Source organism: Lathamus discolor, chromosome 4 (assembly GCF_037157495.1).
Source record: "Lathamus discolor isolate bLatDis1 chromosome 4, bLatDis1.hap1, whole genome shotgun sequence".
NCBI classification, from domain to species: domain Eukaryota; kingdom Metazoa; phylum Chordata; class Aves; order Psittaciformes; family Psittacidae; genus Lathamus; species Lathamus discolor.
Window position 1 is genome coordinate 56,121,396 of NC_088887.1, and position 72,089 is coordinate 56,193,484.

A 72,089-nucleotide genomic window follows, 5' to 3' on the forward strand; every position below is an offset into this window, starting at 1 on the left:
CGTTTTCCCATTTGGTTTTCATTGGAGAGCTGCGATTACAGACAAAAGGTAAGTGCATTAAAATGCTAAATATAAAATATATGGGGTTTATTTGTTTGCTTTAAAAAGAAGAAATGAGGGAAGATTTTTATGGAACAAATGTTGACTAAGTCTTGATATGAAACACCAGGTGAGCTTCTTAAACACAGTCAAATCCCCAAGTCTGGCAAAGATGATGCAACACAGAGGTATTTAGGGGAGGCAGGCAGTTACGCTGAATGTTGTTTTACTGTGAAGGGTGGTATCAAAAGTTCATAGTTAATAACTATAAATTTCAGTGGTTCTTTGACTTGGAAGTTGTAATCTAAACAGACTTTTGTAATGATTTATAACAGAAAACCTTAGTAGAGATACATGGGATTCCTGGATTCTGCATCTGAGAGTTAAGAATAAGGTGTTCTATAGCAGACTACTTTTGTCTCTAAATAACTGCACAACATGGAAATAAATGTATGTTGAAGACAACAAGATAATTTTTTTTTTCTTTTAAAAAAGAGGAGGTGGTAAGAAGAAACAGCAAGATTTGTCCATGGAATCCAGTTTTATTCCTATTTAAGATCTTCATACTGCACACTACTGGATGAATTCATGTAACTTGTTCAATCTACCATGGGGTTTACTGACCCATGACTTCACTTACTGTCCTGGGTTCAGCAGTAGCAGTCATTTTTCTCCTTCTTAGTAGCTGGTGCAGTGCTGTGGTTTTGACTCTCAGCCTGGGAAAAGCACTGATAACACCAATGTTTTTAGCTGCTGCTCAGTAATGTTTACTCTGACCAAGGACTTTCTGAATCTCATGCTCTGCCAGGGAGGAGGGGAAGCTGGGAGGAAGGAGAGACAGGACACCTGACCCAAACTAACCAAAGAGTTATTCCATACCACGGCACTTCATGCCCACTATATGAACTGAGGGCAGTTACCCGGAAGGGTTAGATCACTGCTTGGTCAGGCTGGGTATCGGTCGGTGGGTGGTGAGCAGTTGTATTCTCTTCCCTTGTTATTTCCCTTATCATCATTATTATCGGTGGTAGCAGTAGTGGTTTGTGTTATACCTTAGTTATTTGGCTGTTCTTATCTCAACCCATGGGAGTTACATTCTTTTGATTCTCCTACCTATCTCTCTGGGAGCGGGGAGAGGAAGTGAGGGGGAGTGAGCAAAAAACTGTGTGGTTTCTGAGTTACCGACTGGGCTTAAACCAAGACACTTACACAGACTGTATGCTCAGATCTGGCTGTTAGTCCTCTTAGAAATATATATTGCAGTCTGTATTGCATATACATCACCAATTTAACAAATTTGATGAACAGACAGATTTTTTTTTTTTTTTTTTGAGGGGAGGAGTCAATAGATTTTGATTTGTCATTATGTAAGCCTGGAAAAGAAATTAATTAATCTATGAAGATTTAATGTATTCCATCATCTTCAGCAGTTTAGTAAGTAGTTCGCAGTTTAGCACTTCACTATAAGGAGGATGTGCAATCTGTTACTTAATGGAGGAAACATTTTTGTGCATCCATAAGAGACCTGAGGGACACAGCAGCCCTTGTGCCTTTCATGGCTTCAGACTCACTATTTAGGGAGATTGTGTCAGGAGGGAACATGTTCAGAGCCCTCTGAAGCTGGCATGAATTTTAATGGCCTGCTTTCACCTATTCTTGACCTTGCCATTCCAGCACATTTCTCTTTACACAAGTCTTATATTTGAGCTTGTTACTTTCCTTTTTAGTCGTTTGCTAGGAACAGAGATGGCACTTTTAGTCATTCAGGTCTTTAAAGCTGTGGTTCTGTCCCTACTGAGGCTTTCAAGAGCATTTGAGGAAAGATTGGTATCTTGATTTCAGTTTGAATGTTTTAATGAGCTCCTGAAAATCTGTGACTCTTTGCTTCTGTTTAGCTGCTAAATACACCTGAAAATCTAATTCTACATGTGTATTCGCAGCTGCATGTTATGTCATATGTAAGTAACACCAACTTTAAACCATCCTCCACTACGCTACATAAGTATGATGATGAAAAACTGCTCAAAGTGACAAGGAATTCTTCAGTGAAACTTTGCAGCTTTATATTTCTTCAGGGATTTCTCCAAAAGTCTCCTAGTTTAAACCATGGCTTCTAGGTTTGAGAGGCATCCAGTTCCTGGCTCTGTGAAACTCCTCAGGCTGCATCTGATCCCCTGGGGCTGCCCCACACAGTGCCCAGACTCTAGGATACTGCTTCAGTAATGAAATGGTTGGCTACTTCCTAGTTTTCTGATGTAAAAAGAAAGGAACCAGAACAATTTTCCTAACCTTTTTTTATTTTATTTTCATTGTAAAATTGCACAATTTTTATTTTTGGTTTATACTTCAAACTTTCAGCAACACAGAATTTGAGGCTCTAATCAGCTGTAAATGGAATACTTTGAGTGGAATATTTCAATATTTAATATTGAAAGTCACTCTGGTAATTACCCAATCTGCAGAAAAAATATCAATAAAAGAGATGTATTTTGTAGTCTGCTCTTCTTACACTCAAGTCTCAACTATTTCATCCATTCTTATTTTGCCTGTGTATTTAACCATTATATTTTCTTGGACATACTCATAGCATCATAGAATCATAGAATGGTTAGGGTTGGAAAGGATCTTAAGATCACCTAGCTCTAGCCCCACTTCCATGAGCAGGGACACCTCACACTAGACCATTTCGCCCAAGGCTCCATCTAACCTTGCCTTGAACACTGCCAGGGATTCAGCATTTAACCCAAGTTAAAAAATATTTGGTCTGTTTTGTCAGCAGTAATAACAACTGTGTCTTCTATACCTTTCACTTTTCAGATCCAATTGTCACAAAGACAACCATCAAATCCTGAGGAATCACAAAATCAGACTGAAGTCTGTGCATGGAATGGGCATATTTTATCTCTGGTAAATAGCTATGTTGAAATGACATTTCCATCTTTGAAATTTATATGCTCATAAAGTTAAGTGCGGTAATGTAGACCTTCACTTAATTGCTTTTTCAACTTGCTTTACTAAGGGTCTTAAATCAGCCTGGAGACTACCTCATCTTTTTAATAAAGAGGTTGCAGTGTTGTTTCAAGGCAAATCTGTTCTGGAAATCTGCACCTTTCTTCTTTATTTATTTTACTGTCATTCAGAGAATGAAAATGTATATAAACAAGTCATCCACGAAATTCCATGCATTGGTGTCATAACTCTGAGACCTTTGAATCTTCATATTTGAATAGTTCACAGCTCAGACATCTGACTTGATTGAGCACAGATGTCTATGATATCACTAAGCTCTTTGGAAAACAGGGTATATTATTGCAGCATTAATGTTGAATATGTTTCTGTTTAATATGTACTCCTGGGACCAAACTCCCTGTGTCATCTGGGATGTGTTCTACAGATAAGAACAAGTTAATATAGTTTTGCCAGCAGTTAAAGTCAGACTCATACCCAAAACTAAGAAGTGAAGTTAATATACTTAGATAGTTTGTTGAGGATGCTAACAGTTTACATGAACTCAAAAACAGACCAAATCCATGGAAGATCTTTTTCAGGACAAATTAACTATAAAGCTCAGGAAATCCCTGATGGAGGTGAAAAACTCTGCTGCTATTCATTCCATTCCTACATTTTTTTCCTATACAGCTTTTATTATCACTTATATAAACAAGAAAAATTAGATCATTTATAGTCTGATTCATTATGCCTCTTTATGTGTTCTTATCTATATTTTGGAGAAAACAATAACAATTCATAGAAAATGTTTTCCTTCTATCAGTAAATGAACAGATCTTCCAATATAAGGAAAACCACACAAGGCATTTTAGGAGACTGTGATACTCAGTAGCACATGTTTTCAGTACAACAGGACTAATAATAAAATCAATAGTAAAAGTCCTCTGGATTTCAGTGAAGACTCAAGTCAGTGCTGATCAATAATATTAATGAAAAAAAAAATCACAAAATATCAGCATACAATTTGCAAGTTCCAAAGAAGTAGTATTTCTTGCATAGGGAAAGTTTGTCGTCACCATTTCTGGTATATGAAAATGTTTCTTTGACAGAATTCATATTTGTCGTACACAATGTTTAATCTGCCGAAATTCTGCTCTGTCCTGCTCCCAAGGTGTTTGAAAGGTTGCTTGCTCAATGCTGTAAAAATTCAGATGTCACTACAAAAATCAGCACTCACTCTCTCTTGTTTAAAGTTCTCTCACAGCTCCTTATATATCGGCACTTCCTGAATTAACAACAAAAACAGATTCAGAGTTTCCTGTTAAAGTAACTAGGGAAGCACTCCTGAATTCTCTTTCCCTCTCTCTCTCCTTCCCCCCTCTCCCTTCCTCTCTTTCTGACATTATTACCTGAACAGATGTGGGCTCTATTTTGGGGCACCCATATTCCTTACCACATCCTGTGACTACAGTTTATATTAAATTCCTTCCTTATCTCTCTAATGTCCATTCTAACTTTATGCCACAGTCTCCTTACAGGAAGAGAGTGAGTGTTGATTAAAGCAGTACAATCAATCATTTATAACCCCAGTATAATCCAGTAAATGCTGAACTGGTCACATGTTTCAAAATACACCTTAACAAATGTATTTAAATCAAAGCATAGTTAAAGGTGAATTTGAAAGATAACAGGGTAAGAATATATATTAATATACAAAACCATCATTAGGTTGCTGTTCTGCAAAATTCTTAGTTTTAAAAGGTAATTAGCATCCAGGATTTTATCGTTCACCTGCAATTTATTTAGATTAACCAAACTTTCAGGCTATTAAATTCAACATTCTTTGAAATCAGATATTAAACGTCTCCCGAACATCCTGCAATATAGTCACAGGTCCTTAAAGTGATGCAATTGCATATCTCAGTGTTCATTAAAAGCAGCAGTTCGTTTCTCCTCTCCTGACTGAAGAAGAATCTAGAAATACAGATTCTAGTGCTGAAAAAAATAGAAGGGCAGGAAAAAAAAACACTGAATATCTTATCTTTAGAACTGATGATATTTAAAGGTATCCCATGGTTTGGAGAGCTTAACTTATATTCATGAATAGCTGGGATGAAGAAAATCAAGGTCTTTCTGGGTTTTGTATATTAATATCACATCTATAAAACAAAGGTGCAATTTTGGTGTACACCAGCATAATGTACCTTGTTCAGGTAGGTAATAGGTATGAAGGTGCAAATGTTTCAACTTGAACTAGGAGTAAAATAGCATTTGTAGAATTTGAAACCTGATTGCTAGTACGTTCAAAGATATGTGGGTCATTAGTACTGCTCCGCATTGATAACTTTTACACAGGGATGGCGGTGCATGCTGTCATCGTATCTTTGTTTTGTTGTATATTAATTAATATATAATCTTCTGTATATTAATAGTTTCTACTTCTTGTCCAGCCTAGATGAGGATGAGGAATCAAAGGACTTTGCATATGTGCATGCAAACATCTTGACGGGATTGGGAAAGAAATCTTTCTAAAACTTTGCAATAACATATATATAAGAGTGAAATTTCATCCTGATTCACCTATCATTCAATAGTGCTAAGAAGATAGTACAATACAACCACATTTTTCTTCAAGAAAGTCTACAGAAGTTTGAATAGCATATACTTATGAATCAGGATTTCAGAACAGAACTTGGTTCTTTTATTTCTTTTAATGTCTTAGAACCACTCTATTCATAACCTTCATTATTAAATACATTACTTTCTTCATTGGTTCTTTTTCCTGAGATAAGCACAGTCAGATGTATGCAAGTCAGGAAAAGAGATCAGTTCCATAGAAGAGACATTAAGAAGGTGAAAGTTACATCTGTGCTTTTACAGTGGGCTTCAACTGACTTTACCATTTTTACCTACCCTCAAAACCAAGCTCCAAGAGTCAGAGATCTCCTCTCTCTAAGTATTTGCATCCAGTGCAGAGGGAATAAATCACAAATCAAAGGAGCATTTCTCTCTACTGACCACAGAGGAGGCTGGGTGCCTTATTTTCTTACAGCTGAAGTTAAGTGAGATTAAACATTCCTTCTCTCCATATACACTTAAAAATATACCAAAACTTTACTTAAAAAAAAAAAAATCCAAAGATGTCCTTAGTCTACCATATGTAGTAGATAAACTAGTCCAGAGCAGATATCATAAATCCAAAGCTAAGTAATTATTCTTTCCAATTCACTTTAATTCACTTTGGAAGTTCCACAGTTAAAGGTTCTTTTGTGGTTTATAGCCCAAAGCAGAGCTTGTTTCTCAGTGATAAACACAGATGTTTCTCATAAACAAAGTCACAGTAATTAAAATTTGAGTAAAGATCAGATCTTTCTATGAAGCTAAAAGCAATTCACAATAATGGGTTGCATTCAAAAGTACTTCACTGCACTTTGAAGGGCTGCAGAGCCCCAGTCCAACACCTGCTGTCAGCGTCTGCCCAGACAGATGTTTGAGATCCATCACGCAGGGCACAGGTTGTCTGAAACTGCTCCCTCCAGCAGGGCAAGCTGCAGCCCTGGCTCCTATGTTGCCTCAAGCTCTCTGCTCAGCTGAAATTAGACTTGGATGAATTGCTCACCAACTCTACCAGACTTGAATGCTACTGCTTGTGTTTGAGATCCAAAGATGTCTTGTGGGGTAAAAACTTAATTGCTTTTTCAAAATGTATGTTAGCTGAATAGAAGCTATGATTTAACCCTCCAAAGTTGCCTTGTTTATATGTGCAGAAAGTCAATTCTAGAACATTGCTGCTCCTACTCATCCAGTCTCACATTTTACATGGAAAACAGACTTTGTCTACCACTTCCTCACATAAGGACAACTTTGTGGCTTAACAATCAATATCTTAAATAAGTAATTTCCAGAGGTCTGCTGTCAGGGGCACCTTGGGTATTATGATTCACCTACTCACTTACAGTAATTACAGAAAATAGACCTTCAGGCTTCACAAGGTTTCCAAATCTATTCACTTCCATTTTAGGTAATGCAAGAAACTAAGTAACTATATCACTAAATACCTGCAATGACTGTTACATCATCAGACTGAAAATCTAGTAGGGACCTTCTTTCTTCCATGCATCCTGCCTCTTGACTGTGGTTGTGTGATGGGTGGATTTTCACACTGGTTTCCTCACAAGTGCACTGTATACAGTTCCGTTCAGCTATAATAGGGGTTAAAAACTCATCCACTGTTACCTTAAAAACTCTCAGCACAGGCTGATTTTTAAGGAATGCATGGATACTCCTGGTCTGATTTGGAAAAAGGACATGGGACCTCCAGGAATGGGCTCAGGTCTGTGTATCACAGAAATCAGTGTCATGGGGGAAGTACCTAAACATCTTTACTGGGTCTGACTGGGGTGGAGTTAACATTATTTGTAGCAGCCTGTATGGTGCTGTGTTTCGGATTTGTGACCAAAACAGTGTTGTTATCTCAGCAGTGTTTTAGCTATTGTTAAGCAGTGCTTGCAGAGTGGCAAAGCCTTCTACCCTACCAGTGACTAGCATGAGTAAGAATCTGGGAGGAGACACAACTGGAACAGTTTTTCCTGCTCCTGCCCTTCCAGTTGTCTCCCCAGTCCCACTGCAGGGAAGTGGGCAAATGACTGAATGGGAGCTTAGCTTCCAGCCAGGGCCACCTCACCACAACATCAAAAAAAATGCAAAATATTTAAAACACATTCAACCTATGTGCTATATTTTCTGACAAATTTTGTTGATCCCTTTGCTATCCATTTTCCTACCTGTGCCATAAGGATGCTGAAGTATTTTACTGCAGGCCTTGGGTTCCACGGTGAATCAGAAAGTTTGCTTTTGTTCTGATGCCTAAATCCACCAAGGCATCAAGCCCCTTCTGCATACACTACATTAAAAAAAATGGGAACTATGTGCTGAAATTGTTTACTCAAGTTTCATAAACTTCCCCCCTCCGATATGTTAACATCTATGTGTATATATGGGTATATTTATATATATATAACATCAGTGATACGTGTACAGTAGCCCATAATTTCCTATTTTCTTTCCGCATAAATATTTACTGATGATGGTATTTCATCCACTATGCTATGTAGTAACCCATAATGTTGAGTTATAAAATTGCCAGCTGCCTAGAAACTAATGTTGCCATAGTAACATTTCCATTACAAATCATATTGTAAAATGGGATGTGTATGGAAAGTTTTCTATTAGATTACAGTTGAAACACACCCACAGTTCTCCAAATATGCAAATATGCAAAGAAAAACAAACTCATAATTCTTGACCTACAGACTGACACCTACAGGCCAGTGACTCACTGGAGTAACATCCCTGTATCTTGGTGCATGTTCCACATAGCACAGGAAGGGCACACGAGAGAGAGGTGGCTTGCACAGATTCAAAGCGTGGGAAGCATGTATCACTCTTTGTTCCACAGCTTGAAAAGGCGATACCTCTCCCTGAAATTTTCAGTGGTGTGAGCTGTCCACTAGAGCCTGGATTCTTATCGAGCAGATATATTTCTGCTTTTGTTAGAGCCATTCAAACACTTGTGAGCTTCTTTTACGAGGTGGCCATATATTGCAATTAACAGTGGATCTTTGCAACACTTTGTGGTTGTCTTCAAGGTAGCTGTCATAACTAACATTAAAACAAGACCAATGATTCTGCAAGAGCATAGCCAAAAGTAATCAAAAATCCAAAATTGGTTCTAAGCTGCCATTAAGAAGACTATAAGGAAATTCTTAACAGTAGAATTATCTTCCTGAAATAAACTTTATAGTCTTTAGCAATTTGACATTAGGTATAACAATAAGAAAGCAGCACTGGAACTATGCTGAAAGAAAATGTCCAAATAAGTTGAACTTTTCAATTGACAAGTATTACTTTCAAATAAAATTGTCTAATTCTGCCCATCTGTAGGACAGATATGCAGAACTTTTGTTAATACTGTTCACTAAGGTTTTCGGGCTTTTACAGTTTCCTGGGGCTTTGTTTGTTTGTTTTTTCCCCTGTGTAGCGTCTAAATTTAATCGTATTTTCCATAAGAGGTATTTTAAACCCTACTCTCAATTAAAGACCTAGAGAAGACAGGTTAAAACAAAAAGTGGCCCCAGGACTTGCAAAATGGGGCCTTGCAAAATCATAAGGAAATCAGATGAATCTGATGGATCTACTCTGGAAAACAAAAAGCTCTGCAGTGACAATGTACTGCCACAGGACTCTGCTAAAAGGTTGCTTAGGATCAGATTTATTTAGCTAATCACTGATGTATTCTTGGGATCAGAGAGAAACTGGACAACATTTAAGAGTACCTCCAAAAACCAGTTTGCTTGGAGATCCCAAACCAGAGCAGAATGAATCAGAAAGACTGCAGTTTTTTGCTGCTGACAGTGGGATGGAGGCAGGAGGGCTAGCTTTACACCCTGGCAGTCTGTGGCTGCTGAAAGCTCTAGTGAAATGAGGCCCCTTGATGTTACCTTTGCAACGGCACATGGCTCCTTTTATTAACTAGGAGTTCTGTGCTCATAATACAAAGATTAATGCATGGAAGAGTTTCCTAAAAGTGGAAACATGTTCTAAACATGATTCCATTTCAAACAAAGAAACTGTGCACATTAAAACACTGAGAAGGTAAATGGTGAAAAAACATCTTAGGCAGAAGGGCCTGTGCTGCTCCAATAAAACCATGGAAAATTAGAATGAAATGGAAGTGACCCTTTAGATATGAATCCCATTATCCTCTGATTGCATGATGTATGCAATTCGGATGTCAAACTCAGGAGACCCTTCATTCCTCTTGGCTTAAGATCTAGAAAAAAAAAAAGAAGAATAAAAAACGAGAGTGAAATTTAAGTCTATTTTGATCACTATGCCCATCTGGGTTTAATTAGAACAAACTTCTATATCATTTCAGCACTGATCTGCTTTCCTTCCTCCCTGCTTCCCTGTGTCAGGCTCCCCGTTCCTCTCTTCCTTTCTGTTGCACCCATTTCACTGAACTCCAGTACTTGCTTTCTTCCTCACATGATTTGCTGTCAGTGGACTGTGACCATTTATGAACTTGCCAGTTCAAAAGCATGTTGTCTCCTCTTGATTTTTTCAAACCCTGAATGAAATCTTAGTTTTTCAAATTTTTTTTCAAATAACCATATTTCAAAAAAACACACATCTGCCGGTTTCAACTATTCTTATTTCTGTTTCTTTTTGGACTTTCATAAAGCAGTACTCCCATACCTGAGTACTGTTAGCTAAACAAGAAATTAACAGAAGAACTGAATGCCATTAGCAGACAAGACTAAGCATTCATTACATGTATCTTCTTTTAAAACAGTTTAAACAAGCAAGCTTTGAATCTAAGAAAAAGAAGACTGCAGAAACAGACTGTGAAATATAACTTTTCCAAGTAACCAAAAAAAAATGTCTTCAGGCTTTAATAAATTCGCCTTCCCATGGGGATACTAATTATCACTGACCCTTCTTCCTATATCTCATTTCATATACTCTGGGTTCTCTTCAGATTGCATATTAAAAAGTTATCCTCAAATGCCCAAAGGCTGAATTCCTATGAGATCAAAACCTCAGCATAATGTGAGGATTTGGTCTATCCTTTTAAGCTAGCATTATGGTTTTTGCATTTTTTACTTAAAGCCCTTGTGAGCAGTCTGTGCATCATGGACAGTTTCAGTACTGACAAAGCAGATACCTTATTCTCTTCATATGCTTCCAAACATTTTATCATGTTATTGCTAATGCATAATCTTCTGGTTAGTGATTGTTACTAGCTTGTCTGACCTGAGCAACTTTAAATTCAGAGTTAACTTGTGTAACAGTAGTGAATTTGGGAATGTGCATGTCATTACCTAGCATGCGCTTTCAGCTCATGCCCATAGTCACTTTCCAACAGTGCTTATGTTGTCAGAGAAAGATGAAAAGCATACGTATAAAAATACATGCAGAATTAAAAAATAAGATGAAGTCTAAAAAGTGCCAATTAATTCAAATTTTAAAGAAAAGTTTCATTACACAAATACATAAAGCTACCTCCAAAAATAACACTTCATGTGACAGATATACAGGATAGAAAACTGGGCAAGAGGAGCTGAGTCTAAATGCTTAATGCATCCCAGCTTGGCAGGGAGCACGTGCCAGTTCAGTGTCTCCTGTCTAGTGCTTGAGATGCATTTCCTCACACTCCTCTTTTTATGAACAAAATGACCTTGTCCTACTTTCAGTCTTTTCCACTACCATAAATAGATACGCATACACTTCACTTTTCCATTCCATATTAACAACACGCAGGTCAGATCTTTCTGACCATTGGAATGGGATATATTAATGGCAACATACTAATTCAGTCTGGTTCTGTCCTGCAGCTCTTTGATATAATATTCAGAGCTGAGAGATTTTTATGGACACAATATCAATCATAGTTCTGGGTATTCCACTACTGACATGATAACTGCCATTGTTTTTCCATAAAATGATGATTTCCGTCTGGGATAACAAAAAAAAAAATTAACAAAAAGCACTCAGATGGAATAAATATATTTTTTTAATTACCAATTTTACATCCAAAAGCCTGGTAAGGGATGAGATTTATAGTTTTTCTGTTGAAAAAGTAGCAACCGGAGGTTCTTTTAAACTATTTCATTCCTTCTACAGCTTTAGCTAGCAAAATAAGTCTAGTATGACATTTCCAGTTTGTAATATTTACTCCCTATAATTTGTTTAAAAAATGCTTATCTCATTTTTAAAAGGTTGCAAGAGATTGCCTTGACAGAAAATAAAATAATATTAGCTTTCTAAATTACATTTTAAAGTGAGCTTTGATTTATTACAACACCATAGTCAAAATGTATTTCATTCATTGCACAGATTTCTAAACTCTAGTGATCATTACAAAAATCAGCAAAAGCATGAATAAATAAATTTTGCCATCATCAAAATCATTTTACTTCTACTTGTATAATTTCTCATTTTATTACAGCAAATCATACTGAATTGTTTGAGGTGTCTGAATTTTATTTTTTTGTTAATACTAATTTTTACCCAAGTATTTGCTAGGTATTTGATTAATATTCTAATTTAAGTGCTTCTATTTTCCTTGGAAATATCCATATTTAGAATCATAGAATAGTTAGGGTTGGAAAGGACCTCAAGATCATCTAGTTCCAACCCCGCTGCCATGGGCAGGGACACCTCACACTAAACCATCCCACACAAGGCTTCATCCAACCTGGCCTTTATTGAAAAATTATTTAATTATTTATTGAAAAATATTTATTGAAAAGCTAGAGAATGTGAAAGGTTTTGGCTAAATCACTGAAGTTTTTTATATTCCTGTGACATTTCCAAATACGTATTTTTGGTTTTTTATGTACTTATACTGACATGTCTTGGATGGGCATACTCTTCTCTGGGTAAAAATACTGGCTGGGTCCAAATAGTGTTGGTGAATCCAGTTAAATCCAGCTAGTGGCTGGTTACAATTGTTGCTCGCCAGGGCACAGTATTTGGGCCAGTTCTGTTTAACATCTGTATCAGGGATCTGGACCAGAGGATCAAATGCACCCTCAGTCAGCCTGCAGATGACACCAAGTTGGGCTGGAGTGTTGATCTTTCTGAGGGTTCGAAGGTTCTACAAAGGGATCTAGACAGGCTGGATTGATAGCCAATATGTATGAGAATTAACAAGGCTAGTGTGACGGGCCCTTCACTTGGGTCACAACAACCTCGTGCAATGTTACAGGCTCAGGGAAGAGTACCTGGAAAACTGCCTCAAGGAAAAGGACCTGCGGGTGTTGGTCAACAGCCATGAACATGAGCCAGCTTGTGTCATGTTCATGGCAGCCAAGAAGGCCAACAGCATCCTGGCTTGTACCAGAAATAGTGTGGCCAACAAGAATAAGGAAGCTATTATTCCCGTGTAGTAGACGCAGGTGAGGCCACACCTCAAATACTGTGTTCAGTTCACCACAAGACATTGAGGTGCTGGAGCAAGTCCAAAGAAGGGCGATGAAGCTGGTGAAGGGTCTGAAGAATAAGTCTTATGAAAAACCTCTGAGGGAACTGGGGTTGTTTATTCTGGAGAAAAGGAGGCTCAGAGGGGACCTTATTGCTCTATACAACTACTTGAAAGCAGGATCTAGTGAGGCGAGGGTCGGTCTCTTCTCCCAAGTAACAAGTGATAGAACAAGAGGAAACAGCCTCAAATTGCACCAGGGGAGGTTTAGGTTGGATGCTAGGAAAAATTTCTTCACCAAAAGGGTAGTCAAGCACTGGAACAGACTTCCCAGACAAGTGACGGAGTCATTATCCCTGGAGGTATTTAAAAGGCATGTAGACATGGCACTAAGAGACATGATTTAGTGGTGGACTTAGCGCTGTTAGGTTAACAGTTGGACTTGATGATTATGAAGGTCTTTTCCAACCTAAATGATTCCAAGATTCTTTTCTATGTTTCATTTCAGTACAACTTGACAGTGATCACCCATCTTTCTGATACATTGTACCGGCACAAGAGTTGCCTTATTGAGTATTTATCCAACCAGTTGAGTTCAGACTCTGATTTTGTTTAACTGAACAGCTCTCCCAAGTTGGAGGCATAAAGATTTATGTTTGATTCATAAATAAAATACTTTCAGCTCCTCTAGAACAGAATGTGTGATGATTCTGATATTCTTATGTATAATGTTTTAGAAAAACAACAAACCAGACTATAATACATCACAAATAAATGAAAAAACATAAAATCTATGTGCCTGCCACACAATATCAACATAGTGCCAGTAAAATTAAAAAAGTCAGATGACTTTGTTTCTGCTTCAGAGTTTTGCATCTGAGCCCTGTCTGTAGGATGGACTTTGAAGGGTTTAGGAGGTTCAAGTCAAATATTAGGATAAAAAATTAAATTCACATGAATGAAATGTGCAACATTGGGAGATGATATTGAGGAATCTCCAACACTGGTGATTTTTGAGGTGTGGTTAGGCAAAGTTATGGCTAAACTTATGTGGTTAGTGCTGGTGCCCTATGAGGCTAACCTCATGCTGGTGCTTCATTTGTGGTAGGTTGGACTAGGTGACCTCCAAGGTTTCCTTCCAAGTGACTCTATAGCTAACTGATTTCAGCAAGATCAGCTTCTCTTGTTCAAATGCATGTCAAAAGACCAGCAGGCACAATTACAAGGTCTGATAGCATACAACAGCTTACAGTGATTTTACTGCAGATGCACTTTTTCAGTGACTGTGTGCATTTTGTAGAATAGTGTCCTTCCTCAAAACCCTGACTGACCCCAGGCTTATGAGAACCAGCTCGGTTGATCAGATTCAAATAAGAACAATATTGCAGCTCGCCATTCAGTTAGGTGAAACACTATACATGAATATTAATATTAGCTATTCTGCACTCCTTTTTTTCTACTCAGTTACTTAAGTTGAATGAGATTTTTGTATTCTTGGCTAATGCATCTGATTAGAAATCCAAGCATACAATACACATATGGCTAAGACACCAACAACATCTGATTATATCATTAATATGACTGTAGACAATAACAAGACATTTCAAACCCAATTACAAAACACTGCTATAATACAGCCTTGATACCAATTACAGGATTTAAAATATAATTAATTCAACACTATTTTACCAAAGAGAGATGGAAAAAAATAATGAAACTCATCATAACAGAGCTCTATTTTAAAACAGATGCTTGCTTCCAGTTTCTTCTACAATACAGGTTCAGGAAATTGTTTTATGACCTAATTTCCCCTGACAGCATTTTTTCTGAGGCTGAGTGGTAAGGAGCTCTGCAGTGCCCCATACTTTGCTGATTACAGCCCTGGTGCTCTGAAACTAATGGGGCCCAGATGGGGCCAAGAACAAACAAAATGAGCTGGGTGGGAAGGGACTGATTTATAGTCTAGTCATTATTCCCCCCTTCCAAAATAAACAAACCTATGAAAGACAAATCCACTTGGCTGTTAGAGAATTCTCCAGCCCACATGACGTGTACACTCATAGAGTTCTCAGAGCAAGAAAATGAGACCATCAGATTCATTCTTCCTGACACGGCAGGCTAATCTGTAACTATTACAACTGTTGCATCTTCTTTGGCGTCACTGCTTTGGAGAAACATCTGGTCTAAGAGAGACAGTAAAGAGCCAGGTTAGCTATGTGTGATATTTCAACCAAATGGTATTTATTTTCTATGTGTATGGTAGTGCTTAGGACTGTTCCAAAGACTGTTGCATCTGAAAAGTGTGGTATAGCAGAAGACCAGCCTGTTTGTGAGTACCTGGATGCTCATGCAAACTAAATATTTCATTTTAGGTATATGATAAGTTACCAGATAATGCAGAAAATGAAATATGTTTCTTTTAAAATAAATCCAGTCTATAAATAGATATAAATCTTTCAGTTATGCATAAAATTTCTCGGGTATAATGTTTGCCTTTTCTAAAGCTGCTTTCATTTTGCACAAGAAACATGTTTTGTTACTGGTGAATAAGACTTTTGTGTAAGTCAATTTTCATAGGCTATGTCTTTTCATCTGACCTTCTTTGTGTTTGTTGTAAAGTCTAGTGGTGATCCAAGAGTCATCTCATGCAGATAAAATAGTTTTATGAGGTAACAACACAGCATGGTTGCTTTATACCCCTCCACCTACAAACTGGGATATGATGATTAATAAAGAAGGACAGTGAGCTGTCTTGAGAAGAATTATAAATATATTCTGATATCTCCTGATACCCCTTGATTAATCATAAGTATTGATCTTCAGTAATATTTTAAGTTTCAAAAAAATGGTTCCGATTTGGAAATAAAATGCACATTTTAAATATTATTTTAGCCTCAAAAGCAGGACTCAGATGGCAGTATCAGACCTGCCAGATGCAATTCCAGTCCAACCTCTGATGTTGCTGAAGCTGGGTACATGGCTAGCAGTATCTGATTTTAGCAAAATAATGTCACATGGCTCTGAGGCAATGATGGCTGAGAACCCTCAGCTCTAGGTGGAAGTTGGCCTCCTAATTGTTTGCAGAAGCTGCTGACACATTAGACAAGATGTGCTCATGAGTGCACACTGAAATTTCAACCTCAATGTGTTAACAGCATTTACTATCTTTGATGCACAATGGAATCTCATGTTGTTTATGTACTTTTGTGTACTGTACTCATGTTGTTTCATTCAACTTCTTAATTTCCACAAGAGTCTTTGCAACAAGCTGCAAGAATCAACCATGGCTTCATGTGCTTTCACTTAGGAAAGTGAACTCCCAAGTTAGCAAATACAAGATTTTGGAGGAGTGTGGTTCATCACAGTCCAAGAAGTCTGTCTCTGACCATTACAAGAACAAAAAAGAGATGAGAAAAAAGTCCTTTTGAAGCTTCATAATTTCATGTTTTAAAAATAATTATCTAGTTGAGGGGTTATTTAATAATTTTACAGCAAAGAAATGTAAAGATAACCCAAGGATATTCATATTGCCATTCTGTGACAGTGGAATGGCTGGTAACAAAAGACCAATTCCACTGCAGGAAGAAAGGAAGGGAAGACATGGGATCCCCAAGAATCTCTCCAGTTATCCAAATCATCCTGTTGAAGATAGTACTTCACATTGCTATATGCATAAAACAGCTGTGATAATATTGTAACTTAGCTGTGCACTCTTGTCAGTAAATTAGAATATGAAATCTCTGAGGTTTATATTGCCCTGGCTAGAGAAGGGGGAGATGTTCTTTAAATGAAAGAACCCTCAGTTGAAGGAAAGCCCTGCGCCACTGGTTCCCAACAAAGGTGCTACTAACCTCACCAGCCTGAGGTGGCTGATGTGAAAGGTGGGATCTGAGTTTTTTCCAACCTAAATGATTGTGTGATCCTATGAACAAAACAGTTAAAAGCAGATGTGTACATCTTATAAAAGAACAGTGCAACACATTGCATTTTTACTGACCTCTTCTTCCGTTTATTAGGGGTACCCTATGACAGAAAATCACAGCTGATCTCCAAACAGCAAAACACCAGACTAAATATGACAAATTATTTTCACTGCAGAAACATGTGTCCCATTCTGTGGGGGATCCTTAATAATATTTAATTTACATTGATTACTTTGCAAATGAAGCCAGCTAGGTCTAATGGTTTCTCTTTGCCCTTCTGGATAGAAGGCCAGCAGCAGTCAGTGAACGTTTCATTTTGCCGTGAGCTGGATTTGTTTGTGACACAGATTTGAAATAGTATTATTAAGGATAAGTGACTCAGTATGACACAGCTCATCAAAACATCTTCACCCTCTGCAGGCTATAAATCTATTGATGTTCCTGCATTTTGTGAACGTGAAAGGAAGAATATCCAAATGATTTTATTTGACATGTAAACTGCACTATGTGGGCCAAATCTGTCACTGCAGATCTGAAATCCGTCCTTGACACTAATTTGTACAAATGGCAGGTCACTTGAGGAGGAAAATATTTTTTTTCTGGAAAACAGTGCAGTTTGGTTTTATAGGAGACAAATCTTTGAAGGGCTCTTTGCCAGTCATTAAGCTATGGCTGTCAGCTAGATCTGTTTCTCATGTAAATAAAACTCCTTTCAATGTAGGTTTTTCCTCCTGAAGCGCTTTGTTTAAACATGAATGCAAAGAGTAATTACATTTCTTTAAAACAGAGAAGGAGAAGATCATGAAGATTGACAGGGAGAAGAGCTGGCTTCCAAGTATTAAAGTTTCAGACAGACTTTTTAAAAGCATAAAACTTGGCTATTGGGGTTTTCATTTAATAGAATTTGAGGTTTAAGATGCATTGCTTTATTCATAGTTTTAGGAAATAAAAAAGCACTCAAAGATAAAGCCAACTGGAAAGCTGGATACCTTTTGTATTTTTTAACCATCAGCCCATGCTATCATTCATTTCTTTAGAAAGACTAGTCAAAATTAATGCTTTACATGCAGAATGTAACAAAGAAACACTGTACCTTAAATAATTTTTGAGGCACTGCATAATTCCAGGGATGCCAAGCATTCTCTACTCTCACTGATTTAAAAACCTTATGGCATTAGGCCCCGAGTATTCTAAAATGGGTCCTAGGCTATCCAGTAGTCTTATACCTTTTACTAATGAAAACCCCATTCACTTATAAATCAATTTAGTGCCAAGGAAATAAAAATCTGAATGAGTTCCTGTAAGATTTTTGTTCCAAATGGAAAAAAACATTTTTTCTGTCATCCAAGCCAAGCTTTTGAGTAGCAGCTCTCACAGCCTTGACCATGAAAACGGTTTGAAAACCTGACTTCCATAATTCGAATATCTTCAGTTCAGCCCTCAGGCATGTGAAGTGGGTTAATACAGTGAGCATCTGAGCACTGACTCTGCCTTATTCAACTGTAGTTATATAGTGACACTGGACTAAAAACAGGACAAATAGTAAGCCAAAATTTTAATCTTGCTCCCCAACACACACGCTTTAAGCTCCAGAATATCAAACTTTTGTCCCTCATATAGTTTAAAATGCAAGCTGCCCCACCTAGATACTTTAATTTTGTTTATAAAGAGAAGTGTTGCATAGCTGAGTTAGATGTGCAATTATCTTTTAATTCTGAATTCAGATCATCTTTCATTAGCTGTAAAGCTGAGATGATACTGAGACAGCCATACCTGAAAAGTAACTTGTTTATCCAAGGGCTGTGCTTGTTTGGCTTTCGCTTAGTGACTGGGATAACAGGCACAATCACCAGAAATCCTTCTCATGCTTTGTAAACTGTTTGAGTGCTTCCTCAGCTTGTTGCAAAACCTTCTGCTTTTCATCATGCTGTCACACGACAAAGTCAATAGCAAAAAGGTTTGAAATGCAGAAAGCACTTTTTCATCTTCAAAGACTCAGAAGGTTTTGGGAAAGTTTTTTTGATAACTCCAAACCCCATTACGGTACACTGGGCACAGTCAGTGTGACCAAAACGTTTTCTTTCTTCGCACTGTCTCCATTATCTTTGCTGTACAGAGGTGTCTCTGTATGATCTCATTACTTCTCCCTTTACTTGTTATCCCCTTTTTCATTGAAAAGACCCTTGATCAGATCACCTTACTGAAGCCAGGGCTCTTGTCTCCCATGTGCCCATACAGAAGGAAAATGGCAGAAACTGCTGAGACATAGGCAACATTCAGTGCTGGAATAGAAAGGGGGGCATCTCTGTAAATACTTTGAAGATCTAAAAATCAAGGGAAAATGAGCTTTGGAATAGGAAATGTAGCATGTGCCTCAGATGAAAACCTGACCAATACTAGGAATAATGAGTGTTTCACTCACCAAAATAACAATGACAAAAAATACCAGATTAAGTCCTCGAAAATATGAGTGTTGAAATATGGTGAAGTAGGTAGTGACAGATGTCTAGTAGCCTTCCCTTCCTACTTCCCCACCTCAGAACACCCTGGCCCAAAGCAAACTTGCCATTAAACTGCCTGTATCTCCTCCATTAAAGTATGCTGATGAGCAGCAGCATTTGAGAGCCATTGACAACTGGAAAAATCTACCTTAAAGAGTACTACTTCCAGTTGCCAGAAAGGCTAGGTTTGTTATCGGGTTCTCTGGTATCAGTAATCTTGGTTAGAACTTATGTTTATAGTTTATGCTTTTTAGTTCATAAAAGTAATATGCTTCTTATCTGTAACTTTAACCAAAAGAATTTTCCCACTGCTGCTACTACAAGGCTCTTTTCAAGGATAAGGCAACAAGCCTATTCTTTATATATGACCCACAGAGAGAAATGGAAGTGGTGGTTTTGAACTCCAAGAGAGACCAGCAACAGTCTTCTGCCAAACAACTGCCATGTTTTTCCTCCTGCTATTAGTGAACTCAGAGCTCCAGCGTTTCTTGCCAGGGCCAGACACAGGACTTGGGACCAGAATAAGAAAACTTCTCAGAGTTTACTGACATGCTCCCGCTAACCCTAGACTTGAAATAATTCACAAATTTCCATGCAGTTGACACAGGGCTGTCTTATGCTGGAATTCAACAGAGCTGCTTTATTATAAAAAGCAGCGTTTAGAGACTGAGCAGAAAAGTGGCAGCAGGCTACAAATAAAGTTAGTTTATGCTCTATCTGTTCCTCTTCATGTCTGCTGACTTTCTGATACCTTTCCAGAGAAAGGCCTAGCAACTGAATAAGGCAGCTGAAGGTGTTCCTTTGTTCAGACTGAAGCCCCAAAGTTTCTTCGTCAACCTTAGATGTTCCTTTATTTCTCTAATCAATGAGGCCCCATAAAATTCTGCTAAATAACATCCATGCCCTCATGCACTCTGCTGTTCATAGACAAACTGACAGGCACTGGAGCAGAGGGTTGAAAGCTGGAGGAGCAGCAACCCATACTAAGCCTTTTCAGTCCCAAGACCTTACAACATAGCAATGCTACTTTTCATGTTCCTCTGTTTAAGAAATTTCTCTTGAAGGAAATTATAATGAGGAAAGCTCTAAAATTTTCACCTTTTCACCTTGTACCTTTTCAACTAAAATGTGTCAACTCCTTTCTTCTAATCTTCACCTTAAAAACCTCAACTAGTTACATGTTATTTTCCAGTTATTTAAACAGTAGGAGTTACTTGTCTTGCAAAAGTTTTAACACATACATTACAAAACTGCACTGTAGACTACAGGTTTCATTAGTGCCACAAACCGTCCTCAGCCCAGATGAAGTATATATTCATATTTTTACAAAGAATTTTTGAAGAGAAATTAAGATTAATATATTATGCCAATTATTTGTAAAAACAAAAAATGAAACTAACCAGACAGTCAAAAGCCACAATTTTGCAAAGTCCTCTAATACTAACTAGCTGTGGGAATAATAAATATGCTTCTTCTAGGAAAAATCTATTTGGATACAGACATTGCAAATTAAACTAAGGTTTAAGATATATAATGTCCTGGGTTCAGCTGTAGCAGACATTTTTCTCATTCTTAGTAGCTGGAGCAGTGATGTGTTTTCTACTTTAGCCTGGGAACAAAGCTGATAACACTGATGCTCTTAATTGTTGCTAAGTAATGTTTACTCTGATCAAGGACTTTTCAGTCTCATGCTCTGCCAGGGAGGAGGGGAAGCCGGGAGGAAGCAGAGACAGGACACCTGACCCAAAATAGCCAAAGGGTTATTCCATACCACAGTTCGTCATGCCCAGTATATAAACCTGGGAGAGTTAGCTGGAAGGCCCAGATCACTGCTTGGGTAGGTAGAATAGGTCTTCGGATCGCTAAGTTTCCTTGGTGTATAGTTATTTATACTCACTGGAGTGATCTGGCCTCTGGCTTTTGATTTCCACAGGGGTACAGTATATAGTATAGCATCACTGAGAAAAATAAGATCAAACTTGTAGTCTTCCTAGCTTACTGAAAATGATAATAATAAATCTTCAGCGACTTTAATATGTTTTATAGTAAGACAGTAAAATCCTATGGTTCCCTATAGGAAGGTGGTAAACAGGTTAGTGAAATTGGAAGAAAAAGTGACTGGTTGACTGAATCGTTGCACAATGACTATAGATGTGGTATAAAATAAATTAAGGCTTTTGTTTTGAAAGATACTGAGATGTTCAGCATTAACCACTTCCTATCAAGTAATAGAAGATACTGTATGCTCCAGAACTGCTGAAGAAGATGCTTCATATGCCTTTTTAGCTGGTTTACTGTTTCTGGTCTGGAAAATATTACTTGGAAAACCCAATATCTAGATGTTTTGGAAACATAAGAATATTGGAAGGGAGGCAGAGGAGCAGGTCAGCTCTACATGCTGAGTACGTGCTAGAGTTTAATCATGCTCTGAACTTTTGCCTCTGCTAACTGCAAGCAGCTGTCTCCTTAGCACTAAGGGGTCCTTAGTACTATAGCACCAGCAACAGAGTTGTCCATGTTGATCAAAGCAGCAATAGCAAAATTTCACTACTGCTCACAAAGGAGGCAAATGCAGAACCTCTGTGCTGCTTGAGGAAAAAGGAGGGGAAGTAAGTTTGCTGTTACCTCTATAATTCAGTTAGAAAGTATTAAGTGACTTATCTTTAGCTTTACGTCTTGCAGCTCCATTTTAAATTGTTACATTTTTTAAAACTAATTTCAATATAATACTGCATTAGCAGTGTCTCAACACAGCTAGGATTTAGTCAGATTTTCCATTGTAAGGCTCTATTTTCAGATGTCTAAACTAGAACTTAGCGGGGAGAAAAAACTTTCTGGAGCATAAAGGGATAAAATTTGACTTACAAAATCTTCTGTTCAGGAGAGCCTATTTTTTCCTAACTATCTCTTAAATGTAGAGGTAGAGCTTAAAGATGGTCAATTTATTACTCCACTGTCTCATCTGTGTTAACTCCTGCGGTCAAGTAAAAGCACTAGGTTTTGTTATGATCAACAAGCATGGTTATTTGGCATATAAAGCATTTTGAATGTATTGAGGCTTAGTTTTTTGAGGTAATGGAATTTGGGTTTCCCAGAGAGCTGGACTGGGATCTGATCCAGCACATTCAGATTCATTAACAGTGATTTTGTATCCCAAGGTAACTCTTTGGAAGAAAACAAATACATCTGGATTTCACATAAATTGTAATGGAAAGCGGCAAAAGGAAATGCTAAAGTAACTGTTTCATTGCTAGTGCAGTAAACCCAAAGTGTAACCGAAGTCAAAGAGAGTCTAATGCAATTTGGGGAATTCAGGTAACAAACAGGCTGTCCACAATATAGTCCAGTGAAGAGATTATTATTATTTAAAATAATGCTATATGTCATGAGGTAATAAGAACCCCATAGACTTTTCCACACACAGCACTTGTTTATCTTTTCTTTAAAAATAACTTGAGGTGTTGTCTTTATTTTTTCACTTTTTTTTTTTTCCACAGAAGCACAAAGGAATGAAATGGAGTGAAAAATGTTTATTTCTTTTTTATTTCAATTGCTCTATTCAAAGCTGGAAGTCACAGTCTACAACTAATACGTTAGCAGCATCTGTGTGTAAGAAGGCCATGAAGTTGTGCAGCCACATGTGAAATACAAGTTTTTCAATGGATGATTTGTAATTATCCAAATCTATATTTTTTTCTGAGCATACCTCAGAAAAATGTCTATTTATCTTCAGCACCATTTTGTAAATGTGTGGCCTCTAAGGTCTGTCTCCAAGGGATGTAGTTTAAAGTAATTTTCTTTTAAATTAGCAGTAGTAAAATAGTTTTTTAATTCTTGGGGGTGGGGGAAGGAGGAGAATAACTTCCACTGTATAGTATTTCTTGGCATACAGCTTTCATAGTCAAAGTCTTCAGTTGTCTTGAAGCAGGGGTAACACGTCCCATTTTTAATTAGTAGGATCTGTAGCCAGTATAGAGTCTAGCAATAAGAGCTGCTACACAGGTGTGGTAGGCAAGGAGCCTGCCCAGGGTTAGCTGTTTCGTGCCACCTGTGTCTTACAGGATCAGGATTGATTATAGCCTGACAGAGGAGATGCCTTTCCAGGATCTGGCAACACCAGCACCCAGGTTCCTAGGGCTTGGCAGAAAATGCATCATAGCCCCTAGGTATTTATACACGTGTCAATGTGTGAGATCCACAGGGTCTGCCGTGGACCTCTTGGATCTTTTCTCTCCAAACAGACAATATAACCTAATGCTTCATCTTTGCCTGGCCACAGTTCTATCATACAAGTGCATGGATAAAGAACAACACTCCCAAGAAAACATAAGGTTAAATGCTCACTATGAAGTTGGAAAAGGCTTAGAAAAAGAGCATAAATTCTCGTAAAACCAGCTAGATTTATGTATGAAAATCCTAATTTTGGCTGTGGACTTTACACTTAGGATATTCAAGAAATGCCTCATCTGTTAGACCTGCAGAAACAGCTCATAGGGCAATATCCCCTTTCTGTTAAACAAACTTGAAACTTTAGTCTCTAGATCAAAAGTTACCTTTGGGAGGAAGAAACTTAGCGCTGGTCCTTGACACTGCAACTTGCACGGTCAGTTTCCTGATCCACTCTCTCCCCTTTACATGGCAACACAACATCAGTAACTGACTGATGCCACATCTACATCAGTTTCTACATCAGCTGTTTATCAGCATCAGAAATCAGCCAAAGCTGTAACTGGATTTTCTGTGGCTTCATTTTACACGAGTACCAGTAAGCACAGGCATTCTTTTATCCCATCTATTATTACATTTACATTTATCTGCGTTATATTAATAGAAGATATTAATATTCATCATTATAATATTAAGTTGTTATTATTATTACAGTGTAAATATAGTAAGTTTCATTACCTGTATCCATATAATTTAATAAAGTGAAATAGATATCTGTTGCTTCTTTGTAGTTTGTACTCTATTATTTTCCATACTGGTTTCTCTATTGTGTAAAAGAGCCTCTTATTTTTCTTGGGTTCTTCTACACAATCTTCAAAGCAAGATATTCATGCTAAAAAGTAAATCTCCCTCAAAATAGTAAAGAAATAAATGAAGGAGTCAAGTCATGCGTCACAGAATCACAGAAGAGTTTGAGCAAACTTACCTGGTGAAAGATTTCCCTGCCCATGGGCTATATGATCTCTACAGGCCCCTTCCAACTCAAAGCCCCATCTAACTCGGCCTTGAAGACTTCCAGGAATGGGGCATCCACAACTTCTCAGGGCAGGCTGAGCCAGTGCCTCACCACCCTCATCCTAAAAAATGTCTTCCTGTGGTGGTTTAAGCCCAGCTGGTAACTCAGAAATCACGAAGCTGCTCCCTCCCTCCCTCCCTTTTTCCTCCCCCCTGCTCCTGGAGGGATGGGGAGGAGAATCAAAAGAATGTAACTCCCACGGGTTGAGATAAGAGCAGTCCAGTAACTAAGGTATAACACAAACCACTACTGCTACCACCAATAATAATAATGATAAGGGAAATAACAAGGGAAGAGAATACAACAGCTCACTACCTGCTGACTGATACCCAGCCTGACTGAGCAGTGACCTAGCCCTTCTAGGTAACTGCCCCCAGTTCTACATCCTGGGCATGACATGCTGTGGTATGGAATAACTCTCTTGGTCAGGTGTCCTGTCTCTGCTTCCTCCCAGCTTCCCCTATTCTCTGTCAAAGCACGAGACTCAGAAAGTCCTTAGCCAGAGTAAACATTACTGAGCAGCAACTAAAAACGTCAGTGCTATCAGCATTGCTCCCAAGCTGAAAGTTAAAACCACAGCACTGCACCAACTAATAAGGAGAAAAATGACTGCTACTGCTGAAGCCAGGACACTTCCTGAAGTCCAGTCTAAATTTACCTTCTGTCAGGTTAAAACTGGTGTTCTTTGACCTGCCATTACATGCTTTGGTAAAAAAAACTCTCTGTCTTTCTCCTAAGCCCCTTTTAGGTACTGGAAGCTGCTCTAAGGTCTCCCTGGAGCCTTCCCTTCTCCAGGCTGAATGAGCTCAACTCAGCCTGTCTTCATAGCAGAGGTATTCCAACCCTCTGATCATCTTTGTGGCCCTCCTTTGGACTCACTCCAACAAGCCCATGCACGTCTTTATCTTCGGATCCCCACAGCTGGACACAGTACTGCAGGTGGGGTCTCATGGGGGTGAAGTAAATGAGAGAAGCACCTCCCTCGACCTGCTGCTGGTTTTGATGCAGCCTAGGATATGACTGGATCTATATGTTACAAGTGCACATGCCCAGCTTTTCATCCACCAGTATCCCCAGGTCCTTCTCCTCAGGGCTGCCCTCAGTCCATTCATACCCCAGCCTGTATTGATAGTGGTGATTGCCCTGACCCAGGTGTCAGACTTTGTACTTGGCCTTGTGAAGCTCATGAGCTTCTCATGGGCCCACTCCTCAATCCTAATAGCATTCTATGGCCATGCTCCTTTATTTTGTTGCTTCTTATCTGTTGTAGATACTTCACTGATCGTCAGAAGGTACAGCATTCACTGGGCACTCTTAAAATAAAACAGAATAATGATTCCCCTCCCTCATTCTATGCTCTAATTTCACCAGCATCGGGCAGTGCCAAAGCACATAAAACAGCAGGGAAAGACAAACTGTAAATGTATCAGTTCTTGTAATTACAGCGTTTCTCCTTTGAGTATGATTTTTCCTCAGTGACAAGAGGTTACTAATTTGCTCCAGTGCTGTGATGAGCAGTTATTTAGCCTTCTTTAGGTAGCACGTAATGTCCTTCAGCAATAGCCCCTCTGCACGCAGGGGAGCTTCGTCTTGTTTGGCCTGAGGCCAACTCTCATCCTCCAGGCCAAGGCACAGGCTTTCAGAGCTCTGTGCAAAAATTCTTCTCCAACAGCAATGCAAAGTTCCAAACAGAGGAAAGCTGACAGCAGGGAGACTGTTTTCTATAAGGGAAATCCTTTAGTCATTCTCTGTATGTTTTCAGAATAAGACTCCCTCTTATCGTACCTTGCATTACAGAATACAGCATATTCAGCTGATGAGGTGTAACAAGCACAGACTATAGAACAGCCCAGATCTGGAGGGTGTGTTTGCCCTCTATGAGTGCTACTCATGGAACCTCACACAGCTGGGCTCTGAGCACACTTCTAATATCCTGTGTCTGTCCTACTACTGGTATTCAGTGTGCTCAGCAGGATCTTAAACTCCTCAGTGCTGGCTGTATCCAAAGCTAACAATGGTGGTTATGTTGTTGAGTCTTCTCAGTTTATCAGCAGCAAATCAAGCAATGAGCTGTTCCTTGTCAGCACATCTAGCATCTGTAGCAGGAAGCGGTCCTCAATGTGTTCCAGGAATCTGATGGATGACTTGTGCACTGCCATGTTGTTTTCCCAACAAGTGTCTGGGTAATTGAAGTGATCCATGAGGAACAGGTTCTGTTGGCCTAGGACTTCATTGTGTAGCCAAAATAAGGTTTTGTCAGCACCACCATCCTGATTCTGAACAAAAATATTTTCATTTAAAATTTCAACCACACTTTATCTGTAATTTTAACTTTTAGGAGAAATCTTACACAGACATAAGGATTTTCAGTTCTGGAAAAAAAAATTAAAATTATCTCTCTCTCATTTTCATTATGTTCAGGTGTCTTGCAGAGAAACAGAAAATAGGATCTTGTGCAACTTGTGTTTTTCTACTGTAAACTGGAGATGTTTAATGCTTTGACTCTAGAGTTACTCATCATTTTATATACCTGTATTGTAAGAGCTAGTGAAAACTCTGGTATAGAAATAATGAATTACAGACATTAAAAAAAATAAAATGAAAGAGAACTGCAGAGAGACACCATCAGTAAATTCAAATCATGAATGTGAACTGTTTATCCCTGACACAGAGTCCTGTGTCCTGGGCAGGATCAGGGGAGCCCTGGAGGGACTGGGCAGAGGATAGTGAGGGTTGGCAGTGCCCTCAAGAAAATGGCAACCACAACACAACCTTTGTTCAAAGGAAAAACCCTCTAATCTATTAACAGTACTGTCCTTACCAACCAAGCTTTCATTGGTAGTTGTGGAATCCTGATCCCCTGACTGGGCATGCCCATGCACAGGAGCATACCTGTCCACCCAGGTGCAAGTAAGCCCTAAAGAACCCTGAACATCTCATGCTCAGAGGCTGCTGAACTTGAGCCAGCTTTGACCCAAATGCTATGCAGTTAAGCAGAGGTTTGCAACCAGCCAAATTACCTGTGTTCAAGGAAAACGGCCCCACCAGTGCCCAGGGCCATGGTGAGGAAGCTGTGTGCTGAAGGAAGCTGTCTACCTCCAAGATGGGTGTGAAGCAGCCCTGAGTGCAAGTGGGACAAGCTGGAGTTCGTCAAGCCCCACCTAAGCACACCTGCCATAAGTTGTGTCCTGAAGTTGCATAGCTCAGCATTTAGCTGGTTTTTAAATACTTCTGAACTAACATATTTAAGAGAAGTGAATTTTACTCAGGCTTCTTGTTTTAGTTAGCATTACAAAAGGCAATTCTGTAACTGACAGAAGAATTGACAACATTAGATTGCGATCTGTAAAAAGTACGTTTTCCAAATAGCCTCAGAACCCTAAGTGAACACATCAGAAGTTGTAAGTATGTTGTAGCTCTTAAATCGTAGCGTTTGGCATTGATTTAGAAAAGCCTCCTGCATATTAAAGGATATAGTGTTTTGCTACTGGCAAGCACTACATTCTCTGTATTGTAGTCATAAACGGATCAAGTAATGCTTTTGCTTTTAATAGATGTGTCTACTCTTTTGAAGCAATTCGTCCCATACTTTCATGCACACAGTGCATTGTCTTGCATGGTAGAATCAGTGGAGCTGGCATGTACAAACTGGGTTTCTTTCAGAAGAACCTAAACTGAAAGATGATAAACTGTGGGAGCATACCTAATGTACTCCAGCAGCTCCAGCACTCAAGTCTCTGGGAGCAGTTTGAAGTTAAAAACAATAACCCCTCAAGTGTGTTATGAGGCTGTAGCACCAACTGCCTTGTGCTGCAGGTCCAGTAAGCAATGGGCACTTTGGTCCCTGATCCTTGCTAATGTAAACAGCGCCTATACGATCTTACAGTTGGGGTTTTGACCAAATTTTACCCTTTACTTTAAGGATGCAAAGATACTTTTCATACAGAAGTTCATAGCATGATATATTTAGAATTCATGTTTCCATACAGGATAATGAAGGTTGTATGTCATTTTCCTCTCATAAAATGGTCTTAGATGGTGCTATATTCTACTGCCTTGCCATCTCATATGATTGTTTTAAAGAACACAATTCATGTTATCTCCCATTTTAGGTTCCTTGATGCATTTATCTTTTTTTTATCTCAGGATTCCTCAGAGTATTTCTGGAATTACAAAGAAGAAACTGCCAAGTGACTACTGTTACTTTCGTCAGCAAGAAATCATGTAAAATTTAGTAGACAACTTCCTGAAGAAGGTGGGATGAATGTTCTGTAAGGTCTTTGGCACCACAGACTGGCTGAGCTGAGAGTTTCATGTGACATAATACATTTTTCTGTGTAAATGCAAGGAAGACAAAAAACACAAAGGAATCTAGGTTTCATCCATGTTGTCACAAAGTCTGGGAAATGCATTAGCTAACGGCAATGATTAATTCAGCACTCATGTAAATGAAATGTGCTGTCAAAGTAATTTTTAGTCGCAGTCCAAGTATAACTTCATCATCAGCTGTTGGTAACAAGTCATTTCCTAATTTTGATTATTTATCTTCCACATGCTCACTAATGTATTAACTACTCCACTTTATCACAATAATGCTCTTTTAATACAAATGCACCAGTGTTTCTGTAGCACTACCAGAACATTTTCCTGCAGCAATGTACTTCTCTTCAGATATGATCTCATGACTAAATTATTTCTCACTGCTGCCACATACACCCCTAGGTCATCTATGTATTTTTCTTAATGGGTGAACATAAATTCTACCATATGGAGAGAAGTAAAATATGTCTAATAGGGAGGAAAACATATCTCTCGAAGGGATTGAGGCAGGAAAAAAAATGCTGCTCAATTACTGCCCTCTCTGCACTGTCTTTCACGTATCTTTGTTCTTTCTTCATATAATTATACGTGACAGATAAATGAAGTACATCATTTTTAAATAACACCTCTTGCACCAGCACATAGACGGAACAAAATAAGGGACACCATTTATGTGATACTTAAAAACAAGAGCTCAAAGAAGAGAGCTAGCGTCACAGAACATGGGATGGGAGAATCCCTGCAGAATGCAGCTATTTGCTTGTCAGGCTGCAAAGACATTTAAAAATGTCAAATTGAGAGAGTAGCTGTCTGTAAACTCTACGATAGCTTTCTGCATGCTTATTTCCAGTGAAAATACTGTTAATGCAGTGTCAGCACTTAAATGGCAAGGACAACCTTGCAATTTAATATGTTCCCCTTACTTTGCTACTAACAACTCCTCTGGCGGTTGAAATTTTCCTTGGGGAAAAAAACCCAACAATAACAAAATAACACAAGTCTCACAGAGCTAGGACTCAATAGTGTTAATAAACAGCAAAGCACCTGGCAAAACATTGGCTGGAAGAGTGGAACCTGGTGTGTGTATGGGAGAATTACTATTATTTTTCTCACCAAGCCTTATTTCAAGACAACGTTTAAATCAATCAAACTATTTCTATGATTTCCCAGCTAACTAGATCATTTGCTGAGATTTCTGTGTAAATTTTGCTTCATAGCATCATTGCTGGGATAGAAATTCCAGCTTCTAAAATGGGAAGGACAAGCATATGCAAGTGCTGCTGCTATAAACAGTGCAGCAGAGGAACTCAAGGCTTGTTTTGAAACTACATAAAGCTTGTTTTGAAACTACATAAAGCTTGTTTTGCCACATTAACACCAACTGGAGGTGCAAAACCTCATGACCTCTGACAACTGAACCATTTATTCAGTCAGGCGTCTAAAAAGAATCAGACATTAAAATCTGCAAGCATTTAAATTTGAGGATTGTCTGGGGTCTCTAATAATAAACCACCAGACACTTGCAGTCATGTGAAACAGCTCAGCCATGCCAGACAGGCCACAGTGGCACTGGCATCAGTCTGTGTTTCTGTTTGTGTACTCAGATTTGCCTAAAGAGTATGCTCCATGAAACTAGGAGAAACAAATGCGGGTTAGAGGAGTAAGAGCCTGGAGAAAAGCCAAGGAATTAGTCTATCCACTGAAAATTAGATTCCTAAGTCACAAAATCTGGGCAAACATGGATTAGTATGAGAACTGGATTAGCATGAGAAATATGGAGTCCCTTTGTATGATGTCTTTATACCAGCACAATATATAAAGCTGTAACTGTGCTTGCATTTTATATCAGCAGATGGTTAAAAGGTTATGTCAATTTCTCTATTTACACACACAAGTCTAGTACTTATACTGAAAATAAATGGAGGATTTAGACTTATAAGGCCTGGAAAAAAAAAAAAACATTCCACAAAATGATCTCATTAAGAAAATCCTAGGCCCTCAGAATTTAGGTACTCAGCAGTGTTGACTGCATCTTGTAAAACCTAAGGCCCAAGTGTTCTGTATGTGAGTTGGTATATCCTCTTCTTGAGCAGCCCTTTAAAACCATGGCCAAAGGATTTTAAAAAGATAACTAATATAACAGGATTTATAGTTCACACAAAGTCACACATGCACAGTTATAGGAGTCACTTTACAGAAATGATTCACTATGATTTTTCTACATTAGATTATTTAAAGTCTAGTATTAATACAAAAAAAAATTAGAAATTAATTTGAAACCAAACTGCAGATATTTGTACTAACCTGCAGAATCAATCATAGGGAAGAGGTTGATTTTATGAATGGAGAACAAAATATATGCTGTTTTAATAGTGAACACTTTGTATTGGCATGAAAAATATGGCATAATTGTTTTCTCATATGCTCAGAAACAAGCCACAATTGACTGAAAAAAAGTACAGTAAGTTGGAAGAACAAAATGAAAACCATTTCAGAAGAGCAACAGTGGCTTTCAATTGCTCCCTGACTAGACAACACCTTACTTGTTATTTAGGCATTATTATAAGTCTGCCAAGGACAAACGGTCCGAGGAGTTCATTCCTTCTTTAAGGCCAGCTTGGCTTTTCTCCTGTACTGAACCAGTGGGTTGTATTTTATAATGTAAAGGTATCCTGCAAAACCACTTAAAACCACTGGTTCCTGGTGTGTGCTCCAGTCTAGACTGTCTTGTCTACACTGAACTGCTAGAACATGGGTAACAGCCTTTTTAGGTACTTGTAGAGTTGTATGTCAATAGGACCTATTACATCATCTAATCTGACCCGCAAGATATCAAAAGACCTTACATTTCATTCACTTATTTCTGTATTAAGCCCAATAACCTATTTGGCTAAAATTTTTCTTCCAGAAAGGCATCCAAGCTTGAGCTGAACATGTTAAGAAACAAATCTATTCTTCATCAATAGTTCCAATCTGTGATCAAAAATAGTGTCTCATTTCTTGTTTTAAGGCATCTATCCAGATTCTACTGCTAGCAACCAGTATTTGTTATGTATTTCACCATTAATATCTAAGGACTCTAGTATTTACTATCCATGCACCCCAACCCCCAAGTAACCTGCATATTTGTGAGGAATCACCTCTTGGTACGTTATTTAATTAAATCTTTTTTTTTTCCTAAAATTATTTTTCTGTGTCACTTCCATTGTTTCATAAGCCCTTCTGAGAAAGCAGATATCAGTCGAACAGTTGCCTAGCACTGTGCTACTCTTATGTGTGTATAAATTCAGTGATCACATAATCCTTCCTCTATATGTTTATTCTGGCAATTATTGCCAAGTTAAAAGGACACTGTCACCAGTCTCTTTTCACAGCCACTCTTCCCAGGATATGCTCCCTACTTGATAACTTGCTTTTCACAGTCCAGCATATGAATGCTCTGTCTTTGTCAAAATGACTCATCCTAAGTAATCCAAATTCCAGTGTAGGACTGTCTTGATGATTACTTAGTCGTCTTCAGTCCTTGGAACAATGTGTTCAGCAGTAAATTTTTCTCCGAGTCACAAAGAGCAAAGTTGATTGGACTAGATCTGAGGCAGATTATATATAAACACAAGACTTAGAATAACATTTTCTCACCAACAACTGCCTTATAATATGCCAGTTAGAATTCATTCTATGTTATATAAAGGCTTTCAAAGCCATAAGTTGATTGCAATCCCTGATTACCATCACCTTCCAAACTAGTAATTGCACAGGAAAACATGAGATTGGTTTGACAGGTAATGTTAGTGTAATTAGCCTTGATCAAGCTTGTTCAGATCAATCTTCCTGTGCATTTTAAACATCATCAACACTCTCACAATTTTTGAGACTTCTTTGGTATTATCAGTATTTATCTTCAAAGCATGGCATTATGCTAAAGATTTCCTTTGCCACCTCTTCAAGTATGTAGTCAGTGCAGCATTCAGTTCAAGACAGACAGAAGGTGTGATGTTTCTGCATAATTGTCTCATCCAGCTTGGGTAATAACTAAGCTGCTTATTTTGTGAAAAGGTCACAGATGAGCTGTGCTTGAGAACTGTTGGTCCTCCAGCATCTCCCACAGTTTCTGTGTGAGCTCAGAAAAGGGCACTTCTCACACTTCTACCACCCACAGCTCACATGGATCACTTCCTCTATTGCAGTCCAGAGAATGTGTCTCCTAGAGGCTTAAACCCATAAGAACGACAAAGCCAAGAACATACTACTAATGAGGAAACAGTAATTGAATCAAAGACTAATATGCAAACTCTAAGCTGGATGCCAATCACACAAATGGTGCCTACAGTGAACGCACACCCTCAATAAGCACAGAACAGAGCAAATCCTCAGCTTTGTTTGAGTCCGTCTCCTTATCCACAGGCTCAGACTGCAAGGAAGCCAAAAAGACTCTTGTCTCCCTTCCCAAACAGCCTCTGTGTCATGCCCCTTTGCTTCATTTCCAGCGTCATTAACACACCCAGGACAGAACAACTGCTTTCCTCTGGCTCTTCGTCAGGAACAGGTCTGAGATCTGTGCAGCTGACTTGACCCAGCAGGTGGGAATACACTTTTCCTCACAGCTGTGGTAGGTCAAGATCACCCTTTCTTCCCCCATGCACCTATAGTCAGGGCTATAATTGATAGGGCTACAGGTGGTACTCCAGCCATAATGGCTGCTAGGTCTATAGGTGGTACTCTGTCAATGGGTAGTGATACACACACACACACGCACGTGTGCACGCGCGCACACACCTTAGCAGACAGCCTGTACCAAGGAGCAGGTTTAGACTGCATATATGAATCACCCCCCCCCCAAAGGGTTGTCAAGCACTGGAACAGGCTGCCCAGGTAAGTGGTGGAATCACCATCCTGGGAGATATTTAAAAGACATGTAGGTGTGGTGCTTAGGAACATGGTTTGGTGGTAGGCTCAGCAGTGCTAGGTTGATGGCTAGACTCCATAATCTTAAAGGTCTTTTCCAACCCGAAGGATTCTATGATAAGAAGACATAAATAAGGTTCAGGACATTCATTTACACTGGGCCTGTGTCAGTTCCCATTTTGTTTTTCTTTGCCTCAGCTTCAGCTGAAGGGAAGCTGTTGATATGTATGGCAGCAGGAAATGAAAGGTGACTGCTTTGAGGAGGAATTCTTTACAGCAGATGTTTTTCAAATAAAGTGGGTTTTTTCATCTAATGCTTTTAGCAAACTCTAAGGAAGTCAAAATCTGTTCTGTATATATAAAAATCCAGCTTTGTGAAAAGACGTATTTATCTTCTGATTCTCTTTTTATACAATTTGGGGGATTTGTTTTCAATCTTTTCATTACAGGAGTGTTTCTAAAACAGGATTCACTGATTTCTAATGTTCCTTGACTAAGGAGTCACAGAGCAATTAATGATTTGTTGGAAGAGGAAAATGTTATTTTTTGAGTAGGTTTTTTACTCCTCAGAAAAAAAAAAAAAAAGAAATTAATGAGTGAAAACGAAAGAAAAAAATCTGTCCAGTTATTGTATCTTGCTGAGAGCTAATAAATTGTTCTTGACAGCCTAATTATCGACATCTAGTATTCATTTTTCGAGTAAGTTCTTTTATCTGAGATAGGTTAAGCTCCCCTGGAGTCCCTAAATCCCTTGCAGAGCACTACCAGAGAATCCTACTACGAAGTCTGTCAAAGAGGAACGTGGTGCAGCAAAATCCCAGTTATAAGTGTCCTAGCACCAGGCATCTGTGAGTGGTATCACTGAGAAAGTTAAAATGAAACCTGTGGAACAACTAAAGTCTTTCTTTTGCGAGTTGATGTGGCATTTTAAACTGCTTTAGGAAAATGATTTAATTTAGCCAGGAAGTCAGGTGGGGATTTGAATTCTGAAAAATATATAATAACTCAAATTATAATATACCCAGTACATCAGAACTAGTACCCTTCAGATTGATGAATGAACAGAAACATGTAAAGGCTGAAATTAGAAGATAGTCATATAGAACAAACCCTGAGTTCAGGGATGCTATATAAAGCCCTGTACACCATTTATGTCTCTACAGAATTAAGGAATCCTCCAGGTAGTGCCTTACCTGTCTTTAACAAATTTTTTGTCCTGCAGTTGTTTTCAGTAGAAAACCTTTATTTGGTTATGTTAGAAAGATATTCTGAGTAGTAAAAGATGTGTATAACCACAATTTCATTCAAGAAAAGCAGTCTTAGAATGCAATTGTCTGTTTTGTAGTTTACAGATGCTTTGATTACAGTGCATAAACCTTCAGAGAAGTTTAACCTTGAGATGCTGCAGTAATATACTACTCCACATACCATATATTATCATCAGATGGCTAGAAACCAGCCTAATTGTATTTTAAACACCTGTCTATCCCCAGATGCTGCATTCTTGCATACAGATAAGTTGTCTGAGAGGATATTTTTAAAACACCTCACAGAAATGGCTATCATGATCAGAGTTTTGGATTGCAAAGCAGAGATATAGGGACAAGTACCAACCAAAAGTCTCACCAGCCTTATGAAAATAGACTTATTAAAGTACTTGAGTACTTTAATTAGTAGTCTTGGCTACCCACTGCATAGCTAGACTTCAGCTTTCCAGCTTTAGAGAATACCTGGGCTCAGTGTTGCAAACTCAACACGCAAGTTGAAGTGAACCCTGACACTCAAATTGGCAGAAGACTGTTTGCAAGCAATCAAGGTAATTATTTGATTATGCACCTCTTGCCTAGGAGCTGTATTCTGTTAACCTTACTCCATCTGAACATTCACTTTGAAAAGAATGGTGGAGAAGCCTCTCGATCCTAAGAACAACAAAAGAGTTACTGTCAGTGTAGGTTACTTGCTGGCCGATGTTGTATTCGTCTACCCTCTAGTGGCGAAAATACACTCAGAAAACGACTTCAGGGTTTAAAAATCACCAGGATTTTAGCCAGAAGATATTTAAGCGTTTGGAAGTTCCTAATGAAAGATAAAATTACTTTTTATGTTGAAATAGGAAACCAAAGTACTTAAGGTACCAAAACGTAATAGAATTCCACAAATTCTGAAGTGTCTGTGTCAATAAATCCAGCCTGGAATGAGGGCTGCAGAGAGTGTGCACTAGTAATAGAAAATGAGGCATGATTCAAATAACTGCTTGTTAGTTAGTTTGTAGAGTACTTTAACTATGAATATCGGGTTGAAAGTCTAATGCATATGCAACACATTGTTAGGAGAGGCAGAAAAAGTTATGGTTTATGCAAGGCATGTGGTTTCTACCCAGATCATTTGACCCTACTGTTCAACCCAACAAATAGAAAAATGCAAAACTTGGTTTTTCTATTAAAAATCTTGTTTTCCTGAAGATATATAAGGCTTTTGTCCATCCATCAGACTGAATAATACTGAACTCTGTTTATATTGTATTGTATATATAAATATTATATAATAAAATAAATATTGTATATTTATATTGTATTCCGAATAGGAAATTGTTTGGCTATGGTAATTAGAATTTCTTCAGATACATTTTCCATACCATTAACAACCTAGTTAGCTCTCTAGCATAACAAATATTGTCCTAATTACTGCATCTTGGACCTGTTTTCACTGTTAATATTATGTTTTCATTTTTCTTGCACGCATAGACAAATAGATACACAAATGTACCATAATGAAATAAATGAAAAATAATTCACTCTCATAACTGCATAAGAAATGTAAATTAGCTTAGATGTTACGATGTAATTTCCCTAATGCAGTCTGTAAAGGACAGAAGTGAATAGTTGTATCATTCAAAACCTGTCTCTGCTTTTAAAAGTGAGGGCCACCTTCGGGGTGGTCTCCAGGAATGACATGGGGAACTGAAGATGTCAGGGCTGATTCTGCTGAAGTCAGAGTGATATTTGCACTGTTTTTATGTCTATCTAAAAGAAGTCAAGCTTCAAACCACAGCATAATTTTTTTCCCTCTTAACCAGACTAGGAGAGAATGGATGAAGGCAGAGGACAAATGTAACACAGCCTCAGTGCTGGCAAAGACAGGAGCCCATGTGAGCAGACATAGTGGGCATTAGGTCCCAGACATTTTAGCAGATACTGGGACAGCAGATGAGTGGGAAGGCCAAGCTCTCTGAAACACCAAAAGGTGTCCCCGTACAGGGGCATGGGTAGGAGGAAGGAGCTGGAAAAGGTCAAAACTCTGCTCAGGAAGCACATGAATCTCCAGGCCTTCTGCAGTGAAGTGAGCATTTAGGATTAGTAAAGACTCTGAAACAAGGAGCCTTGCTTCAGGGGGTGCTGTTGGTCTCTGGTGGGGCAGGAGGAGAAAGGGCTTGTAGGGGAAAGAAATCTGGGAATGAGTGAAGAGCATGAAGCGTCTTTGTGTTCTTGATAAACCTGGATGTAGACGTCTTTGGGTTCTTGATAAACCTGTAACCTGTATTGCTGATGATCAAAAGCTCAGAGAGCCCTAGTGACAGGTGCTGACTTTGGCCACATAACAGAAATAAAGTACCTGGTATTGCTGAGCACTTTGGGTTGGAGAGCAGTTAAGTTATAAAACTACAGGGGAAACTCTTGGTTTGTTTAATATTTTGAAACTGGCCAGTGCCTGTAACACAATATGGGAAGGAAGGAAGGAAGTGTGCAGTTTGTGGGAAATATAATCCTCTTCATTGGTAAACCCAAGCTGGTAAATTCGAAGATAAAACTGAAAATAAAGAGACTTTTAAATGAGTGCTATAGTTAGTATATATGTGGCATGTATATTTTTTGTGGAAGTGTTTTGCCAAGTACTAGAGACTTGCTCATTTCAAAATGAAAGAAAAGAGCACTAGTTCTGCTTCTGAAAATTCGCTGAAACCAATGCCAGCTGTAAAGTCACTACTTCTGTAACAAGAAAATGAAAGAGAATTCACAATGTCAAGACATTTCTTATTGACTCAATAGACTTACATACAAGGAGCAAAAGAAACTTTCTAATTGCATTTGTGGGTGTGTTCTGTAGCAGTGACCTTCCTCAAGCTACACTAGCAGTAGAATTTAATCCACTGGCCCTTAAAAAGGAGGGTTTACAGTACTTAATTACAAACCACAGAAAGCCTAGAGGGAAGGAATGGGTAGGAAAACCAGACATACTGACATTAAATGTTCACATGGTGGGAAAGGAATTAAATCTTTAACATCATAAACTGATAGGTAATTGGTATATAGAGATCAAAATGTAGTACTCAGTGTTTTTATAAGGCTACAGATGTTGTAGTATTTGGGTTCCAGATCACAACATGTAAGGTATAAGCTAAAATTCCAAGGGTATTTTAACATGTTTGTCTACTCACTTCCTCCCGAGCCTACAGATGTGGAAAAAAACTATTTCAGGCCGCCTAATCCATTATTTGTTCTATGTAAACCTTCACAGAAAAAACTGTTTCATTGTGGCTTTATTAGGAATGTTCCCACCACTGATTTCTGGAGCAAAGCTGCATTTCATGAGACTGCAAACAATATCCCTGTGATCAACCTGCACATCTCCTTTCTGCAGTGCTGAGGTCATTTGGGTGCTCAACTGCTGTAATTGTGATGAACAATTTATATTACTTGTGATTTTAAACAGGCAAGAGGATCTACTCTGAAGGTGATCCTCAGTTCTGAAAGACAAACGCTCTTCTGCAAGTTTGTAATACAAAAATACTATTCAAAGGAACTTTGATTTATCAAGAACTATTTTTAATCCTTTGTATTTACAGGTTGCTGTTCTCCCTTTTTATCTCCATCGGGTTTTTTTAGGGTGACAATTACAATTAGTAGGCTTGAAATCAAAATGTGTCGTGGCTTTTGAAATGCTAAACTCAAGAACTGCAGCTTATGGCAGTACCAGAAAAATACTGAAGAGAGTTTTAAGCCAACTTGTGAACTGTAGTAACAAGGAGCACATATCTATAGATCTAGAACAGTAACATTACCAAAATGTATTCCAGGGTGTCTTTTTGACTTTGCGTTTGGGTCTGTTTGCAGACAAATATGAGTGTTGTTCTGAACCCTGCAAGGTATATGCAACCTGTACGCAACATTTGGTCTTTGGTACGGCTTCCATTTCCTGTGTCATGGGTTGCAATGATCACTTTCCAGTAGACAGAAAAAATGGCCTGAATATGAAATACTCCAAGTTGTTAGGCTGTTTATTTTACTAGAAATTTATATAATGTCTGATTATTAATAATCATTATTAATTGCTAATTAATAAGCAGTAGAAACTAAAGCCTCCTATACTTCATCCTGAAAAGCTTTGATGAAGTAAAATAGCACAAAGACATTCCTGACTTCATACTACTCACATTTATAAAAACATTGAAAATCTGTGATACCTTGTTGAGTGCCTTATCTAGTTTTTATTTAGTGACACTGGTGGCTTGTGTTTTTCCACTATATTATTTTATAAATTATCATGCTAGAATTCTGCTTAGACAACACAGTAATTTTTTATATATTTTTGGGTTTTTATGGAAATATACACTGATTTTTAGATTTCCTTGAGAGGTTAGGTGGTGTGCAGGTAATCTGTATCATTCTCTAAGACCTGCTAGCAGCAGCCTTCCAAGTTGAGCCTTAGGCAGGAATTGGGGTATCTGAACTATTGCCTTACTCTGGGCCAGGAGTGCACTTTGGAAGTGACTCTCCTACTCAGCCCTACTTACCGCACTTTGGCAAACATTGCAGAGCAGTCCTGGAGTGCACAAGCTAGGTTCCTTCCCAGTGTCATAAACCTCTATTACATGCTCCAAGACAACAGGTAAGGCTCTGCAACTGCTCCTGGGCATTCAGGCCTTGAAGATTTAGTATAAGTCAGAGTTCAAACAAATAAAACCATTTTAGATCAATGTGCAATGACTTTTAGAAAGGTAGAGTGTGAATCAAATAAGATTTCAAAAATAAATTGGTCACTAGAGGGAGCCTTTTAATAATTATATGCTAGTATTAAACTGCTGCTAACTTGGGCCTTCAGTTCTTAGATGTTTAAGTACTTTAATAGGGTCAGTACTACTTCTTCCAGTACTCGGTTCAAAGAAAATGAGGAGAAAGACAAGCACTTCTGCAAAATTCCCCATCCATTCCATATTCAAAACAAATACAAACTTTCTAAAGATTTCCACACAGAAAAACAGGTAGATCCGGTTAGTGGGAAGAGAATTAGCTTCGCCTAGTCCCTTTAATAAATGCCATCTTTAAGTGGCATCAGTGAGAGGCCATTCACCTTTCCTTACTTCAAAGATCAAATGCCAAAATAAGCACAAGTTGTCGTTGTGAGAGGAAAGTCTTTAGACCATGGCACTACCCTCCCTCCTTTACCCTCATTGCACCATAAATGTGCCCATGAGGTAATTCCTAGAAGCCAGATTTCAATGAGTACTATTTACAGTGGTGATCTGCTCTAGCTCGCTCTTTATTGGAAGAAGCCTAATGTACAAAACAACGAAGAAGTGTTCATGCACTGTAACTGTACACATGCATTCCATTTTCTGCTATACTCTGAATTTGGTAAAAAACATAGAAGTTATAGTTTGTGGTTCTCTGGTACAAATACCATAGAATTTGCAAGAAGTCCTAGAAAAACACAAGAATACTAATGCTGTGTCAGAGACCTCATCTGCAAGAGCCTGGCTGGAATTGATTGCAACCTCAGAAAGAAGGTGCTTTCTTTTTAGAAAATACACAGCAGCAGAGGGCACCAGACAACAAGAAATCCCATATACCTTAAAGAAACCTGAAGGGCTAAACGCACAATGAAGGGGAATGGGAACTGGAAAGGTACAGACTGAGATGCTGTAACATGGATGGGGATAATGAAGCAAGCACTGAGAGAAACAAAACCAGACACATGGTTTCTCCTCTGTGTGCTGTCTGTAACCACCCCAGCATGGAAACGTTGGGGTGGGAGACAGCAGAGGAGGGATCACCTATGGTGCTGTAACTTACCTCCACCAGCAAACCAACCTGAGCACTGCAATTCGTGATGAACCACCAACTCACAACATCTCCCTTCTCTTTTAAGATATGAAAACAGGAAATTCTGTCAGTAAAACAAGATTTCTGTTTGATAGTACTTCATGCTGTCCCAAAACACTTGATACAACAGGACTCAAAGAAAAAATCACGAAAGAAATCATTAGCCAGCATATAGCCTTAATTTGTCCCATTGAGTGATGAATAGAAAAAAGGCAGCACTCAGAAGTGAATCCAAATGACTCATTTTCGGGAACAACAAGTTCAGGTCTCTTGCTGGCATTTCCTCCCCACATCCTACAACAGTTTCTCACTGCGTGTGCAGAAATAACCTCGCCATCACTGCAGGCACTCGGGGCTGCCATGAAATGAAGATAATTGCTCAATTTTGATTTCTACAGGCAAAGAATTCTTGCTTTGTAAGTACAATGATTTTCGGTTTCTGTGTTGGAAAACTAGGGAGCTTCAAAGGGAGCTGTTATTTATAGTGCCTTTCATGGGAGTGTCTCAGACTTGAAGGAGGTCCTTGCCTCCCCTTAAGAAAGCAGTGGTTGGACAGAAAGTGTTTTAGCTACATCTGTGGTGCTCCCCAGCCTGGCCCTCACTGGGCGTATGAATGTTGCATTGTGCAAACGGCAGTGGGACGCGCAGCTTTAGGGACTCCAGGATGCATTAGACCACCCAGCCACTTGCAAGCTCTGGTGTAACATGGCTTTCCCGTGCAGACTGCGCATGAGCAGCTAGGGCAGATTTAAGGAATGCCTTCAACAGCCGATGTTAGACACTGTGCTGTAGCAGCAGTTGTTGTGCTGGAGTATTTGGAATAGTTTTAAGTCAACTGAAAATAAATTCACCCTCCAGATTATGAGCTGCCTGCTTTGAGCGTAACTTGACCAGGTACAGTATTCCTCCCTTACTCTGTTGGGAATGCACAGGAAAATTTTAGTGGGCATTTGGAAAATCCTTTTTCTTTTTGGCTCTGTAGATAAAAATATCTTGAGAAGCTTTTTAAAAGGTATTTTCCTTTACAACAATGTTACTTTCATACAAGCCTATGTATAAAGTGAGAGTTGCAGCCATTTGTTATCATGAGTGTGTTTTTTATTTTATCTATATCAAGTCTACAAAATACATTTTTTTAAAAGACATTTTCACAGACTGAGCAGCCAGTACTATTCTTGTGAAAAGTGTATCCCAGTGCATCTATAATAATGAATATTTTCTCTTATGCAAACTGGCTTGAACAGGGATTTCAGTATCTTGTAAGTATTTGATAGAAAAGTAAAGACAGACTAAAACATTTCAGTCAGTAAAGGAAAACATTTAGCTAAATATGAAAGATATGCAAGCTATACCCCCCTGAATCATAAAAATGGATGAAGAAAGGGATAAAATCTAAATTACTATGGAAGAATTAAATAATAGGAGAGGGAGAAAAGAGTTTTGCTTTAAGCTGAAGCTGGATTCAATTCAGATAAGAAAGGGGACTCTGCTTGCAGCATGGCTTAAGTGCCACTTATACAAAAGTGGTCCCAAAGAGGCATCCTCTAAACTGCTTGTGAGTGAATCGGGCAGATGCTTGCTGCTGCCCCAGCTGCCAGGGCCCAAGCAAGGAGCTGTACGGCTGTGTGGGAAGCTGGGTTTCCCCCGACTTCTCAGAAAGGAACAGGGCAAGCTGCTTTCACTGCCCCTCTTGCTCCCACCAGGGTTTCTCTGCTAAAGTTTCTCTGACTGGATTCCCATTACCTTTCACTAAGGAAATGGCTTGACAGGGATAATATCAGTCAGTTGTTTTTTCTATACTACAGGCAGCTTCTAAGAAAGCTCAGCCTTGTACTCCAGGCTGTGCGTTTTATCAGTGTGTCATTACTGTGAAGTACAGTCAGTTAGTGACAACCAGCTACAGAATTGAATTTTAATATTTCCAACTCCTATTTATTTCAGCTGCTTTGGAGACACATAGGATGCAAACAACAGCTGAAGTGTCCTCCAGTGTCTTTCCTATGCCTACTTATGATGCAGCAAAGGCACAAATCTAAATGCAGGACACTGAGTGTCTCTGTAAACAGTGATGCTGCATCAGCATTGGTGTTTGTAAATAAGTGTTTAGAGCTGTTTGGATGCCAATTTTCTAAGCATAGAAATTTAAATTTTTCCATTGAGGCTTGCAGTATTGATGAACAAAATGTAAGAACTATGGATATTAACTAAGCTGCTAAATACTATCATTTCTGAAAAAAAATGTAAACCCAACATAATTTATGAAATTGGGACTCTTGGGGTAGTTTAACCGGATATGGGATAAATTTTAAAGTGGTCAATTTTAAAGCCTTTGAACTAAGGTCATTTGGCCCACTCTTGAGAGCTTTTAAACAGTTGTCTCATCTTGCCAGTAAGAGAGAAAACCCCAGAGGAACCCTTGCAGAAAGCTGTGCAGAGAGGGGGAAAGGAGCATCACACTCGAAAATCTGACACATATGATGAAGGAAAAACATCAGCTCAAACAACAAGAGGTCACAAATACAGTGTGTTCTAAGAAAATGTCATTGTAGGAAGAGGATGACTGGAATTCCTGCAACTAAATATAACTCTTAAAAGCCTGAAAGGAAACTTGGTATGTGAATAAGCAGCAGTCTGCTACTCTCTCTGTGATTACAGAAAAATAAATTATATTGAGGACTGCGTTTATAAAGCTCTTCTCTTCCTTTCTGAACAGTAAGTAATTTTCATACAGCTGAGTCGTGTAAGAAAAGAGAGTTATTTTACTATTTTAAGATAAACTTCTCTAAAAAAAAAAATCCTCTAAGAAGTGAAGAAGTGCCAGCAATAAAAATAACATTACTGCCTTTACCCTGCCTCTTTTAGGGTATGATCTATGCACTGAAATAAATAAAACAGAGAATGTTGATAGGCTTTGATTAAGTTTTTTATCCATTTTTATTACAGCGACTACTAGGCAGATACAAACATGATAAAGCGCTCTCTCTCTTAGCTTTACAGAATCTGAACACTCCAAATGCAGAAATGATTTGGCAACTAACATCTTGCTGGTAAGAAAAGAGTTCATGATTTATTGCTATGTCGTACTTAGATCTAAAGTGAGCAAAGTTTAATAATGACATAATACTGTATCATAAAAATGTAGTGTTATCTATACTCACAATGTTATTTTTGTTAGGGTTTTTTTCTTATTCATAACTTTTTCATAACACAAAGGTTACAGTCTGGGCAAGAAGGATGTCAGAGGAAGTTGATTCCATTCTCAGCTTCTCAGACCAACTCCTAAAACACACCCTAAGCCACTAATGCAACAACATTTATACATCATGTGTCACATGTAAATTCCCAAGCCAGAGTGTGAGAATCAGAAAAGCGGGTTTTTAAAGTTACAGTCCTGACATTTTCGTTTCCATGGAATCTGTTTGGGTCGATGATTAAAACTTAACCCTCCCTCTGCACCTGGGCAGAGAGTGATCTGGTCTGCAGATCATGCAGGAAGGTGTGCTGCCACATGCAACGGTACTGGGGAATGGCCAAGTCATTGGCTTGTTTCTTTCTCCTGTGTTTCAGGACATCCCTGATCAGATCCCTGATATTTGGTCTACTTCTGCAGACTCCAGTTGCACAGCTTTCCATCATCACACAGCCGAATATCGTCCTGCTCATGGCTGATGATCTTGGCATAGGGGATGTAGGTTGCTATGGGAATGATACCATCAGGTAAGGAAACTAAGCATAACAAGGCACAAAGTTGGTGTGTTATTTAACATAGGGCTGCAATTCTCTGCCTCTGGTTGACATCATCAGCTATTCAAGCTGTCTTCAAGTTCATTTCCTGAAGAAATCAGAGGATTTCCCATGGGTGCTACTAATGGTAAATTTAAAACACTACCAGGATTATCTCACAGCCTAGAGAGCATTCCCAGGACCAGCTTTGCTCTCCAGAGCTGCTTTACTGTGGGCATGTGTATGTCAACTGGTTTTGTGTCTTCTTTAATTGCCTGACATTGAGAAACAGCTATGCTCTTGCATGTACCCAAAGATAGAAATGTTATCCCTCCTTCAACATATCAGGCCTCCGTACCTCATTTAACTTTATTCTGCCATTCTTTCCCAGTCTCCAATCAAAATACAGTATAAACCACTTCAACAGCTATGTTACTAGCAAACATCTCTCTTTTCAGACCCAAGGACATAGAGTTTGCCTTGGTTTTGAAAATCATGCCATGGTATTGCCTCCTGGCTTCCTACCAGCTTGTCTCTTCTTTGGTACAATCACTACCCTCATCCAGCAAAGTACTCAGAATCTCACCCTGGTTGGTACTAGCTGGAAAATTCCTGACAGGTAGCTGATAATCACAGGTAGCTGATGGAGCTCTGCACAGCCGGGCCTCCACTTCAGCACAGCAACATGCTCAAAGTGTGAGTTTTCTTTTCAAAAGCAGTGAGGTATATTTCTGCAAGGCCCTTCACAGGGCTCAGGAAACATGAAGGAATGATTGGCTTGAAATGTATCCAGGTAGAAACTGTTAATGAAGAAAGAAAAAAATATTTTCCCATCACTTGAAGAATTTAAAATGAAATAAGAAAAACATTTCCTGGCCATCTAGAAACAGAATAAGCTTCCCGAAATGAAGATAAGTATATTATTCCTCATCCCTATTCCCTCAAGGACTCTGACAGTGTTGGTTGCATTTTTAGGACCCCAAACATTGATCGCCTGGCAAAGGAAGGAGTGAAACTGACCCAGCACATCGCTGCGGCTCCACTTTGCACCCCCAGCAGAGCAGCTTTCCTCACTGGCAGATATCCCCTCCGATCAGGTTTGCCTTGCAAAACCAAGCAGCCTTTAAATATTGCTTTATTACTGAAAGAAACAATGTCGTACATTGAGAACAAAAGAAATGAGGGTGTGCAAATAGAAGGGGTGCCACAGATATGTCATCCCTCACTGAGGCACACAAAAACACGCCAGCTAGGATTAGGACCTTTGAGGTGACCTCTATATTTATGGGGTACAATGAATCAACCTAGGGGGAAGCAGAGCCCAGAATAGCCAGCCCTGCAGAGCAGCTTGGTCCCCTCAGCTCACAACTTCAGTTGCCTGTTGGTGCTCTATTGCACGGACTGCAAGCACAATGGAGTTAACACAAATTGTTACATTCAAAAAAAGTCATGGCACAGAACATGAACAATAATAATACATTTCTAAAGCACTAGTTACATTAATTTGTCATGGATGACTTCTCATCATATATCAGAAATGGCTTGGCCCTTCAGGGGGCAGCTTAGATGTATGTAGATGTGTGTCCATTCCCTCCAGTCAAGGTGCAGAACGAGTAATTTACAAGAAAGCTTTGTTACCTATGTGTCAGAATTCATCTGTCCCATGAAATAACAGTTTGACAGCTATATTATTTTTCCAAGTTCTGTTTCTGAGGAAAAAATACTATCCTGTCAAACCACATCCCTGAGATGAAGAGGTATGAAAAATAAAAAACTCTGCATGTTTCTAACCGCAACTCTCTAACATTTGTTCTATTGCAAATGGTCTTCAATCCATTCATTCACAAAGCATTTTAAAGCTGACATGTCATCCTGCTTTTGTCATGACAGCTCCCACTGAGATAGATAGCTTGAAAATGCACATGAGCTTGTACAGACTCCCTCCCACTATAATGGGGCCAGAGACATTCAACACTTCCATGACAGATTGTACTTCACATAATCTTATACGATGGGGTCATGCCACTATATAATGTTCAATGGCAGGGCGTAAACCTGCAGGTGAGAAGATTGCAGTGCTAGCTAGCTACTCTGTGGGTTTCAGAAGTCACTTACCAGCCATGCCACTGCACAGGGAAAACTTGAATTCCCATGCAGCCTTTGCAGGCTTCTGCAAGCTGGAGTTTGAGGCTGATAGAGGGCTGAAGTCTCCCTACCCTCCTCCCTGCGCTCACATTTATGATAAGTAAGTGAAGTTCACACAGCCTGAATGCCACTGGGCCATTCTAAATATGATGAAATAAAAGGTCTCAGTATGAGATACAAAGAAGAACAGGTGTTACATAATGGGGAGTCTTAAGTCCTTAATCTTGACCAGAGTCCTGGATTCATTTCTCCAAACAAACAGCATTAGGATAAATATTTAACACCGTAATATCAGTAAAACCAGGAAACAAGAAATTGTATTTCATAAAAATACTCTACCAGCTACTCTTACTAAGATTTTTATTGCTGTATTTTTAGGGATGGATGCTGTAAACAATTATCGTGTTATCTTTTGGAATGGCGGCTCAGGAGGGCTTCCTCCAAATGAAACCACTTTTGCCAGAATACTGCAGCAGCAAGGCTACAGCACAGGACTGATAGGTATGGGAACACTCCTGAAGACAGCCTAGACTGTCCTGCACATCTCACACAAACTATTTGTTATAGTATGCAACTGCTCATACTTCAGTTGTAATATTATTATTTCCTGATTTAAGAATATCCTGTAAGAAGAAACCCTAACAAAAAACAATTTCTCTTGAAAGAACAGGCATCTGATAAAGAGAACAATTTTTACTGCTGACCTGCCTTCAGGTTGTTAAAATGTATAATGGAAAATAAGTTAATATTTCTTCAGTATTTTTCTATCAGCAATATGGTAACTATTCCAATACAATGTGATAAAAAAGAAAACCATGAATGCATTTTAAAAATGCATGGTGATGCTTTACACAGCTCAGAGCAGATTCATGACAAAACAGAACAGCTGCTACTTAAACCAATAGAGCCAGTTCATAATGTCACAGCATTTGTCCTTTCAAACACAGAAACAATAATATTTTTTACTTATAGCATGCCACTATAGTTCACCAAGATCTCAGCACAGCCCATAAAACACTGCCTCCTTCAGCATTATTACAAACACCATTTTACTTTATATTTTATATATAAATTTTATATATATTTTATATATTTTTATATATTTTTTTCTTATACAGTTGTAACTTTTGGTCATGTTCCAGTTTTAAATAATTGTTCATCTTACACATGTCACATAGTTCCACAAATTGATAAAACACAAACATTCCTGAGATGAATTTTCAGCTATTTCCCCTACCTCTCTGAGCATCTAAATGTCAATATCCAAAATCTATGTCTGACACATAAAAATATTGGCTGCACAAATAAACTGAATTTGCTAATAAAAGTGTCTGCAGAAATGGATTTATATTCATTCAGCAGAGTAAATCAAAACCATAAGGACAACACTACATGAAGACCTTCTCGTTTTTGGTTCTATATTACTGAATCTTCCCCTGTTAGTTTTGTACCTATACAATTTTAGTTGCTTTAATCAGCTCATAAAAAATTCCATGTCTATTAGCCGCGTGCTTCAGCTTGGTTTCAGATGTTATCACTAGCAAAACAATCAGATTTGTCTCCACTTTGTCAAAGGAATTGTGCTGCAGGGAGGTTGTGCTGCATACCTCCTAGAAGCTAGCTAGCAAAATGGGCTAGCGTTTTCCCTGTAGGCATCTCAGCTAAAATCACGCTATAAACACGACTAATATAATATAAGCATCACTTAGTTTAACACAATTGACGGATTTTGATTAATTGCACTCTAAGGGATGACAGAAAGCACTGGTGATAAGTGGCAAAAATCCCCAACAAACCCAAGCATAAGAACTTTACATTCAATTCATGAAGCAAGAAATCTTACGCAACATCTACCTACATCACTGCAGTTGAATGAGTACTAAATAGTCTCACCTGAACAGTTTGTGATTGTTTTGCTCTGAGCACAGACAGTTTAAAAGTTCAAGCCTATTAATAACCTGCAGCTTGATGTGATACTAAGATTTTTTTGTAGGGAAACTCTTTGCAGTTTTTGTAGTCAGAAAGCCAATGTTGTGTAGCCTTCAGAGATTAATTTATATTAATTATACATTTAGTTCATCTTCTGGAGAGTTCAACTTTTGTAGCATGTCCGAAGCCTCTATCAACCTCAGTTGGAGATTTAGGTGTTGGAGTACATCTGAAGTCCAACGACACTTTAGCTGCACCTGTATTTATGACCAATGCATCTGTGTATTGATTATAAACCTGTTTCATTCTAAAGCTGGCTTTAAATGTTTGAAGAGGTAATCTGAGCAGAAATTTTAGCTGAAAGAAATTCATTTACCTAGAATGGAATTTTCATTCTTTCTTTTTATTTATATCAAAAAAGCAGCATTTTTTTTTTTCTCTGAAGCAGCTTTTTCTGGTCCTACTGTAATGCACGGAGATTCTGTTGAAACTTACTCAGGGTTGGCTGCTAGTATATGTATTGGTAACATCGTCAATGGCTTGTTTAGGTTAATATCCTTCTGTAAGTGCACAGTTCCTTAGTCCACAATATTAATTAGTTGCAAATCAGCTTTCAGGTAAAATTCCAAATGCTCATTTTTGTCTGTAGATCTGGTATTCAAGGCCTACTTTACATCAGAGATCATAAAATGCAGTTAATCTCTCTTATAAGAGGTAGGTTTGGTCACCCGATTCAGATATTCACAAGCCTCAGTGTTTAAGTAAGTCAGATGAGCCTAGTTGTTATGTCTCTGTATAAGTGCATAACCAGTGTATTAGAATGGACAGGAGGGGAAACAAAAGCATGGTTTTTATATGGCATTAATCATAATAACAGACATATGTTAATAATAAAAAACAAACTGTGTCTCAAAAGGTCAGGAGATGCTCCTTTTGATATATAAAGACTTCAGGATTTAAAAGAAGGTGGCTTTAACTTTTAAAAATGTGATGAAATACAAGTAAATGGCAAAAAAATTCACAAAACAAAATCTTTTATTCTTACCTAATATATGGAGATACTATTATAAGCAAAGTTTATGTACATATGTACAGTTTCATAAGAAATCCTTATCTCCTGAGCTCATGGTCTTCTGAAACTGGTGATTTGCCTGGCAATCCCACTGCTGACCTGCCAGTTACTTGACTATATTATCCCTAGCTTCCCTTATCAGTCTGCCACCAACACATTGCTGATTGTTGCCGTAGTCCTGACATCAAGTTATTCAAAACTTTCCAGAAACAAGTCTACATAGCACATTAATAACAGAACAATGTTATTTCATGCTGTGCTTACCAAAGGACTTCTTCCTCCTATTTCATAAAAACAGATTTCCAGGAAGGCCGTACATTTTTGCTTGGTTCCGAATATCTGAATTTTCCCCAGTTTATGGTTCCCTCTATAGTCCAGGTTTTTATGCTAGCTAGAGGGCATGAATATGTATATGGAACACCAATTTGTAGGAATTTACTTTCATCAGTCATAACATGTATCCCACTATATTACTACACAGTATATATGTGTAGGATGAAGAAGTTATCACAGGTAGGGAATTTTTTTTTTTTTTTCAGAAATGTAGTGTATGAGGAAAAGCACATTTTCTAATATTATCTCTTTACATTTTAATAACCTATATTTTCAGGGAAGTGGCATCAAGGCGTTAACTGTGAATCCCGCAATGACCATTGTCATCACCCTTTAAAACACGGGTTTGACTACTTTTATGGGATGCCTTTTACGTTAGTAAGTGACTGCCAACCAACTGAAACACCAGAGATGGACAGAGTTTTTAGAAGGAAGCTCTGGTTTTCCACTCAGATGATTGGCCTAGCTATACTCACTGCTGCTCTGGGAAGACTGACGGGCTTGATTTCAGTCAGCTGGAAAACACTGGCCTGCCTTGCTGGGTTTAGTCTCCTGTTCTTCATATGCTGGTTCTCCAGTTATGGATTTATACGATACTGGAACTGCATTATGATGAGAAACCATGAAGTTACTGAGCAGCCAATGGTGACAGACAGGACAACATCCTATATCTTGAAAGAGTCCATTTCGTTTATTGAAAGGTAAAGTGTGTTTCTGCTGATCACAACTTTTCTGGTTCTTACATGTCAGCTTTTAAATGGCACTTTCCCATGTGAAGTCTTTTAGAATTTTGTAATATTATATAGTATTATAAATACTATTGTGCCTATTAATTATTAGTAATGTTGATAATGATACAATACCATTAAACAAAAAAAAAAAAAAATTAGCTATGCTTTAAGGATGTCTGTTATTCACAGCTTCACTAAAGCTGATAACATTTCCAAATTTCCAGGGGTTGGATTGGATATTTCTAGGCTATATTGAGTAAATATATATTTCCGTCAACGAGACCAACATTGTAGTTTTAAGTGATAACAGCTGATGGTAGAAATATATGTGTGGGCTGGGGAAGGAGAATTAGAGCTGTGATGTAGCCTTATCTTATGGACTGCTTTCTCCGTATGGACCAGCTTGCAGGAGATGAACTTACTGCCTTTGTTTCAGTAGCACAGTTGAGGTTTGCAATGGCAGAAAGTGAAGCTCCAATCTGGAATTTTTTAGCTATGACTCAGGGAAAAAAGGTGGTCATTTTATATCAGACAAACATTATTTTAACAGGCAGATCCTAATCATTGTGGTTTAATTTCTTACAAAGTAAGATGTTTCTGAAGTGATTTTTGAAATGTGTATATATGCAAATCGTAATACCATTTTCCATTATGACTGACCTCTGTATGTATTGGGAACTTTCCTCACTAATAACAAAGGGCTTTAACTTTTAAAAATTTGATTAAATACAAGTAAATATCAAAATTATTTATAAAACAAAAATCTTTTATTCTCACCCAGTATATGGAGATACTACTATCAGCAAAGTTATGTACATATGTACAGTTTCATGAGAAATCCTGATATCCTTAGCTCATGTTCTGCAACTGGTGCTTTGCTTGGCAAACCCACTGCTGAGCTGCGAGTTATTTGTTTACACAAATAACAAAATGAATTGATTTCTGTTTTTTTAGAAATAAGCACAAGCCATTCCTCCTTTTTCTTTCCTTTTTACATTCCCACACCCCACTCATCACCACAGAGAAGTTTCTTGGGAGGAGCAGCCATGGTTTATATGGAGACAATGTAGAGGAGATGGACTGGATGGTGGGTAAGTGACCATAGCAAATAATGATGTCTTCAACTACCTAATACCTTGGTCTGAATATGTAATAAAAATGTTGTTATTAAAAGAATGAGGAAGAGAATTAAAAACAAGTAGGAAAAAAGGCCTAAAGTTTTCATTAACATCCTTCAATCATGTATGAGCACTGTTGGCTTACAGAGTTGGCTTTGTATTTTCTCCAGTTTTGGACCAAATGAGTCTTTCTGTTCACTCAGTTTTTTTAGTCTAGTGTTTACCAGTTTTAACCATATCCCCATATTTGCAACCATGTCCCCTTGGCTCCTGCCAGAGAACATTCTTGCTTTTCTTACTAGATAAATAAGAATTACGTAGTTTTCTGCGATTATTAAAGATCAGGGAATTTTGGCCTCTTATGTCTTACCTAGTTCTAAGTAGGATACATCAGAAGGTGATGAAACTGGCAAGCAAATTAAATCTATGTGCAAACCAGCAGGCTGTTTCTCTGTGACTGCTGCATTCAGCAGTATAGTGAATATTTTTAGCCCCATTCATAAATCCAGAAATGTTCATAAATGGTAATTGGTATGCCCCCAGAAATTAGACTAATGTTATTTTTCAGCCTGGTTTATGGAGGGGAAGGAGAATTATTTATCACCCAGTCATGGCAGAGGAAAAGTAGCTACATTTGCAAAAGGTAGAAGAATCAGGTATACATACCGAAAGAACTGGATTACATCCATCCAGTAATTTCATACAAATACTGACTGTGGCCTAGACATCATAATGTACATGACATTTTTTCCTCATTTCTCATTACTCTTCTTTTAAACAGTGACCATCCCTACATAGATAAAAAATTACTTTGATGAATGTTTACAATTCAGAGGCTAAAATTTATTCAGTGTAAGTGATATTTTTGGTTTTTAATACTTACATATTCCTGTGTTTACAGGCCAGGTTCTAGATGTTATTGACAAGGAAGGCTTGAAAAATACTACACTAGTTTACTTTGCCTCTGATCATGGTGGATGGCTGGAAAGACAAGAAGGCCAAAGACAGCTGGGTGGCTGGAATGGAATATACAGAGGTAAGAGCTGTCAGGTTCGGTGACAACCCAACAACAACTAGTAAAGTACTCAGGACACCCCTAAAGCTTAGGTAAGACTGTACGCTCAAGGAGTAATAGTGTTTTATCATTGAGAAGAAAATCTGTCTCATTCTAATTAGGCATTTAAAAATGTAGACAATTCTAGCCTCTGCAGGTATCCTTTATAAGCATGAATTCTCAAACTGTCATTTCCTCCTGAGGTAACTGATCACAAGTTAATTTTTATTAAGGTTGTATAACTTCTCACTAAGTATTGGTTGTATCTTACCTGAACCTTTGCTTTAGCTACAACAAGTGTGTTATAGGATTGTAAAAGAAAGAGGACAACTGGGCTTGGAAATGACCTTGTGCCTGAAAATTTTGTTCACAATGAGTTCTGAAGGGGCACAGTGTAAAACAATAAAAGGGAGTGTGTAAGGTCACTGAAGGGGTCTCATATAGTGAACACACTTCCACTGATGCTGAAGAGAAGGAGCTTAGTGGTAAGAACAAAAGGAAAGCTCATAAAAGTAACATTAACTTATGATAACACAGTAACATTCGTCTGCAATTTCTCCTTATTTTAAAACAAATGTTTTTAATTATTTTTATTTTTATTTTTTTTAATGAAAGGTGGAAAAGCTATGGGAGGCTGGGAAGGAGGAATCCGTGTCCCAGGGATATTTAGATGGCCAGGAGTTTTACCTGCAGGCAAAGTTATCAATGAACCTACAAGCCTTATGGATATTTATCCTACAGCAGTTAATCTGGCTGGAGGGGTACTACCACAGGACAGGTATAAACCCATGGCTTTATTCTTCCTTCACTCCATAAAAATGGAAAATCAAGTTTGGAAACACATTCTAAGAGTCTGACATTTTTGTTTTCTACTGCTGCTCCTCTTCTAGACTCATAAATGTCACCACAGCCCAGTCACCTCTTCTCTACATTTGAGATTCACCATCTACCTGAAATCTTCTATGAACATCTTCCTCATTCAGAGTTCCCAGTTTCAGCATGAGATATGCTGAAGGAACACAGTCCTGTACAGCTTACATCAGTCTAATGGTCTCCATTTTTTCTGTTAGGGTAATTGATGGCCGGGATCTGATGCCTTTACTGCGAGGAATGGTTGAGCACTCTGAGCATGAGTTCCTGTTTCATTACTGTGGCATTCACTTACATGCTGCAAGGTGGCACCAGAAGGACAGTGAGTACAGAACTTCTTTCCCAAGAATTAGGTTCTGTTTATGGGAAGGCACATTTGTCCAACACATTTTTTCTGGGATCACAGCTTTCTGAGTAGTTCCAGGTGTAAAGTGGTAAGGAACTTACTAGCATTGCCTGCATTGTATGGCACAAAGAGTTTGATCATGGCTTCAAAGCACGGGACATGCCAAGCAGGCTGTTGGAGCTCAGGTGGGTCTCACTCACTTCCCCATATGAATGCAAGGCCTGGGGAGCCCATGCCCTATTTGTCTCATGGAGAAATCCTTGCCTCAGCCCTTTGTCCTGCTCACTTAACAAGGAAGCAAGCCATGAAAACTCCAAACATTTTTTACCTGTCTTCATAAAAAAACAAAGTTTTTTAACTGAAAATTTTTTTAACTGAAAATTTTTTTGCTGAAAATTTTGGAGAAATTTCAAAATGTTAAAAATCATTTTACATTATTGGTTTATTTCTGCTGCACTTAATTGTAAATGAAATTGCAATATTATAACAACTAATAAGCGTAGAGCTGAAGTGCAACCAGAAATGAGCATTATTGCAATATTATATCAATTAATAAGTATAGAGCTGAAATACAACCAGAAATGATCTCTAGAAAAACATTCACTCTTCTAATACCTTGTGATAACCACCAGTATCATTGCAAGTCTTTTTTTCTTGCCAGGTGGAGCCATCTGGAAGGCTCACTATGTGACTCCTATCTTTCGTCCTCTCGGAGCTGGGGCTTGTTATGATAGGGGATTTTGTCCATGTTTTGGGGAAGGTGTGACCCATCATGACCCTCCACTGCTGTTTGATCTCTCACAAGACCCTTCTGAAGCCAAACCTCTGTCAGCTGACACTGAGCCCCTCTTTGACACTGTGATAAAGAAGATTGGAAGAGCCATAGAAGAGCATCGCAGGACGCTGACTCCTGTCCCAGAGCAGCTCTCCATGTACAATGTGGTATGGAAGCCGTGGCTGCAGCCATGCTGTGGGACATTCCCATTCTGCTGGTGTGATAAGGAAGGTGACAATAAACCCGCCAGCCTATAAAAGAAAGAACAGTTACTTCCTCAAAAGTGTTTTTAGATCCAAAATATTTTCTTTAGGGGTGTTGATTGGTGGGTTGGTTGTTTGTTTTAACAGAGCCTTTTTATGAGAATTGTTCCATTGAATGGCACAGTATTTGTCAAAGGTGGTTTTAGGCTGAATACTCTCAGGGCGGGATAAAGAAAGAATGATCTGAAGAGCATGTTTTAACTTGCATCTGCTGACAACTAACTGAATAGTTCAAACGCACTGAAGCAGACCAAGTTTAGAGCTGTACAAGTATTGATATAACTTTGGTTTTATTATTCCTGAATATATACTTAGAAGCTTTGCTTTGTTTTATTGTTCTGAGTTTCTAACTAATTCCCGGACTAAGGTCTCCCTTAATTTTCTTACTGCCATGCACAAGATGCCCCTATAATAAATATTTGCAGACTAGTGCTTCCAAAATAATTAAAAAATAATTTTGCCCACAGTTCCTCACAGAATCTGCTTAAAAAGTAGCTTTCTTCTTTCCTTGTATCTAGTCCCTCCAGCAGCAGGGATGATGGCAGCTGCTTAGCATGAGGCTTCTGAGTCAGAAGAAATTACCTGGGTGAGGCATAAAACCTGGAAACATGACAAGCTGGGTAATGGCTGTCTGCACTTTCTGGGAAGGATGGGACTCCTCTGATTGGAGTCAGACTCTTTTGATGGACAACACAAAAGGGAAAGGATTTCCCCTTTCCAAAGGTCCCATTTCACTCAGCTTTCTCAGCAGCAGTGGCAAGGGCATAGCGCAATTGATGGCCGCAGAATTGCCACGCTGACAAGTTGAGCCATTTGAGCACAAGACTGCACAAGTTACCTCGCTGCCAGTATCTGTTATAACTGATTCCTGATAATAAGTAGCAGATTCAGAAAAAGACTCTTAAAAAAAATGCCCAATACTATTATGAAAACAAACTCTAATTTATTATGAAAAAGGCATCTGGCAACATAATTTGCCTATTCACTTCATTTCACATTTTTCACTATTTTTCTGTTCTGCTAGTACCCATTTCTCTTGTTAATATCCTTTGATATATATTTGTTTTATCTTGGTTTTCTTACCTCCCATTTCCCACAATTCAGCCACCAGGAAATCTTCAGGAAAACAAAGCCCTACAGCTTAAAAGCAAGGTTTTATTTTATGCTGTGACTTCATGCATTTCACAGACTAATTCACCAAAATGCTCCGTCAGTGCTATTGGTGAGAAAAGGACTGAGTCTTACTGTGGAAACTTCAAGAGATTAACTGAATCCATCAATTCACATGTACTAGATTGCTGTTTTATTTCCTCCATTGTTAGCAGTGTGTGCTTTATTTCTCATTTGAATGTATTCTATTTCACTGATCCTTTCTTTGGCTAGATTTAAAGGTTTTTCATATTCAATGTGCAGTGTTTTCTTTACCTGAAATTACTGTAATCAGACTGGCATTTTCCAATTTTCTCAGTCACTTTCCAAAATCTCACTGCCATTCTCAAGCCAGTTTAGTATCTGGGATTTTACATCCCATCAATTTTTTAACACCTTTAAAAATATGTGGAAATACCTGTTCATATGATTGAGCCAGTTTTCTTGCACTGAAATACTCATAGCACTGGATATGCGTTTGGAGCTTGAGAATAGAGGAAGACATCTGAGCCAGAATTTGTCATGGGCAGAGGTGTTTGCCCATGAAAGCCCAGCCATCGGGCCCTGCTGACATGCAAAGTGCCATGGGACCAACAAACAATCAGGACTTTGTAATACAGACATTATGTGTGGAACCATCACGGACAATAAAGGTTGCCTTGACAAAACCATACTGTCTTTCTTTTGGGTAGTCAGCAGATGATGGTATCCTGCTTTCCTGTGCAGTTGCAGCAGAAAATCAACCTTTTTAAATTTGTTTAATTTCCTTTTCCTTTGGGAAATATTGGGAAATATAACCTTACATTTGTTTATATTAAATGATGTTAGGAGCATAGCCACCTCCTCCAGTCACCCCAGTGCAGCACCCTCCTGCCTGGCTGCTGGAGACCAGCTGGGTGTGTGGGGACCTGGGGTCTCCGTCCAGGCTGGGGCACAGCTGCTGCTTTTCCCTTTGCTGGTTCAACCAGTGGTGAAGCTGAACATGTATCCCAAGGACACAGACACACACACAGAGTACACTGGCCCAGCTAATCACTGTCTCCATGTATCATGTATCAGCATTCACGTGTATTGTGTAGTCTGAGGAACGTGGTGTAAGCATGCAAGCAGTTTTAATAGACTCAAAACGACATTTTTTAGGTAAAAAACAAGTAGTCCATCAGAACAGTCTGCTTGACAGTAAGTATAATTACCATCTATAACATTTGCCACTGTTAGGAGTCCATTAGACTGTTTCCAGTTGAACAGGAAATGTATGATTAAGTCAGGTATTTCTTTAGGGTAGTCATATTCACTTACAAAGAATGTACAATTTCCTGTACATTCTATTAATACCACGGGACTGGTTTCTCTTTTTGCAGTTTTTAACCTCTTCTTGCCATCAATTTATTTGAAAGCTTTTTTTTTTCAGAGTAATTGTTCACCTTCAGGCTGTCCCCCTTTCCATTTATTGCAGTGTTGTTATAGCACTGAGAGTTGCGGCTTCCCACTGCTGCTCTACCAGCTTTTTCCCATGTCAAGAGAGCATCCAGATTTATTTTGCAAATGGAAAGATCTATCAGTTAATATTTACGATGCTTAATCTCAGGTGGAATGTTTGAACTCTTGACTGTGAGCTAACCAGGTAGTAGAAAGTAATCCAGGTCATAAATAAGTAATACAGTTAGTATTAAAAATAAAAAAGGGAGATAACAACTGCTCTGTTCACTCCACAGTAAATTAAGCTTAACACTCTTCATATACGTGAAATAGGGCATATGATTTCCGCTAGCCTCAGGAATTTACAAGTTGGGTCATAACATACGCAACACTTAGTTTCGTTGAGTCAAACCATCCATCATGACACAATTGGAATCTTGCATCTTATATAAACTAACACATTTTCATTAGATAGAAATGTTATCAGTGAATACTACTGCTCAGTAAATACCTGTCAGACAACTTAGTCTCCAGGACTGATAAGAACCTTCAGTGTGAAGCACTGGCTTTATAATCAGATGAGTAGCCTAATTACACTCACTTTTGTCTTCAAATGTCTTTTCTGGCTTGATTTCAGTCAGCTGGAAAACTGCCATCTGCCTTGCTAGGTCTGCTTGTTCTTTGCCACCACTTCATTATCCATTTGTAAGGCACAGGAACAACACTAGGACGAGAGTCCATGGAATTACAGTAGAACCAGTGGTGATGGAAAGGACTTCGTTTCTCATTCTGAGGAAGGTAACATCACCTACTGAAAGTTAAAAGTATATTAAAAGTATATTTCCCTGGAAATATACTTTTGTTTCTGGGGCATTTCCCCCAGATGTTTGCATGTCTGAGAAGTAAACGCTATGTTTTAAGTCAAGATTTCAAAAGAAAGACTGACTCTATATTAGTGATATTATGCCTTCATTCCGAAAGTTAAGGTAGGCTTGAATTTTCCATGTTCATTAGCTCTTTTCAAGCACTGAAATTTTTTTAAAGCTGTCACATCTTGTAAAAAAAATTGTCCAGACTATTCTTAAATAATTATTTATTTTTGCTCAGGAGACCTAAACTTTTTAGACGATTGCAGCCAAAGACAGGAGCAGACTGGCCTTCCAGAACAGCACAACCTATGGCAAGTATTTCATATTCACTTCAGTCATGGGCCTAACAAATTAGTCACGTCTGATTGTACTTTACATGAGCTATTGACCCATGTATGAACTACGGAAAGGCTTTTTCTACTCTCTACCCTGCACTACCCAGCAGGAAGCACTCATCATAACTTCCAGTCTTCCCTCTTCTGGCAGTACTGCTTAGGGCAGGTTCCACAATGACAAATGTCACTAACAACTTCACTGAGACATCAGAAGCCAGAGGATCTTACCTGCTGTCCAGCTCACACTTGGCTGTGAAGTTTTAAGCTTTTCCCATTTGTTTCCCAGTCACATATCAAGAAATGCTATCACAGCATCTGTAATAATAGCTGATCCAACACAGATCTGCGGAAGAGCAGAGACTGATTTGTTAGTCTAATGTCTGTATGATTAATAACTCTCTCCATGAAAAAGTCAAATGATATAATAGGTATGTAAACAAAGTTATTGTTTAATCTGATACTATTTTTTTTTTAATTTGGAAACCAGTGCAGGCATTCTTTCCCTTTTAACTCTGCTTATATGTCCACAAACCTCTCTTTATCACTGAGAAATTTCTTGAGAGGAAAAGCAGTGAGATAGTGCAGACTACATGGACTGGATGATGATTAAACTGTCAAATAAGCGTATCTTCAACTAACTACTACATTGATCAAAATACATAGCGAAAATGCAATTGCTTATAAAGAAACAACAAACAGAAAAAGCAGATTTTTAAAAGAGAATGACACCTGCCAATTACTCTGATACAAATGTACGAGCCGGGGTTTTGAACACCCCTCTTTATGAGCAAATATCAGGAAGCCTGGGATGAGGAGGAAAGTGAGAACAAAGCTGCTGCAGTGAGTGAGCATGGACTAAGTAAAAGATTGGGTTGGTTTGGGGTTTTATCTGTAAAGGTGGCCTCTGTTTTTCCTTCAGAGAGGACTTTTTCTTTCTTCCTGTAGACAAAGCTGACGCATCTCTGGAGCAAGAGGTGAATGCCCCATTCCTTGCCACTAAACACCAGTACCCAGGGCTGCACTGCTGGTGGGGCCGGGGCCTATCCCAGCAGCATCCAGCATCCTTCCCAGGAAGCTGGGCAGAAACAGTGAACTTTGTCCCATGGGAGCTGTGCTTTCCTTGGGAAGCCTCTGCCTCTGCTCTGACTGGCACCTGCCTTTGCTCACCCGTGGCTGAGAGGCACCCAGCCTTTGCCTTCCAGTGAGTGGATCCACCAGATCATAAATAGCAAAACAATGTGTGAGCAGGGTTACAGGGTGTGTATGGGGGAAGGGGTGGGTGAAGTAATCATCAATCTGTGTATTCCTTCCCTCTTTAGTATTTCAAATAAAACTCCAGGTTTTTGAGTGTAGGTAGTGAATGGCAGGTGTTCCACTTTCATCATTATTATTGCTGGAGACACTGCAGTTTTACAATGCTGTGCGCTAAGCATGATTTACCTCCAGATTACTTCCATCTGATCTTCTTTTTCTTTAGCAGCAGTGCTCCTAGTTGCCATCCTTTTAATCTCATTTGTCAGCCCTGTTTCTATCTCCAAATTGTGCACTGCTCTTGCCCCAGTTGTAAGGAAAGCAGTGTGTTCCAGGAGGTGTAATTTGAAGCCAGAAGGCACAATTAGATCGTTTAGATCAGGGACTGCTAATCATGATGTCAAAACACATGAGGCAATCTAAAGCCTAGGGCCAGACCACCCCATTCTGCTGTTACTCTGAAGGCAGGGTGCTGCTGCACAGCAACAAGGCCAGAACAGGATCACCATAATAAAGTACAAAATTTTGGTTGCTTGTCATTAAAGTTTTGGTTACTGAGGTTGCTCAGCAAGAAGCAGTAATACAATGCTGTAATCATGGTAGCAGATAACAAGTACTGATATTATCCAGGACAGTAAGGACTATGCTCTCCCACTGAACACTGTTGCAGCTGATTGCCTGAGAGTGCTGAACAGAAATGAAAAAAGACAAACCACTGAGTATCTCCTGATTTTTGGCTTCTACCTTTCTTGCAAGGACATCCCTTGTTTCCTGGTTGATGAACAGCACGTTTCCTGCTCACCAGCTGCAAGCACTGAGGAAATGACTGTGCTCAAGTTAGCCAGAAGCTTTTTCTTCCTTGTTTCTTTCATTCTCTACTTGTTGTTTCTCCTCTCCTGAACACCTTGATGTCTAGAAGCTGCGGGAGAGAGGGAGGAAAAAGACAACAAGGTAGATTAGTCTGTTGCATATGGTATGTTGCATGTGCTTTTTAAAGAACCATAATGGAAGCCAAAGTTAGTGGGTTTAATTACATTTTAATATAATGCTCAATATGATTAGCCTGTTATGTAGTATATTTTTATGGAAGCTTAAAATTGAGTGTTTATTCTTGGATCACAGCTAAACAGCAACATTCCTCTGTATCTCTGCTTGAAAATGCTTGTCCTAATACTTATAATTCACTGTTTAAATGTAAGTGGTAAATGGCTTGGGGGGCTGTTTTTGCATCAGTGTGCAAATAATTTCTTTTGTTACCTGAAGCTGAACAAAGAAACCATGAAAGCAAATTCTTTTGTTGTGTCTGGTTACTGACTTTTAGCTTAACTGACAAGAGCTTATTCCAAATCTTTTTGTTAGAGTTGTACCTCTCTTAGTGTTTTTAAGAATGAGAAGTTCCTTTCAATTCTGAAGGATTCCCACTCTAAGGGGTGATGTTGCCGGTCTTCTGGCAATAAGGGTAAAACATGGGATATGTCTGGCATCAGCAAGTGTTTTGGTCATGGGCAGGTGTTTTTGAAGTGGAGGTTTGCCTTCTTTTTTTCTCTGTAGGACTTCTAGAAGAATAGACTCTAATCTGGGAATATATTCAACAAGTGAAATATTTGGGGGATGGGGAACTGCCTGGAGCCAAGCTGCAGTAGGAAAAGTGGCTAATTATCTAGCAGTTTCAGGCTTGCAGCTTGCTTTCTGTGAAGCAAAACTGGAAAAAAAAAACCCAAAACAACAAACAAACCCAAACCAGGGTCTGCATAAGGCAATTGGCTAGAAAAAGCTGTATAGCGCTGCCTTGATTTGTTACAAATCCATTTGAGCCAGGCCCACCTAATTCAGTCATTTAATAAACCAAGCAAAAGCTTACTTTGCCAAATCTCTTCAAGTAATTGCTGAGGCAGCTGAAGGCTTTGTGGCATTCTTGGCAGGCTAAATGAATTGTATTGTAAGTCAATTAAGCCTTAGTTAATGTTTGGTGAAGTTGGTGAAAGAAGTGGTAGGGCACTTGTATCAGCTGCAGAAGAAAATAAGTTTTGGATAAGATTTACAGGCAACCAAAATTGTTTAACTAAGGTGATTAGTCCACACAGCCTTGTGCTGGTTCTGTTCCTCCTCTGCATGGGTCTTGAGGGTTTGGCCTCATTTTGCAGAAATGTTTAGACTGAACTATTATAACAGTCCTGTGATGTTTTATGTGGAAGTACTAGGCTGAATAACTGATGATGTGTACTTCTGGTTATAAACGAAGTAATGGTTTTAGCTAATAACAAAACTTGAGAACTCTTCAGTTTTAAGTAGTAACAGCGGTGATAGATTGCAAGACTGTACTTGCTTTTTGTCTTGAAAATAATCAGCTCTAGTAGATGCTAGGGAATCTACAGTTGCTTCCAGTGATTCTTTGCCTGGGGAAGAGTCCCACTGAGAGTAACTTAGTACTGTCACATGTATTCAGAGCCCCCTTTGTCTATGCAAAGACTAATCAATCCATAGCAGTACTATTTTAAGGTAACTTTGGGATTATATGAACCAGAATTTATATAGTGAGAAAGGTTATTAGTGTGAGAATGAAAAGCAATCTTGAAATAGAAATGTTTTGCTGAGAAGCACCTTCTTCAAGTCAAGGGCTTTTCAAGTTATTTCAACTCCTTAGGTGAGAATCTTAAAATCAGCTTTAATTGAGCTCCTTTAGGTAGATTAGAAAAAGGTGTCATGAAGTGGCTCCTGGACAAAGTACTACATAGTTTATAACAGACTGTTGCTCTGATTATGTTTACTGTGAACTGTTAAATTTCAGCTATTACTCTGTGGAGCCCCACAACTTGTGTTTCTTTACAGTACTTTTCTTTCTTTCACTTAAGGTATACAGCCATGATTGTATTATGCTCTGCTTAGAACAATAATTGAACAATACATCACCTTGCAGAAAATACATGCTCTGTTTGTCTGACTTCATTTTCTAAATAGTGGCTCTGTCTCAGCAAAATCAATGAGCTTTCCCAAGACCTGTACTTTCTCCAGATGAACTTATGAGATAATTAATCTTTTACTGTCTTGTTCTTGATTAAGCTTTTGTTCTCTCGAAGCATCTTTCCTCATTCTTGAATCATTTATATGACTCTATTAAAAATCATGTCATCATTGCTCTTTTCCCCCTGCTTTTTTTTTTTTTATCCCTCCCTGACCGTGAGCCCCACACCATTCTAAAGTTGTTGCTCCATTTGTACAAACACTTAGAAAAGTATCTAAGGCACCAGGCTCTTACACAGACGTAACTTACCAGTGAAATCTAGAAGGAGCAGATTTCTTGAACAGAAGTATGCTATAATCTCATAATGCTGCTTTTTCCTAGGTGTGCACTGAGTACAGTAACATCACCTTAAATAATTTTAAGGCAAGTACAGGCACCAAATTTTATAGTTTAGTAATATTTTTTCAACAGTTAAATGCTTATGCCAGTGGTTTCTAACCTGTCCTCTGAATGTCATTGTCAATAAAGCTATGAGAGCTTGTAAATAGTGTGTCAAAGCTATTTATTTACAAGACAAAGCTTATTTATTTACAAGACAAAAAGTCTCATAAATAAAAGTTACATATATGATATACAGTTGACCTATAATTTCCTAATGTTTTGCACTTACATCACGCATTAAGCAGACGTTGTAAAGTCACTTAGTGATAATAGCTGCCAAATGATTTTTAGGACTATCTCAAGTACATACTTATTTAATGTCTTCATGTATTTAAAGAATAAGATCTGTCTCTCAGGTGCAAGTCTCTGTCTATGCCTTCAACATTACAATTTCCAGAAATAGAATAGCTTTCTAGGTAATCCTGAAAAGTGTTACATCTCTCTATGTATCTGCATCTTTTATGTCCTACTTCTTTCAGACCTATTGCTTTCAAGACTTACCTGTGTTTAGTAACTAAATTCATGCATTCTTCCTTCATGTATTCCTGAAAGATGATCAAGCTCTAAAAATGGTTACTTTATAATGTACAGTATTGTTAGATAGCAGCTTAGGATACAGACTTCAAACTGTAAACAGTACACTACCTGAGGTGAAATTTGTCCTTGGCCCTATCTTAATCCACAAGCAGGATTACCACAGGGATCAGCAAATATCTAGCACTTAGCACTGTGGGAAAACAAAGTGCTAGGATGGGGCTGCAGACATGAGTAAAAGCAGATTTTATCATTCCCTTGTTTTTTGTTTTTGTTTTTGGTGGTTTTTTTTTTTTTTTTGTGACAGAGGTGGAAAGCACTACTCTTGTCCCCAGCTTGGAAAGAATGACCAAGTGAATGACATAGGTTGTCAGGGTCTGCTTATTTCCAGGGTCCTTTAGAGACCTTCCTACTACATCTCTAACTGAATGTATTCGTCCTCTGGAAGGACCAGTGTAATGCCCTGTAACCCTTGAGAGGTGCAACACTGGCAATAGAAAATTCTCCTTTCCTTAAAATGAGCAATCCACGTATAGAGATGAAAATTACTCACAGTGCTTCTAACACAAGGTTCCACCACAAAGCTCTGTGCCAGCTGACAGAACTTTGGGCTTACTTGATTGGATGTGGGAGATCTAAATGATGAAAATAAATAGGTATGGAGAAATGCCAGCAGCAGTAATGCCTGTCAGTTCCTCACCGCAACACAGCCTGGGCCAAACAGGTGGAATCCCTCTTGATGGTGATGGTTAGAGGTAAGGGGTTGAAACAGGGCTCCCAAGAGAAATGGGCAAGTTCATTGCTGACACAGTGCAGAGAGTCACAAAACTCCACTGGATCCCTTCCTCACCTGTCCAAAGTGTCTTAGGGAGGACTTTATAGATATTCAGCTTTCACTAGGTGTATAAAGGAAAATTGGATGCCTAGTTTGAATTCTAAATGCAAAATCAGTCTGTATGTTGGGTGGACTGTCTCTCACCTAACTTCATGCAACATCCCTGAGTCAGGGAAATGCAACTAGTTTTGTTTGTGTTAGGTAGAGAACAGAGAGACTTAATTATCACAGTTACTCAGAAAGGCAGAAAATAAAACCTACTATATACTGTTGCCACTGATTTTTTTTCCCAGTTTGGTGGTAAAACTGGTGCCAAGTAGTATTTGTTTTGAAATATGACTCTTGACTACCTGAAGTACTTAATACATGCTGTTGACAATGTGATACGAGTGCCTGCAAGATGTGTTTGACTTTACGTCTTGTGAGGAGCTCTGCTGGCTTCAGGTTGAGCTCCTGATGCGGAGTTTGGCAGGAGCAGCCCAGTCTCTGCCAGCAGAGAGTGAAAGACCCAGAGGAATGACCAGAGTTGTTTCTCAGGGATGGTGTCCAGCAACAGGTACCAAGCACTGCAGTGAAATACTGGGTCAAGAAGTCTCCTTCCTAATAAAACAACATTTGCCAGGCTGCTGCAACAAGTCTGTACCACTGGGCTCATAGGTAAGGGAAAAGGTTTCAGTGTGACCTTGAAGGGAATTCATGCAACTAGTTCATGTATTCACCCAAAATGGTCTGCTAGTCACTGATACAGATCCTCTCCAAAAGGTGGGGGCGGGGGGTGGGGAAGGGGGGAACACGGAATGGGAAGGAAAAACCCCTTTTAAGATGAGTAAAAATACTGCAGTCTAAAGAGTTTTAAGGCAATGGTAATGTCAGTGAAGAGCACCCAAAACAGGAAGAATTAAAAACTCTCATGTTTATAATGGGTATTTATTTTGCTTGGCCTAAGATTTTTCAAATGTTGGTCCACTGTGAGGGTATTTTAATGTAGAAATTATTCCAAACAAAACAATGTCTTCAGTATTTCATTTGTCTTTAGGCAGCAAAAGGCAGAGGAACAAAAGCGAATGGAGAAAGAAAAGAACAAAGTTTGTACCCACAAAGCACAAGCCTCTCATAGATGAGGCTGTTAGGTCCCAAGGATATATGGTGGTTATTTCTTCCCTGACATCTTTGCATTTTGGCTTCATCTGAAACACTGTCCCAGAGCACCTTCCTGTCTGTGGCTTTGATCAGACCTCAGCAGTTTCAAGATTCATTATTCTTTTGCCAAATACTTAAAAAATCAACATGGAAAATCTCTTTTCCTTTCTATTTGCTTATATTACTGTTAAGTGTCAGACACTCCGTGACTGATCTCTTCAAGTAAATGGGTAGGTAGGGTAAGCACTGTGCCCCTTAAAGCCAGAGGGGTTTGGCTGTCTGTTCCAAATGCATTGTCATCTCCAAGTGCTGGAAATAGATGTGACTGCATTGAATCATGAGCTAATGAGCTGTAGTCTTCCTGGCCTAGTCTGTAATTACTCAGCAATTACATAACCCAGCAAACCTCAGCATCCTTTGATCCAGCATATTTCCTAAGCAGACAACAGCTTCTGTATACTTGCTCGGTTTTGGCCAGGGATAAAGTGAAATGTCGGTTTATATCCTTTTCTCCATTTTTATATGGAGTAGAGGCATGCTTGTGAAATCATCTTGCTGAGTCTGGTGATCAAGATATTTGTTAACATTGGCTAAAAGTTTAGCAGATGTTACAGTTATCTTCTCTATGTTAAAATGAAGTTGTGAATTGAAAGTTCGGAAAGGAATCTGTTAAAGAAGCCAATGAGTTAGGGTACTTTAATTCCCTGATCCTCAATGAGCAAATGAAATCTCATCCTTATGTAACCTTTTCCACCTCAGTAGCTGAGCATCTTGAATATTTCTCTGTTCATTCCAGGACCATTCAGGGATCTCCAATTATGGTATGACATTCACCTGACCAGGCACTGGTTTCACACAGCATCTTTGTGCATATGGAGAATGTGTTGATACTCTTGAAAAATTGATTGACTCACCTAATTACCAAACAGATATGAACAATGCTATCTTAGGCTCTATTTGAGTTGTCCACCTTAATGTTCCCATTTCTTTTGTGCTTTTAAACCTTAAGGAAAATGACATCAAGGTATAAACTGTGAATCTTCAATGATCACTGTCACCATCCTCTCAGTCATGGTTTTGACTACTTTTATGGGATGCCTTTTACGCTTCTAAACAGCTATGAAGGAAAAAACCTCCAAAGGCAGATGTAGCCTTCTGCTGAGCAGGCAGCGTAAGAAATACTAGACTTCGAGATAGAACTATAGATGTTTGTAATTGTGCCCCTATAGGCTATCTGAATATAGTTGTTTCAGTCATTACTGCTTCCTGTACTGCTCTGTTATCTCTCCAGAAATATTGTGGAGATGCTAAGCAACACAGAGAGAATCTGATTTAGTGAGGGATCGTCTTCAAGTTGTGAATGTCTTTTTGAACAGACCTGCACTTTTAGCTTTAGCTGAATACCAATAAAAAGTATCACAGACAGCACGAAGTACAACATGTTGATGTGCAGAATACCTCTGCAACAATTACAAAAAAGAAAGATTTTTCTCCTCAAAAGGTGGGCCTGGTGCATGCTAATTTGGTGAAAGAAATTTTATTGCGTATGCGATGCCAATAAAAAATGGGCTGGATTAATAATTTGCACTACTTCAATGCCAATTCTGGAAAAAACAGGTTCATTTGAGAGTCATATTGGAATTAATGCTCAAAAATATTTGACAGCAGTATATATAATTTCACAAACTACAGCTTGTAAAAAGGGATGGTGCCAATACTAGTTAAAAAAACCAACCAAACAAAAAAGGCAAAACAAAAAACCTGCAGCAGTGCCACCCTAGCCAGGCTTTCTAAGGAGATGTTACTTTGCACTGAGGTTTGCAGTGAAATTGCAGAGATTTTAGGGCTTTTTGAACAGTATTGACAGCTTCATTTGTGTAGGAGTAGATGAAGCCAAAGTTTATTATAAGCATGCTTATAGAACTTTAGAGAAATTGAGGTTTGAATTCAGTAAATGGAGAAAGTTTGTTTTAGCTTGCTTTGTGTTATTTTTTCCCTCCCCCTGCCAAATACCCCTGGAAATATTTTCTTGCTTGGCCAGCTTTGTTGATTAATGCTTTTCTTCTTAGCTCTTAGCGTTTTTTCATAAGGGTGACACAGAAGCAATTTCACAAATTTCTGTTTCTTTCAATATTCATTCTTCACTACAGTAAGTTCACTCGGAAAACTTGCCAAAGGTAGAAGGGACTACTTGGATGCCAGGAGTGCTTTTAGTACTCACATATCTGTGAAAAGCCAGATAAAAAGTGGTACTATATAGCACACAATTACTCAAAAAGTAAGTTTTTGCTGGCAGAGAATTTGTTTGTATGCAGCAGGGAGTAAACAGAAGCTTCCTGTGCTCAGGCAGTGAAAAACTGGTGAGCTGCAGAAGAGGAAATACTGCAGGGCTCAAAATGTGCAGATAAAAATCACCTCATTTCTGCCTCTCTGTTACAAAGCTTTCTTTGTAACAGTGAAGCAGAAAGAAAAATAAATTAACGGGAGGAGGGAAACAACAGAAAAGTCTTGTTTAAAACTTAGTTCTGCTGAAGACAATAAAGTAATCACAGCTATCACCTCTGTACTGGGTCAAGCATGTTGTGGTTTGAGAAATATTTTTTTTTTCAAGAGCAATAACTTTGCCCCACAAGCATAACAAGCTGGTAAGCAGACATACAAAACAAATATTGCGGTAAAATAGGTATGGGTAGAAGTAGCCCAACATGACAAATTTTATCTTCTAAATACAAGTCAATATAGTCGTAAGTTCAAAGAAGTCAACAAATAAGGAACTTCCACCAACCCTGCTTTTCCCTACCACTGTATTGAAAGAGTCTGATAGTTTAAGCTGCCTCATCTTTCTACCTTACTGACTCCTACTGAGTTTTCTAGAACACAATGTTAAATTCAGCATTCCCTGTATTCCAGTAACTCGGAGAACTAAAATGATGGTAAATAGGTGAGATCTCCCCCAGGTAATTGCACAAGACTATTGGAGTTATTATAAAAGTTCTGAAAGAAGGGGGAAGGACACACTAAACTTTCAGTTCTTGGGGGTGGGCAGAGAAAATGCTGTCTAGATATCTTCAGTACAGGTAGGTCTATTCTGCCTGAAAATGTAACATAGAAAAGCCAACGTGACAGAAGGGGGGAGGACAAGCTAGTCCTGTTATCCTCTCTGGAAGGCTGGAAAAGCAGAGTGGGAGAAACAAACTGCCAGGGCTATTATTGTTATTACTTAGAGCACCTCTTATTATTGTTATTTATAGTATCTCTTTTGAGGCATTGAAATAGAGCAGATAGAGAGACACAAATCTGCCCAGAATTAACCGGATAGGGAAGCTAGACAAGGCAGTAGCCGTGTTCTGCCAGCATTTCAAAAATAAGCACTTTGTACTCCGCCTGGAATTCATGTAGAATCTGTGCAGCAGTTCCAGTTTGCTGGCGAGGATCCCAGATGGAGTCTGTGTTGCAGATGGAAGAGGAGGGATGGGAGGGAGGAGGGAGAGTGAGAGGAAAAGGAGCAAGTCCCAGCTTGCTTCCTCCTATGCACTTCTTAGAGGATTAGGCCTGCTCAGCATGCCAAGGAGCAAAAGGGATTTCAGAACAAGTGAGATGAGGGTTTGTTTTGCACATTGTTAAAAGGGGTTGGCCTTTTCTGTTAGTCTTGATGGTCATTTATTTTGTCTTGCGGGCATACAGAAGGAATTACTGTCTAATATTCTCTCAGATTTCTGAAAGAAACTCTGCTGATTTCTAGAAGCTGACATTAGATTTATGAATTAAGTTGGGTTTTTTTTCAGTTAACAGCTAAGGAACCTGCACAAGCCCTAGGGGCCCAGTAGTGGATGCATCATGTCCTAGTGAGGTTTTCCAAACTCTGCTTTCTAAAAGGAATCAGCCTCTAACAGAAGAATGTGAATATACATATTAATGTTTGAAGGCATTTTTCTAAACAAGTCTGTTTGTACTTCTCATTCTTCAATAAGTGCTCCTAAAATGACTTGCAGTAAATCAGGAAGTACAGCCAATGGTATTAAAATCTAAGTATCTTTTAATACCACCACTGTGCATCCCTGGTTAGAAATTCATAGCTTTCCTGAGGGGTTGGACAAATTCTATGTCTAAATATCAAAGTGCCTGCTGTGACAGGCTGGGTCTGCTACACGAACCTGTGGGGAGCATGTGGAAGGCAGCAGAGCTGTGGTACCAGCTTGGAAAGCTTATCACACACTCATGTGAAATCAAGGGATTTCTTAGATGTCCGGATCAGTCTGGTTCCTTTGCTCCACTACAGCTTCCAAGGTCTGTGATGGCTCAGCTACTCAGTGTAGGCTGCAAACAGTTTCATTGCAATAATTTTGGCTTAATCATGCACCCAAAGTCCGTCAAATGCAATGCTGCTTACTGGTTGCTGGGAAAGCAGAGCTCTGCCTCCATTGTTAAAGCAGTGTAAAGACATTCCCATTATAGGTGAGGACTGGAACCATTTCTACTTTTTCCTTCTCACAGGTTAATGCCTTCATTCACTTGCCTGATCATCACCTCAGCTCTGTCTTATGGGACCACAAGCTATGGTTCACTGGGGCTTCAAGAGAACTGCTGCCAGGCTGTGATTCTGAAGTACTGCTACCATACTGATCAAAATTTGAGATTCTAGTAGTGAGTCCTTTGTTTCACACTAATACAGCCTGCTTTTCTAAAGCATGATGTTAGGCTTCTGGCCTCATCTGCATTAGCAGTAAGGTCTTGCTTCAAACAGCCAATGCATTGGCTAAGAGGGATTTTGCTGCTTCCCCATTAATCTCCAACTCAGCCAGTGGGCAGGGAGGATGAGGAGCTCTCAGGACTGTCCTTCAGAATCTTGCCAACAGAAAGGAGAAGGATGACCAACCCTATCAAAAATAATAGAATCAAAATTTATTTTTTCTATTTTTGTTTTTTTTTTTAGACCATATTGTCTCAGCCATAGGCAAACAAGCACCTAGATGTTATTTGGAAAAGTCATCCATGGACCCCATGTTCTGACTCTTTTAATGCTATTTTTCTGTGAGGAATAACATCTGCAATGTTTTAATCCTATGTCTCATCCTTTGAAACACGTAGGGCAGGAATATACTCTGGCCAGTTTGGTATTCCTCTGACATTGCAGGTAGCTGTAACACTCTTATGTACCAAAAAGGCAGAAAGACTTTCTCTCAGAACATGCTGTATTTTTCCACTGGAGAACATGCTGATTTTGGATGGGAAAAAAAAACAACAAACAAAACAAGTCAAGATTGACCTTTTCAGTTCTCTGTGTTTAGAAGAGACTGTGTTTATAAATGTGCTTTTAGTTGTTACAGCAAGTAAATATTGTTATTAGATTCAATATGTTCCTTAATAGAGCAGACTTGTTCTTGTGCTGGTTTGAAATGAAAAGGTGTGGAAAAGTAGGCATTTCACATAGATGGGATATTTCAGACGCTTATCTCTTTTCACAGTGAAGGAATAAATGTCATCTCTAATTTACTTCAGTGTACAGCACAAAGATGAGCGTATGCCAGTACCTGATAGAACCAGTTTACTATGTACTTCTGCATGATTGTTTGCATGATTCCAGTGCCGCATTATCTCTTAGTCTGTGGCTATTCATGAGGAAAAAGAGTGCATTTCACAAGCCATTCTTTGTCCAAAGTGACTAGGTTTGCTCTCTATTTCAGCAAAGAAATTGCTTCCACTCATAAAATTTGAATGTACTAGATGTCATCCAAACCTAAGGTTGTTACAGTCTCTTCCCAAAGAATTATATTGCCAGTGTTAGTTTCCAGGATGGCTTTTTTCTGAGGTAGCTTTGGTATTTTCTAAGC

At 38.7% G+C, this 72,089-nt stretch overlaps 1 protein-coding gene and 1 long non-coding RNA gene across 4 annotated transcripts; both read left to right on the forward strand.

The window, feature by feature from the left end:
• Positions 1-27,933: 27,933 nt before the first annotated feature.
• LOC136012671 (uncharacterized) lies at positions 27,934-32,311 on the forward strand. The gene is made up of 3 exons (XR_010611890.1): positions 27,934-28,040; positions 28,303-28,455; positions 28,786-32,311. It is a non-coding gene; the product is annotated as an uncharacterized LOC136012671 (long non-coding RNA).
• An 8,961-nt stretch (positions 32,312-41,272) lies between these two features.
• Positions 41,273-57,140, forward strand: LOC136013529 (arylsulfatase D-like). 3 transcript variants are annotated; one of them, XM_065677512.1, is made up of 11 exons: positions 41,273-41,380; positions 43,954-44,011; positions 44,532-44,681; positions 45,663-45,784; positions 47,211-47,333; positions 50,444-50,867; positions 51,852-51,988; positions 52,917-53,051; positions 53,685-53,847; positions 54,140-54,261; positions 54,947-57,140. In XM_065677512.1, the coding sequence occupies exons 2-11, from the start codon at positions 43,986-43,988 to the stop codon at positions 55,315-55,317; spliced, it is 1,773 nt and encodes a 590-aa protein (XP_065533584.1). In that variant the 5' UTR covers positions 41,273-41,380; positions 43,954-43,985; the 3' UTR covers positions 55,318-57,140. The 3 variants fall into 3 exon arrangements, with proteins under 3 accessions (XP_065533584.1, XP_065533583.1, XP_065533585.1); XM_065677511.1 differs by lacking the exon at positions 41,273-41,380 and adding an exon at positions 41,580-41,858; XM_065677513.1 differs by lacking the exon at positions 41,273-41,380 and having other exon boundaries at positions 43,933-44,011.
• Positions 57,141-72,089: the final 14,949 nt, after the last annotated feature.

Excerpts from the sequence above, each read along its gene's own strand:
- LOC136013529 (XM_065677512.1), top strand. The coding sequence starts at position 43,986 with ATGATTTGGCAACTAACATCTTGCTG. Across the intron at positions 44,012-44,531 it reads TGGCAACTAACATCTTGCTG|GACATCCCTGATCAGATCCC; the intron begins GTAAGAAAAGAG and ends CCTGTGTTTCAG. Across the intron at positions 45,785-47,210 it reads CAGATATCCCCTCCGATCAG|GGATGGATGCTGTAAACAAT; the intron begins GTTTGCCTTGCA and ends CTGTATTTTTAG.